Here is a 72,089-nt window from a genome sequence, read left to right as displayed (position 1 = left end):
TGCTGTGTGATCTCTGATTTCCCCGGGGGCAGCTCGAAATCGAGTGACCTGAAGCGGCCACGGGAAGCCGCCGAACAGAGCAGGGTGAGGCACGCTGCTGGAGCGGCGGGGGGCGGACCCTGGAGTGTAATTGAGTCCCCAGCTTTGCTGCTTCCGCTAGGCCTCTGGGCCCTTATCCCGGAGAGGAGCAGTGTGGAGTGCGAGGCGGGGGGGAAAGCTGCTGCATCGTTCCCCTCCCCTCCACTGGGAAAGAACTGTACTCCTCCCGGGTGCTAGCAGGCAGGAGTGGGAGTGCGGTAGAAGCCACGTCGGGGAGAGCCTGTGGGAGCGACGGTGCTGGGCTTGATTGCACCACCTTGGAGCTACAGGCGGCGGACCACATGTAAATTGGACTGGCCTGCAGGTACTCGGTGGCACATAGGGTTTGACAACAATATCAACCTCGGAGCCCTCTTTTGATCCGGAGCGCGGATTACATTTTATAACCTCAATGTGATTGTGTGAGGAATCCCCCTGGCGAAGTTAGGCCTGCTACAAAGAGGGTAGACCACCACAACTGAGGGAGAACACATAATAAGCGGTGCGCTGATGGGGCAAGCATCTCGGCCTAGGAGTTACCACTGAGGGATCGGCACAGTGTACTTTCCCGGTCCCCCCCCACATTGCGGAGTCCCTGGTAAATATAACGACGCAATTGGTAACTGGTGCGGGGACTGGACTCTGATTCAGCACTGAACGTTGGTTCTCTTGTTGGCTGTACTGACGCAGTCACTCATTCACTGCGCAGTTGTTTGGCGGATGCGTATTCAACGACGCTATTCACGAGCAGTGTGGTGCAGGAGTCTTGGTGCCGTTTACTTCCCCAGGTAGGATCTGACCCCGTTGGGACTGAGGCAGTGGAGCTAGATGCGGACTCGGGCCGCTGCCCCGTACTCTCTCTGACTTGGACATTGAAGTCACCTCACTAGGCTGAGTAAGCCCGCTTAAACAGGAGAAAACTGCAGGTATAACGGGACATTCTCGGGGGCATTCCCAAGCGCAGAGGGATGCAGATTGACGCAGCCAGGGGGAGCGGAGTGACCAGCGCAGAATCCCTATAGAGAATAATCAAAATAAGCTGACTAGTACCAACATGGGACGCCCGGATCGTACTCAACCCAAACTTACCTTTGAGAACGCCAAGAAAACCAAAGCCATTGAACCTCCACCTGATGAGACGTCTGATGACCAGGGCCAATCCGGAGTAGGGGAGTCAACGGAGCCAGACATCAAAGGCCTATTACTAGCTATGGAAAAGAACTTGCAGAGCGGCATCGCTTCCCTAGGTACTAAGATGGACGCACTTACATACCGTATGGACAGGATGGCGGAGAGGTTGGACAGGCATGCCGAACGTATAGACATGTCGGAACACAGAATTGGGGAGGTGGAGGGAGCGCAAACGACATTAGACACTGAGAATAAACAACTGGGCAAAGTGATTCAAGTTTTGCAAGACAAGGCGGAAGGTTTGGGGGCGCGCTCCCGGAGATGCAATATACGCATTACGGGACTTCCCGAAAATACACAAACAGGCAATATGGAATTATTCGTGGAGTCCCTCCTGAAGAAGCTGCTCGGTGATAATGTCTTTTCAAACATGTTCGTTATTGAGAGAGCTCACCGCACCCTTGGCCCCAGGCCTGAAGTACTGGGTTTTTAAGAACCCAGCGGTGCCAGGGAACACACCCTAAGACTTCGAATTCTTCCTGTCCCAGACTACAGAAACACAGAGTCTTCTTGGTGAAGTCAAAGATCGAATTTATTGGCTGCAGCCAGTAACAGGTATCCTAGAAGTACAACACGGTGTATATTCTCAGGAGACTGCTCAACTTACAAAGCCAGCCATCCCTTTTTATACAAAATATTATGCTTTAGGCAAACATTCCTTGTTTTACAGTTGACCATTCACATATTTTCACAACAAAGAAAAAGGGGAATCATGGTGACAAGCCCATTTTTCAGTTCGCCCAGCCCACAATCAATTTCCCGGCAAGGCCCAATACTTTCATTAGATATCGAACGGACCCCTAATAAAATCGGGCACCTCCTCATCGTAAAGCAGGCCATAAAGCAAGAAGCAGAGACAGGTGTGTGTAAGATTAGGCATAGTTGTGTGTGATGAAAGGTTTATGGCATGCGGCACCTTGATCCTAATCTCGGTCGGCCACTGGGAAAGGAACCGGCCGAACAGGTTTGGTTTCAGGCAGTGGAGTCAGCTTGCCCAGGTCACACAAAAGTCAGCAAAGGTGTACGTGTCCTTAAGACTCGTCTTTGCCTTAGTCATCGGCCTATGTGAGGGCAACCACTAAAATGGCTGCCATGCACAAAATGGAACCCGAGGGTTCAGGACGGGATCCCTGATTTCAGGGTGATCTCGCCACTCGAATACAGCGAAAATGCTTGTATATAGTATACTCGTCATTCTCGGTCTGCTGATACCAAAATCGTCATGATACGACGAGATTTATGACACGATTCCAGAATTTTCAGTACTAAAGACCCTCATTTTGCCCTTACATAGGCAATCAACCTACACTCACGCTAATCTGAGTCCAGGTCTATAATCCTAAAATCATTGAGATGTTGCTGTAGCATCATCCTATTACTTAGCTCGTCCCTCGATACAGGTTTCCTTACACATAATGCAGCACAGAGGCCACATAAAGCAGGAGCACACTGTACGCACAGACAGAACAGGAAAAGAAAGGCTAAGATCATTCCAATGACCATCAGAATCTTCCATCCCCAGGCCGATAACAGTTCCCAGAACCACCCCATCACCGACCAATCTCCGTTATCCACATGAATTGATTCAGAGATTTTATGTAGGTTGGAAATGGCCTGGTATACTGTTGGAGCGCTATCTGGAATGAAAACACAGCAACTTGATTGGATCACTTTACATACCCCACCTCGGTCTGCAAGTATGAGATCTAGCGCAACTCTGTTCTGAAGAGTCATAAGACGATCCGACTGTAGCTCAGCAGTCAAGTTACTAAGGGCACCGGCAGTTTCGACTACGGTTGATTCAACCACCCTCGTTAATTGCCTTATGTTCCTGCTGTTAACCATTGGTCCCCAAAACGGCAGAAAACCCTTCAAGAAGTCTCCCAATTCTTGTCCTGTAGTGTCTTCTTTACTGACGACACCTCTAACTATCCTTGTCTTGTGGTAATCTGCCGCAGCGGTGTAGGTGGGTGGCAACAGGAACGAAACAAAACATGTGCCCGAGAAGTCAGGGGGCAACCATGTGTAGGCTCTATCATGACAGATGAAATAGGTACCCTTAGCTGCTAGGAACGAAGGGGAAGTCTGAGACGCAAAGACATATGTCTCTGTGCAGATACTCTTTCCTAACTGAGCTCTGGGATTCTTGCCATTACCTTGCAGACATAGGTGACCCTGATGGGGTACAATCCAAATCGGGGAGGATCTCTTTGCTCGCTGGTTCTCACTTAGAGTAACTCCATATCCGGTCATGTTCCATCCAATATATGCTAGTGTCTCATCTCTCGGGATAGTCTCATAGGAAGTAGCTTCTCTAATCATATCTACAATACCCTTAACTAGAGCACTATTCTTCGGATTATCTTTTACAGAACGTAGGGGGTGGACTTCATGAGCATAGATGAACATTGTTCTGTATGCCCACACAGAACCATTATAACTGAATGGCAGGACCAGATAAGGGATACCTTTATCAGTAGTATGAGGCATAAGACCACACACCCAACAGTTAGTCGTGTTCACTACTAATTGGTGTTGGTGCAAAAGCTGAACAAAGGAGTTATTGATAAACTCTAATCTCCTAACGGACTCATGTTCAGGTAAAGGGTGAAAAGAATGTGAGGAAACAGTAGAAGGAAACATGGGCTGTGCAGTGGGCGCAAATGTTACTCGAAAAGAGAATAAAACATATCCTATTAAAAACATCATTACACTAAACAACATAAAAATGCATATTATCAAAAAACGTTTCTTGGTCATCATTATACACATTTTGGCTTTAAAGTTCATCTCTTTGGCAGGTCTCTCCATCTCGAAAAACTCCATCCTCTAACTTTGCTGCTCGCGGAGGTAGGGTGTTCCGTGCTAAGGAATGCGCCTGTCAGTCCAAGGGAAACGCCCAAGAACCAACCAGGACCGTCGACCTTGTGTCTTCGGCTTGCACTCCAAAGACTTGTCGCCCGTGACCCTACAGCTGAACCCGGATGGTGGTTCAAAAAACAAAAATAAAAAAGTTTCTCAGATGAGAGAGCTGCACTTTCGAAAATAGCAAAGAAAAGGTTTTTATTTGTCCATAGTTCTCGGTCTCAGATTATAACGGCTTTTTCCAGGTAATGTCTGGTCTCGGAACAAGAGTTCAGGTTCGGTAGTGTCCAATCGATTTGACGGTGGCACAGCTTCTTGCAGCAGATTGTCACTTTCACGTTCAGATTTTGTTCCTTTTACACGTGCATCGCTGAAAGGCAGAAAACGATGCACAGTCTCAGTCTCTGAGTCAGCAATACCCTCCTGGACCCACCGGTCGTATGGCAGAGGCAAAGGGACCCTCTTGCAGTGTACGCCGTTGATCCAGTTTTTCTTTCCTTCCACTCGAACGGCTGATCTCGTTGACAAGAGGACTAGGTGTGGGCCGGTCCAACGGGGCTGATCATTCTTTGTCCGCTGGAAGTTTTTAACCAAGACCCACGAACCAGGATTGATAGTGTGTCCTGGATCTTCAGACACCTGAGGCAGAGTATCGTGAACCTGTTGGTGTAAAATACGCAATTTAGCCGTCAAATCATACAAATAATCAAGCAATACAGGGTGTTCAATCTCACTGAATTTTGTCGGCCTAGGCACTCCCCATATGTTGGCCGGGCGGCTGAACACGATTTCGTAAGGACTAAGTCCCACTCGTGAATGCACAGTCATTCTTGTCGATAGAAGTGCTAATGGGAAGGTATCGGGCCATTTCAGGCCAGAGCTTGCTTGTATCTTGGCCAGTTTAAGTTTTAGAGTGCCATTGTAGCACTCTACTAGTCCAGCTGATTGGGGGTGATTTGCAGCGTGAAATTTTTGCTGGATTCCTAGCCCTTCACATACTTTCTTCATCACTCGACCCACAAATTCACTCCCATTATCACTCCAGACCATTCTCGGCAAGCCGAATCTAGGGAAAAACTCTTTGACAAGGGCTTTAGCTGTGGATAAGGCAGTGTTGTCTTTCAGGGGATATGCTTCTACCCATCTCGAAAAGGCACAAACAACAACGAGTACTTATTTCAGATTGTTGCACCTTTCCATGTGGATGAAATCTAGCTGCAAAGCCTCAAACGGGTACGTTGGAGGTGCACAATGACCAGCTGGAGTTGGGGTTCCCCTACCAGGATTGTATTTCAGACACACCATGCAATTCTTGACCACATTCTCTGCACACTTAGGGATTCCAGCATTTTGCCATACTAGAGCCAGCAACTTACAAATCCCTTTCACACTGATGTGAGCCATTCCATAGGCCATTGTAACTACTGCAAGCACATACGCATCGGGTAACAACCATCGCTGATGTTCTGACAATTCAACCCAACAACCATTTGCATCCAATTTACCCGTATTCTCTCGCCACACACTCAACTCTTTCTCTGTAGCTTCAGCTTGAATAGACTTCACACTCTCTATCGTATCTTCACACATTCCAATGTCACCAACCCATCTCGCAGGGCCTGCAACATACATTCGACTCATCACATCCCTCGCTGTTTCTTTGGCGATTTCATCAGCAAATGCATTACCACGACCAACATCATCAGTAACCTTCTTATGTGCACTGCATTTCACAATCGCGACTTGCAACGGCAAGGTAAGTGACTCAAGAAGCTCATTCACCAACTGACCATGCTGTATCTTGGCTCCATGCGAAGTCAGAAACCCACGCTCTTTCCACAATCGTCCAAAACTATGGGCCACACCAAATGCATACTGGCTGTCAGTATATATGGTCACTTTCATTCCTTTCGATAACACACACACTCTTGTAAGTGCAATCAACTCTGCTGCTTGAGCTGAATTATGTGGGATACGTGCAGCTTCAACAATCGTGTGCAAAGTCGTAACAGCATATGCCGCAGTCGTATCACCATTCGGAAGCTTGAAGCATGAACCATCCACCCATAAGGTACCATCACACTCCACAAGAGGAGTGTCTTTGAGATCTACTCTCCCTTTCGTTTCTTCCTCTGTCTTAAGAAAACAATCATGCTGTTCAGAAACATCTGTTTCTGCTGCAATCGGCAACAACGTAGCTGGATTCAACGTGTTGCATCTTTTTATGTGTACATGACTCGCTAAAAGTGTCAACTCGTAACCTGACAATCGAGCACTAGTTAAGTGCTGTGTCTTGGTCCTGTTTAACATAATGTCCACTGCATGTGGAACCACTACAATCAACATATTATTCATCACTAGACCAGCAGACTGCCGAATAGAAACTGCTGCTGCCGCTGTGGCTCTCAAGCAACTCGGCAACGCTCTAGCTACCGGATCCAAAGTCGACGAAAAATACGCGCATGGACGTTGCTTGTCCCCAAAAGAGTGTGTCAACACTGACAATGCACAACCTTCTTTCTCATGGACATACAGTGTAAAAGGCTTACTGTAGTCGGGGGTACCCAACACATGAGCCGAACATAATGCATCACGCAATTCAGAAAAACTTTTCTGACAATCTTCAGACCATTGGAAGGGGATTCGGTGTATCTTTACAAGTCAATGCTACCAAAGGTTTGGCCAGCAGAGAAAAATTCGGTATCCATTGTCTGCAATATGACGTGATACCCTAAGAAAGCACGCACTTCTCTCTGTGTCATTGGCACACTCAATTTTGCAATTGCCTGAATTCTTTCTGGGGTCAGTTTCCTTCCCTCCTTCGATAAGAGATGACCTAAGTAGGTCACTTCTTGTCGACAATATTGTAGTTTCGAAAGGGACACTTTGTGATGTAAATCGGACAAATGACGCAACAATGACAATGTTGCTTCTTTACAAATCTCCTCAGTATCTGCAGCAACTAGCAAATCGTCAACGTACTGAATAAGGATAGCGCCATCAGGTAAACAATCGTATCAAGCTGTGTTTTTAAAGCCTGACTATATATTGATGGACTTTCACAGTAGCCTTGGGGAGCGCGTTTGAACCGGAAGCTTCGGCCTCCTAAACTGAAGCCGAAAATATCCCTACTCTCCTCGGCAATCGGGAAGCTGAAGAAAGCATTCTTCAAGTCAATCACCGAGAACCAAGTCGCGGAAGCTGAAATCATAGTCAATAGGGCAGTGATATCAGGAACGACTGGAAATTGCGGCACAACGATTTTGTACACCTCTCTAAGATCAATCACAAACCTGTAAACAGGGGGCTGAGAAGGGTCAGTACGCTTCAAAACAGGCAAAACAGGACTATTGCAAACGTTGCCTCTTGTCTCCTCAATTACATCTTTTTCAATCAAATCATAAATGATCGCTAGTAACGCTTTCTCACCTTCACTAGAGATCTTATATTGGGGAATGCGTGGCATTTTAACATTGGCTTTCAATGTCACAACATATGGCGGTATTTCCAAAAGACCCACATCATTAGGACCAGTAGCCCAAAGAATATCAGGAAGAGACGACAATTCTGTCGGAAGTTTACCCTTCGACAAATACATTGGGGAAACCACTTTCTTGCCCAGTGTAAGTTGTACTCCCGAAGGAGAACAATACAATGTTGCATACAATCTTTTCAACAGATCTAATCCTAACAGGTTCTCACCACAACCTGTTGTCAGAATAAGGGGTGCTTCAAATTCACAAGGTCCAACAGAAAGGGACATAGGACTAGAAATCGGGTTCCTAACCGGGGCGCCAGAAAAACCTACTGAAACATTCATTTCGCCAGACAAAGGTGCGCCAGGGAGTTTAGAGTGCATAATAGAACTCTTTGTAGCACCAGTATCCAACAGAAAAGGTTCTGACACACCTGATGTAATCACCTCAACATATGGTCCACTCTGATCTACTGGAACTGAAACAACTACCTCTCTTTGTCTAAGGCTGTCCTAGCAATCATTACCTCCCATATTCTCATCTTCGGCATAGTAGTCATCAGCATAGTACTGAGGCGTCCTGCCGGACGCGTTATTCTGCTGATCAAAACTATTAATTGAATTCGGTGGCGGAAAAGAACGCGCGTTCTGGGGGAAATTTCCACGTCCTCTACCTCTAGGCGTTGTGGAGTACCTCGACCTCGTGCGCTAGAAACACCATTCATACGCTGTAACAAAGAGGGGCAACTACTTTTAAAATGACCCTCTTCTTTGCAATATGCACACTGATTAGGGCCTACAGGAAAACGTGGTTGAGAAAACTCAACCCTTTGCGGGTTTCTCTGAAACTGCTGGGGTTGCTGATAATCACGCTGGTTACTACGAGGCGGATACGCCTGTTGTAAAAGAACCTTCGTCTTCAATTCTTTAGTTTTCTTGTCTGCTCTATCCTTCTCATCCTTGTCTCTGTTTTCATAATACTGTGCCGTAGCTAATATTTGTGCTGAAGAGGAAACGGCCCAAGAACCCTCTGAATCTTTCAGTTTCTTACACAACTCAGGAAGCAGGTTGTGCACAAACTTGTCAACGAACAACCGTTGACCACCTTCTGTACTCATGTCTTGACCACTGTGGTCGATAAATGTCTCGTCACACCTGGTGAAGAAATCAGACACGGTTTCCTCCTTCTTTTGCTTACATGCAGACAATTTATCCCAATTTACACGCATCGCAGGCATTAAAGTCTTCATGTAAGTAACGATCTTGCCAGGAAGTTCTGCTACTAGAGGTTCAGGTTTAGCACCACCAACTTGTCGGCCATCTGCAGCAGCAATATTAACCCAGGTATCACCTAACTCTTGCGCATGATCAGTATGACGAATCAATCCCCACAAAGGCTGTGGAACCACATTTCCAAATAACATGTCTATGTCAGCTAGATTCATAACACATGAGTCTGCAGTCTGAGATAGTTCCTTATAATACCCTGCAGGATTTTTACGGGGGTCAGGTAAAGTCTGCTTAAGAGCCAAAACTTCAGCTTGCTTCCAATGAACATGTACAAAAACACGCTGAAAATGTGCTGGTATAGCATCGACGTTATTAGTGACATCAGCTGCAACGGCATCCTTCCATATCGGAGGAACCTCTCTCATTGGATATTGTCGCGCTTTCCTCCTAACAGAGGAATCATGCTCAAACAATGACCGAGAAACACCCTCACTCCTAAACGACAACAATGTCGCAACTGCTTTTTCAACATCGGAACCCACAATTGTGCCTTTTGCAAACTCGTACCGTACACGACACAGCTCAGGTGGATTGCATTCTAAATCATTTTCCTCCAATTCCTCACAAAGAAAAACACACATTTTCTCGAAAACGTATCTCTGCTTCGGTGCATCCCACTGATGGAAGACATCCATAACAGAATCTAGCTCATATCTTGTGGGGTCTGTAACCCATTTGTGTGCCCAAAAAATCAATGTTTCCCGCTCTCTAGAATCGGGCATTTGACTACGCAGCTGTTTGTGTGTTGAAACAGGGGTCATACTTGTTGCCCCAAAAAGAGAATACAGAAGACTAGCAACAGTGTCAGTCATTATCTGCCGAACAGAAGGAGAAGTCGACGAAAGAACAGGAGGAAAAGCAGAGTGAGGCAAGGCAGATGCAGATGCAGACGCAGAGGCAGTAGCAGTAGGAACATCAGAAGAGGTAGTCGATGCAGTAGGCAAAGTCGTAGGAAGTACAGGGGGAGCAGGTAGCAAAGTCGGCGGCCCTTGAGGAGGCTGCGCCGTAGCAGTAGGAGCCAACTGAAGAGGAGCTGGCGGTTGTGGAAGAACCTGAGGCAAAACAACCGGAGGTTGCACAACTAAAGGTTGCGGAGGTGCAGTAGCACTCTGCGCATAGGGGGGTGGTGAACTCAATAGGTGAGACATTAAAGGGTCTTTCTCAAGTTCTTTTGCTGCATCTTGCTGAAGAAGCGGCAAAACTGGGTAACATTTATCGATCGCCATTTTACGTTGCCTGTGCAACTGCTCACTTGCTTGCTCTTCTTCGTTATCTTTATACTGCATAGCAGCTTGCATTATCGAGATACCCTTTTCTCTTTTATTTTTCTTTGCTAATTTAATTTCTTTCTGTTTGGCTTCCTTTCGCCATAGGCGGAAAGAGTCAAACATCGCCGGCCGGGCTTTCTTCTTAAAGAGTCTAACCTCTAGATTATCTAATATCTTTGTGTCAAAACTACCATATTGGGGCCATTTTAAAGCACCATCCTTCCAGGTGTATCGGATCCATACTTCATTATATGTGATGGGGCCCACGCCATGCTTCACATAGAGCTCATAGGTTGGAGTTCCAATCGGAGGAACCGGACACGAGTCCTCCAATCGGGAATCCCTATTACAACCAAGACAAAACAAATTTCCAAGTCTGCTAAGACCAGGCATCTTCGCTCTCTAGTCTAGCTTCAAACTTCAAAGGATTATCGAAATACGATAGTCTCGTGAATACACGAGTCCCTCGGCTTTGGTACTTGCAAGTTCCAAATCAAAGATCCCAAGGGGATACCCAAAAACTAAGAACCAAACTAAGGACTGGGAGACGCTCCACTTATACTTAACTGAGGTATCGATGACGTCACCAGAAGACTCGGCTATCGTTTCGCTCTACAAATCATCAAAAGGGTCCAAGACAGGGCGATAGTCAGGGCAGCAGTCCTTCGTAGCCGCCGGGAAGCGGGGAACCTCGCAGCAAAGACTTTCGGACCACGACAACATACAGGGGTCGATGAAGTGGTTGTCCTTCCTCCAGAATTTCACACGAAGCTCCTCACGAACCTCTGGCTTGGACCGGTACCGCTGAAATCTCCCCACTTGGGCGCCAACTGAAGTACTGGGTTTTTAAGAACCCCGCGGTGCCAGGGAACACACCCTAAGACTTCGAATCCTTCCTGTCCCAGACTACAGAAACACAGAGTCTTCTTGGTGAAGTCAAAGATCGAATTTATTGGCTGCAGCCAGTAACAGGTATCCTAGAAGTACAACACGGTGTATATTCTCAGGAGACTACTCAACTTACAAAGCAAGCCATCCCTTTTTATACAAAATATTATGCTTTAGGCAAACATTCCTTGTTTTACAGTTGACCATTCACATATTTTCACAACAAAGAAAAAGCAGAATCATGGTGACAAGCCCATGTTTCAGTTCGCCCAGCCCACAATCTATTTCCCGGCAAGGCCCAATACTTTCATCAGATATCGAACGGACCCCTAATAAAATCGGGCACCTCCTCATCGTAAAGCAGGCCATAAAGCAAGAAGCAGAGACGGGTGTGTGTAAGATTAGGCCTAGTTGTGTGTGATGAAAGGTTTATGGCATGCGGCACCTTGATCCTAATCTCGGTCGGCCACTGGGAAAGGAACCGGCCGAACAGGTTTGGTTTCAGGCAGTGGAGTCAGCTTGCCCAGGTCACACAAAAGTCAGCAAAGGTGTACGTGTCCTTAAGACTCGTCTTGGCCTTAGTCATCGGCCTATGTGAGGGCAACCACTAAAATGGCTGCCATGCACAAAATGGAACCCGAGGATTCAGGACGGAATCCCTGATTTCAGGGTGATCTCGCCACTCGAATACAGCAAAAATGCTTGTATATAGTATACTCGTCATTCTCGGTCTGCTGATACCAAAATCGTCATGATACGACGAGGTTTATGACACGGGTCCAGAATTTTCAGTACTACAGGCCGAAGCCGGGGGCCCCACCACGTCCCATAGTGGCTAAGCTCCTCAACTACAGGGACAGAGACACTGCTCGGCGGCTGGCCCGGGAGAAACAACCGCTCAACTATGAAGGTTCTACATTATCCGTGTTTCCAGATTTTACTGCCCGGGTACAGGAGGCGAGGAGGCAATTTGTACCCGTGAAGAGACAATTGCGAGATCTTGGAATAGATTACCCGTTGCTGTACCCTGCTAAGCTAAGAGTCAACAGGCAGGGACGATCCACTATATTCACAGATCCGAGAGCACTGCAGAAAGCAATGAAAGACTGGTGTAAGAATGCGAGAGCGGCGCGCAGAGAAGGGGAAGCAGAGGAGGAGATTGGTGATCCCGTGGACGAGCACGATTGAGGACACACACAGCGGTAAAGGGAGGTATTGGTAACAACAGGCACTGCGGTTTGGGAGTTTTAGTGTCATCAGTGGTTTGGGAGGGGCTGACTCCTCAAGGGGTGCTAATCACAGTGGGACTATACATGACTGTTATGATGTGCAGAGATGCAGCCAGACTGGGAGCCAGGAACTTGTTGATTTGAGAGACATTTGCCGGCGCAGTTGCACCTGCTGGGTCCCATGGTTGACTACTGATGCGGTTAAGAGATGTGCGAGTGTGGTTGGCTGATCAGGAATTGCTTTGAGGCTCTGTAGTCAAGACTTGAGTGGTATAGACACTGCTGGACAATAAAGTAGTTGTACACCAAAGACGGCGGCTGCCAGGGCACATGGTGCACATGACGGGGTGACTGGGATGTGTAGATGTGCTCGCTAGTTAATAACACTGCTTATTGATAATGTGTTTGGGGGGCACTGCTTACCTTCTTAAATTTTTTTTTACTCTTCATATGCCTTACTTGAGACGGAGGGGCGGGACACTGTGCGGATACACTGTATTGTTTTTGAGATATCCTCATAATGTGTATGTTACCTACGCCCCCGCGTGTGTACCACACTCTCTTACAAAGATTTACGTTAGGAATGTTTTGTTTTCATTTCGCGTTATTTTCCTCGTTGTACTTAAACTTAGATGTAGAGGGGAGGTGGAGTTGGGGGGGCATTCTTCAGGTACTGTTAGGAAGAAGGGGGGGAGGTAGAACAGGGAAGCGTGGCCATATTGGGGTTGGGCAAGTGTGGGTGGGTGGGGGGATTTATGCTGTATTTTGTTCATTGTTGTTATTGTTGATGGCAAATTGTGCGTGTGTTGAAAGTGTGACAGAGACCACTGAGGGCATGAAAAAACAATATAGTACACATTGCTCCCTTACAAATAGAGGACACGCCGGAGGACAGATACGGACAATTCTATTAAGATGGCAGGAAACCTGACGGTTACAGATACTGATCGGGTGCTCTTCTCATCCACTCACCAGACACAACCTGAGCACGACACGGACAGCCTAACCCTTCTAACGTGGAATGTAAGGGGACTGAATGATCACAGGAAGGTCAGGAAGGTACTTCAGTATCTCGCACGACATGGCATAGATATTGCGTTATTACAGGAGACACACCTCAGGCAAGATAGTAGCGCGCTACAATATAGGGACCTTAATGGCCGAGTACATGCGGCCGGTTTCACCACCAGCTCCAGAGGAGTGCTTACTTGGGTGAATCCGAGATCGCGCTTGACATTTACACCAGTCGAGAATGATACTGAGGGCAGATATGTTATCACTAAATGTTCTGGGAAAGGTACGTCTTTCACTGTGATTAACGCATATGGCCCTAATTTTGACTGCCCTACATTTTATGTAACTCTTGCTAACAAGATCAGAGAACGAGGTGAAGAACATGTTCGGTGGGGGGGAGACTTTAACCTTACATTGCAGCCAGATATAGATAGGTCGGACGAACCTAATAGACGACCATCAGCTTCTGCCCGTGCCCTTACTGCGGAAATGGTTGGACTGAGCTTACTGGATGTATGGAGGACCAAAAACCCGACAAGGGGGGGATATACACATTATTCATCACAGCATGATATTCACACTAGAATTGGTTATTGGCTCCTCTCATCAGGCAATGATGGGTTTCCAGCATCATTTTATAAAGCGTTTCCAGATTTATTGATCCCTAAGTTACTACGACTAGTGGAACAAGTCGCTGAGTGTGGAGAGATGCCCCCCACTATGCGTGAAGCGACTATCATAACTCTATTGAAGCCAGGTAAACCTCCGGGAGACTGTGCGTCCTATCGTCCGTTGTCCCTTCTCAACGTCGACGCAAAGATCTTTGCGAAAATTATCGCTAATTGCCTCAGCCCCATGATTCCCACTCTTATGGCACCCGAACAGGCGGGATTTGTACCTTGACGCACCTTGACTTATAACTTACGCACCGTCTTTGCAGCATTCCTACACACGCGTCAGGAAATACCAGCGGTAGCGGTCTTCCTCGACATGGAAAAGGCGTTCGATTCCGTCGAGTGGCCCTTCCTGAGGATGGTTCTGCAGTGTATGGGAGTGGGCGATCTCTTTATTCAGCTACTGAACACATTATATTCCAAACCCACAGCAAGAGTTAGAATAGGTTCAGTTACGATTGAACCATTCCCTATAAGCAGAGGCACCAGGCAGGGTTGCCCGCTGCCCCCTCTCCTATATGCCCTTGTCGCGGAACCACTCGCTTGTGCACTGAGAGAGTACCATGGACATCGCTGCATTTGTTTCCCCGGGTATAATTTAATTGTGTCAACGTACGCAGACGACACCCTGCTTTACGTGAGAAAGCCGGAAGACAATCTCCTAGAGTGCTGAGAGAGGTGGTCTTGTAAAGCTCACTCTCTGGTATTAAAGTAAATTGGAGCAAAATGGTAATGTTCCCGTGACCACCTGGACTTGCTTCAGAACGGTCGCTCCACCACGCTCCTCCTCATTAGCAGCTAAAACGCTCCCTGGTATCGTTTCTTGTGTGTTTTCTACAGCACTGTTGTTACCATTGCATTGTAGCGCTTTTCACGCATAGCGCCGCTGTTACTATTTGGCATAATTAGCGCGACCTCGCTCAGGCTGTTGGGATCATTTTTCTTGTGTCTGTGCATTTGTTTGATTCTACTGCTCACTCGACGCATTTGTGTTTTTGCTGACCCTGTCTGCCTTTCCCTTTGACCCTCCATTTTGTTGTTAGTATCCCCTGGCCCGCCCCTCATCCACACTACCGCCTCCCTGCAGCCCCTCCCACCCACGTTCACCGAGCCTTCCTCTCCCCCGGCCAAACTGTGACCACCTGGACTTGCTTCAGAACGGTCGCTCCACCACGCTCCTCCTCATTAGCAGCTGAAACGCTCCCTGGTATCGTTTCTTGTGTGTTTTCTACAGCACTGTTGTTACCATTGCATTGTAGCGCTTTTCACGCATAGCGCCGCTGTTACTATTTGGCATAATTAGCGCGACCTCGCTCAGGCTGTTGGGATCATTTTTCTTGTGTCTGTGCATTTGTTTGATTCTACTGCTCACTCAACGCATTTGTGTTTTTGCTGACCCTGTCTGCCTTTCCCTTTGACCCTCCATTTTGTTGTTGGTATCCCCTGGCCCGCCCCTCATCCACACTACCGCCTCCCTGCTGCCCCTCCCACGCTCCGCCCCCTCCACTGTCCATTTATGTCAGATGTCCACACGCGCAGCGTCCACGCGCTACGGCCGCGCCGAAGGTGCGCCAAAGGTAAGCCCGTCTACGCCCGTCCGCGCCTGGCCCGCGCCCAGCGCTAGACCCCCTGGCCCCCGTCCCTACCACCCCTCCCGCATTACCTACGATGCCACCTCCCTCCTAGCCCTTAACCCCGGCCGACTCCCCAACTGCGCCCAAGTCGCTCCTGGACACACCCATGGACCCTTCTCCTGCAACTCCTGCAAGTTCGACGGCACCAAGTACAACTCCTCATCCACGAACACACAACAGATATCTGACGCCAACCACCTAAAATGCATCCTGCTCAACACCCGCTCAGTCCACAGACACGCCATCGACCTCTGGAATCTTCTCGACACCATCTCTCCCGACGTCGCCTTCCTTACAGAAACATGGATGAACGCCTCATCAGCCCCAGACATCACCATTGCCATCCCGGAAGGATACAAGATCATCCGTAAGGACCGCACCGACCAAACAGGAGGAGGCATCGCTATCGTCCATAAGAACTCCATCCGCATCTCAACCAGCTCAGATGTCAACCTTGCTAGCGCCGAACACCTTCACTTCCAGATCCACACCGACCCCAAGACCACAATCAGAGGCACACTCCTCTACCGACCTCCAGGACCCCGTGCACAATTCAGCGACGTTATCACTGACTTTATCACCCCACACGCCCTCCCCTCCGAGGAATACATTCTACTGGGAGACCTCAACTTTCACCTGGAAAAGAGCAATGACAGCAACGCCACCTCCCTTCTGGACAATCTCGCCAACCTCGGACTCAAACAACTTGTCACTACGCCCACCCACATCGCAGGTCACACACTCGACCCCATCTTCACCTCCAGCAAACATGTCTCCTTCAGTCACACCACTACTCTCCATTGGACGGACCACAGCTGCGTACACTTTATCTACAATAAAACCACAACTCACAACCATTCTCAACCCACTCTGCGAAGAAACTGGAACAAAATCACCATCGACCAGATCTCCTCATCGCTTCTTCGAAAACCCCCTGCCCACTCCTCAAACCCCAACCAAGCAGCCATTAACCTCACCCAATGGCTATCCAACAGCGCCGACATCCTAGCACCGCTGAAAAAACGTCAAATCAAACTAGGCAGCAAAAACGCCTCCTGGTTCAACGATGATCTTAAGAAATCGAAGAAACTCTGTCGCTCCCTCAAGAAGGCCTGGAAAAAAGACCCAAACACCTGCACCAGGGACGCCTTCAAAAACGCCACCCGCATACACCACCAACTAATCCGATCTGCCAAGAAAGCCGCATTCAAAGACCGACTAGACAACAACGCCCACAACAGCAAGGAATTATTCAACATCGTCAAAGAATTTACCAACCCCTCAGCCAACTCCAATGATATCACCCCCTCTCAAGCCCTCTGCGACTCCCTAGCTTCATTCTTCCACAACAAAATCGCAGACATCCACAACAGCTTCGACAACCGACCCGGAGACCAACCCACCCAACCTTCTGCAGGACCTTCACCCCCCTTGAACATCCTTAATGACTGGAACCCAATCTCCACTGAGGACACCATCCACCTGATGAACTCCATCCACTCAGGATCCCCCACAGACCCCTGCCCTCACCACATCTTCAACAAAGCAGACTCCATCATTGCACCACACCTCCGTGACGTCATCAACTGCTCACTCAGCTCCGCCACCTTCCCGGAAAGCTGGAAACACGCAGAACTTAGCGCCCTTCTGAAAAAACCCACAGCGGACCCCACCGAACTCAAAAACTACCACCCCATCTCGCTCCTTCCATTCCCGGCCAAAGTCATCGAGAAAGCCGTCAACAACCAGCTTGCCGCCTTCCTCGAAAGCAACAAATCCCTCGACTCCTCACAGTCCGGCTTCCGAGCCAAACACAGCACAGAGACCGCCCTCATCGCAGCAACAGACGACATTCGAACTCTACTGGACAATGGAGACACAGTCGCCCTCATCCTCCTCGACCTCTCCGCAGCCTTCGACACAGTCTGCCATAGCACCCTTCTACAGCGCCTCAGAAACATCGGAATCCAAGGAAAAGCACTGAAATGGATCACCTCGTTCCTCACCGGAAGAACCCAGAGAGTCCGCCTCCCACCATTCAACTCAGAGGCCACTGAAGTCATCTGCGGCGTACCCCAAGGGTCCTCACTCAGTCCCACCCTCTTCAACGTATACATGAGCCCCCTCGCGACCATCGCACACCAGCACAACCTCAACATCATCTCCTACGCGGATGACACTCAACTGATCCTATCACTCACCAAAGACCCTAACACCGCCAAAACCAACCTACATGAAGGAATGAAAGAAGTAGCCGAGTGGATGAAGCACAGCCGTCTGAAATTGAACTCAGACAAAACAGAAGCCCTTATCTTAGGTACCTCCCCCTCCACTTGGGATGACTCTTGGTGGCCAGAGGCCCTTGGAAAAGCACCCATCCCAACGGACCACGCACGGAACCTAGGCGTCATCCTGGACTCCTCACTCTCTATGAACAGACAAGTCAACGCCGTTTCATCATCATGCTTCAACATCCTTCGCATGCTCAAAAAAACATTTCGCTGGATTCCCACCGAAACCAGAAAAACAGTCACCCATGCACTGGTTACAAGCCGCCTGGACTACGGAAACACCCTATACGCCGGTTTCACCGCAAAACTCCAGAAAAAACTCCAACGCATCCAGAACGCATCAGCCAGACTCATACTAGACATCCCGCGTAAAGACCACATCTCTAGTCACCTGAAAAACCTCCACTGGCTCCCCGTCAATAAGAGGATTACTTTCCGCCTCCTAACCCACGCACACAAAGCACTTTACGAACTTGGACCTGAATGCCTCAACACACGACTTTCCTTCTACACCCCCTCTCGCCAGCTACGATCTTCCAACCAAGCCCTTGCCACCGTACCTCACATCAATAAAACCACCATGGGAGGTAGATCCTTCTCCTACCTCGCAGCTAAAACCTGGAACTCACTCCCCACTCACCTTCATCTCACTCAGAACCACCTAGCATTCAGAAAGCAACTTAAAACTTGGATATTTGACATGTAATTCCCCACCCTTCTTCAAGCGCCCTGAGACCCTCCGGGTATGTAGCGCGCTATACAAATCTCTTGACTTGACTTGACTTGACTCTTACCCCGGCCATAAAAAGAGTAGATTCGGAGTACCCTATACAGTGGACCACTGAATCTGCCAGATACCTAGGGATACAGCTGCACACCGACTCCGAAGTGGTCCTTAGAGAAAATTATGGAGTAGCGATCTTCAAGTTAGAGAACGACTTGGAAAAATGTATGAACCTCCCTCTCTCTCATGGGTCGCATCTCGATATTAAAAATGACGGTACTTCCTCGTTTCCTGTTCCTATTTAGCAACATACCGATGGTATTGTCCAGCGTATTTTTCAAACAGCTATATGCTCTGGTATTGCGTCTGGTATGGGCTGGTAAGCAGCCTAGGGTTGCATGGGACATTCTGATACGGCAGTATGAGGACGGAGAACTGCGAGCTCCCGATCTCAAACTATATTACCGAGCTGCCCAGGGTGCTCACGCATATGGGTGGGTACACGAACCGGACAGTGCTTCGCATATCCGTATTGAAAAAATAGTGGCAGACCCGACACCGTTACCAGCTCTACTTGCCCATCCCCGTGATAGACGTACGGGTCTATTAGACTCGCTTAATGTAGTCACACATGCCTGGCACCATCTCATGGATGCACAAGCCTGTTCGCTATTGTATGCTCCAGAAGCCAGAATTGACTGGTGTTCATGGCTCGGGCCATGTAAGGACCGCGGAGTGCTGTCGGCGCTTGCAAAGTTAGATATCCATAAGATGGGTGATTTATTCCAAAATGGAGTGCTCAGGCGATGGGAAGGCGTGGATAGTGGTGACGGACAAGGCAATACCATGCTCAATAGGTTCCAATTCCATAGAGTGAGACAGGCGCTCAGAGACCTGCTGGGGGAGGACATGGCGGAACCCCCGACTGTGACAGTATACGACTATGTAGTACAGGCTAAATCACCTGCGGGGCTCATCTCACGGCTCTACCATGATACTCTAGCTGAAAAGATGACGCACTACGCCAAGCCCAGGTTGGCTTGGCAGACTGATATAGAACAAGAGATTACGGAGGAAATATGGAAGTACTGCTGTGCAAATACCAGGAAGGTATCACTGAATGGCCGGCACCGTTTATTACATTTTAAATATTTAAATCGTGTGTATTATTCCCCTGAACGGCTATGCCGATATGGTTTGCGTGAATCGGCCAATTACGAACGCTGCTCGGCCCAGTCAGCGGATTTTTTGCACCTTGCCTGGCTCTGCCCTAGGGTCGCTGGCTTTTGGCAAGCAGTATTCGACAAAGTGAATGAGATTTGTGGCTTGTCGCTATCCCCCACCCCGTTACTAGCACTGCTAGGCTACTCTAAAGACATAACTCCTGAGCATCGCAGATTGGTCGATCTGGCTATGTTGGTGGCTAAGCGCTGCCCTTGCTTGGATGAGAGGACCGACGCCTACACTCTTCAGGTGGCCCCGAGATATGCTGTATTGCTGCACGCAGTCAGGACTATATAGCGAGCTTTTACCTCCTCTAAATCACCCTAAGAATTATTGGTCCCTATATATGGAGAGGAGATCGGTGGAGGGGATGTAGACTCTGGGAGCACTGGGTCTGACTTAGAGACGATACGAGGACCAGAGAGGTCGGACCTTGAAACGTGAAGTGCATATCCTGATGCTGCTCCATTGTTTATGCTTTACCTTTGTTACTGTGTGATGAGATGAGTCGGAACCCGATGCAACTGCTCGTATAACAATGTGAAAGTTTTGAGGAGCAGTGTGCACTCTTTGGAAGTCCTATGCAAAATGGGACGATATTGCTGTCTTTCGGTCTCTTGCTGTTTAATTGTGATTATTGTGATTTTAAATATGCCAATAAATACAATAATAAAAAATAAAAATAAAAAGTATGGATGGACCACGAGCTGCACGTGACGGCGCGCGTGACATTGCCGCAGTGTAAGGTTGTGTAGGTGCACTTGCAGCAGCACAGAGATCACGGTGACAACCTAGCGTCGTAGTATGTGTGTGGGCCAATGTGGGGTCCCTCAGGAGCCGTCAATCTTGTGGCGCGCAGAAGCGCAGCCAATGAGGGCCCTGAGCCCGCCCCCGCGGTGCCATATAACGCTGGGGGTCACGTCACGCGCTCTTTCGGCACGCTCGCGAGGTTTGGAGGGTCTTGGTCAGTGTTTGGTCATCGACTCCTCTCTGCCCTCGACGGCCGCGGGCACCTGGACTGGAGCCCCGAGGGAGGCCGCGGGGTCACTGCCGCCCCACTGGGGCCACCACAGCCAGCCGGGGCCCCTGAGGCCGCGCAGGCTCCTCTCCTCGGCACCTCGGGTGAGTGACCCTGGCCCCCTCCGCGGCCTCAGACCCCCGGCTCCTTCTATGAGGCCTCCATAGGCCGAGGCAGCGGCGAGAAAGGCGATAATTGTTCTCTCTCGCTCTCTTTCTCGTGTGTTTTCAAAGAATGATGGCGCCTTCTTGAAATGATTTGTGAAACTGTAAATGCCCATTCCTCACAGATATGATAGTTGTTTTCAGTATTTCCAGGATGCGTTTTTACCGTTTTGTTCAGCCAGATTATAATTAATTTGAGATGCATTAATCATCCTGCTTTAGTTTTGTCGCTTACCCTCGTGGGCGCCCGGACGCTGATGCTTTGTTTTCTTTCTCTTCTAGGCCGCTCCAGTACCCGGCTCCAGTCTGTTCATTCTTGATGCTGTCAGCCCACTGCAGGTAAGAGAAGCCCCCCTCCCTCTAGCGCTCCCTTCAAAGTGTCCTGGTTTCAACCCGCTGCCCTCTGCAGCCTTGGACCCTGGGGCGGGGCTGCCTGATGGGGTCTGTGTTTGATCTGAAGTCGGGCTTGAAGGGGCAGCTTCTTTTAAATTCAAGCAGAAATTCACAACTCTGACCACTCAATTAAGTCACAGCGCCGCTGGCAACAGCACCAGAATATGAGATAATGACAGCGGGTTTCATTTATTAATGTCAGAGATATAAAAGAGCAAGTTGTGATGCACACCACTTTCGCTCATGCTGCCAGCTCCACAAGTCTATTCTTTGCTGCCAGACAGTGACTCTGAAAGTCAAACATCCCTCACATCGGACCCTGAGTCACCTATTCCTCCAACTGGCTCCCCTACTTATCCCACTACCTACCCCATATACTTGCTCACTCCCCTAAAACTCACTCATCCCACTCACACACCTAGCTATCACTCATCTATCCAGCCCACTCAGTAAGTCACTCACATTCTTCATTTTCCCACTCACACAGAACACTTTGCAGCTCACTCCACATGCCTAGACTCTAGCACGCTCCTTCTCATCTGTGATCAAAGTAAGTTCATGCCCGTTCCGCCTCTGTGCAGCATTTCAAAGTCAGATCTGACTTTGAGTAAGGGAAGCGTTTGTCATCTTGAATAAATCCACGGGCCGGGCTGGGGCCTAACCAAGCTTTAATTGCTTTTAATTCTGGCCCGGTCGTGAAGCCCCCAGAGACAGTGCCAGGCCAGTTAATTAATTGATCCTCACCACTCACCTGTGGGCGCCAGGTGGCAGCCAGCATACATGGCCCGGGGCAGGCTACAAATAGTTTAATAAATGACGGGGTCCGGGCCTCTCTCCAGGCTCAGCTCCAGCCTCTCGTCGTCTCACTCTCTGGCCTCCTCTGCCTCGCAATCAAGCGCCCTTTTTTTGCGGGACCCCAATGCGATTGCGCATGAGCACCCCTAACCAGGCCCACTGACTTCAGACGCCCACCCTAAGGGTCAATGACGTGCCGCGCAGACGTAAGGCGGAGACTGAAGACTCCGTGCATGGTGCTGTGCAGTCAGTGTCACCACCCAGTGGATTTTTTAATAAATATACATTTTAGTGCTAGCAGTGCTGGACACGGACGGACGGTGCGTGCAGCACCACCAGGTAGAAGCTGCATTTTATGCAGAGAGGTGTGTGCGTGTTTTCTGCTCGGTGACGCCAGGGTCCAAATCGGCCCCCAGGAACAAAACCGGCCCCCTGCCACAAAAACCGGCCCCCACCCCATCCAGCCGACCGGGGGATTGCCCGGTGCCCGTAATTGCCAGTCCGGGCCTGGTCGTATTAGGGGATAAAACTACTGGGGGAAAAAACTGCATATTTAATGTCATTGTAAAAAAAAAAAAAATTCTCCCAAAAACTGTTTTAACTTGACCAAGAATTTGATACTTTTATTTAGTTTAACTCTTAACCCTTAAAGAATAATTGTCTTTACTTTAGTGACGGCTCCATATTTCAGCACAGTAATGGGGTGTTAGCCTGCAGTGCTGGTGCATGTTACACAACATGGATGTCTCTTTCCAGCTTCCCACAGATCATGTATGACCTCCTTTGGGCCTCCTTTCAAGAGTGATCTGCTCCTGGGACAGTGAGGCGCCCGAACTTTGTGCCGGATTCTCATTAGCACACGTGGTGTCATTTCTCGTGTTTTTATTCTTGACTGATTTGTGTAACATTCTTTTGTACGTGTTTGATCCATGAACCCTCTGTTTCTCCCCATTTCACTGCATGTGTCGGTGTCTGTCACATGTGAACTGCATGTATGGTATTGTTTATAGACACAAGTTCCTGCTGTCTCACCTGGACGCCTTTGCAGGCTTGCTGCAGTCCCATGTTTGTTCTGCAGAGGTTGAATGTGAAGGCGATACTGTATATAAGTGACTTCCATCCATGTTAGGAATGAAGACGACAGCTTTATTTGTGTCCTGTTTACGAAGCATCAGTCGTGCTGAGGCTGTAAAGTGTGAGCGGTTGTGTGATTCCCACGCCCATGACCACATCCTTGAGTCTCTCACTACCACCAGGCAGAAGTGCCCCTCATCTCTCCAATCATAAGTTATTGCTAAACAAGTGCCCCCTCCCATGAGTTCGGTGCCCCCTCCACAGGTCCGCGCCCAGTGCGGCTGCACCTGTCGCACAGCCCTAAAGCTTGCTTTTTTTCACTCCAGATGTGGGTACACAAACGCCCACCTACATTTATTCTGTCCTCCAAAAAGACCTCCATGATCCTGTAGGCAGAACCGGGCAGGGGCAGGTTGTTTTACTCCTTATTTCCCCCGGTGCCGGGTACAGCTTGAGAAGGTATGGAAAGAAGGCAAGTTACTGTAGATTTAGCACAGGGGCCTACGAAGCGCGGGCCACGAATATGAGCGGTTCAGTCAGGGAGTAACTGCAGCACAGCACTACAGGCTCTGTGGGCAAACTGGTAGCTGCTGCAGGCTCTGTGGGCAGGCTGGTAGGTGGTGCAGGCTCTGTGGGCAGGCTGGTACGGTGGGGCAGGCTCTGTGGGCAGGCTGGTAGCTGCTGCTGGCTCTGTGGGCAGGCTGGTAGCTGCTGCTGGCTCTGTGGGCGGGCTGGTAGCTGCTGGAGGCTCTGTGGGCAGGCTGGTAGCTGCTGCTGGCTCTGTGGGCAGGCTGGTAGCTGCTGCTGGCTCTGTGGGCAGGCTGGTAGGTGGTGCAGGCTCTGTGGGCAGGCTGGTACGGTGGGGCAGGCTCTGTGGGCAGGCTGGTACGGTGGGGCAGGCTCTGTGGGCAGGCTGGTAGCTGCTGCGGGCTCTTTTGGCAGGCTGGTAGCTGCTGCGGGCTCTGTGGGCTGGCTGGTAGGTGGTGCAGGCTCTGTGGGCAGGCTGGTAGGTGGTGCAGGCTCTGTGGGCAGGCTGGTACGGTGGGGCAGGCTCTGTGGGCAGGCTGGTAGCTGCTGCTGGCTCTGTGGGCAGGCTGGTAGCTGCTGCTGGCTCTGTGGGCGGGCTGGTAGCTGCTGGAGGCTCTGTGGGCAGGCTGGTAGTTGCTGCAGGCTCTGTGGGCAGGCTGGTAGGTGCTGCAGGCTCTGTGGGCAGGCTGGTAGCTGCTGCAGGCTCTGTGGGCAGGCTGGTAGCTGCTGGAGGCTCTGTGGGCAGGCTGGTAGTTGCTGCAGGCTCTGTGGGCAGGCTGGTAGGTGCTGCAGGCTCTGTGGGCAGGCTGGTAGCTGCTGCTGGCTCTGTGGGCAGGCTGGTAGCTGCTGGAGGCTCTGTGGGCAGGCTGGTAGTTGCTGCAGGCTCTGTGGGCAGGCTGGTAGTTGCTGCAGGCTCTGTGGGCAGGCTGGTAGGTGCTGCAGGCTCTGTGGGCAGGCTGGTAGCTGCTGCGGGCTCGTTTGGCAGGCTGGTAGGTGCTGCAGGCTCTGTGGGCAGGCTGGTAGCTGCTGGAGGCTCTGTGGGCAGGCTGGTAGCTGCTGCTGGCTCTGTGGGCAGGCTGGTAGCTGCTGGAGGCAGGCTGGTAGTTGCTGCAGGCTCTGTGGGCAGGCTGGTAGTTGCTGCAGGCTCTGTGGGCAGGCTGGTAGTTGCTGCAGGCTCTGTGGGCAGGCTGGTAGCTGCTGCGGGCTCGTTTGGCAGGCTGGTAGGTGCTGCAGGCTCTGGGCAGGCTGGTAGCTGCTGGAGGCTCTGTGGGCAGGCTGGTAGCTGCTGCTGGCTCTGTGGGCAGGCTGGTAGCTGCTGCTGGCTCTGTGGGCAGGCTGGTAGCTGCTGGAGGCTCTGTGGGCAGGCTGGTAGCTGCTGGAGGCTCTGTGGGCAGGCTGGTAGCTGCTGCTGGCTCTGTGGGCAGGCTGGTAGCTGCTGGAGGCAGGCTGGTAGTTGCTGCAGGCTCTGTGGGCAGGCTGGTAGTTGCTGCAGGCTCTGTGGGCAGGCTGGTAGGTGCTGCAGGCTCTGTGGGCAGGCTGGTAGCTGCTGCGGGCTCGTTTGGCAGGCTGGTAGGTGCTGCAGGCTCTGTGGGCAGGCTGGTAGCTGCTGGAGGCTCTGTGGGCAGGCTGGTAGCTGCTGCTGGCTCTGTGGGCAGGCTGGTAGCTGCTGCTGGCTCTGTCAGGCTGGTAGCTGCTGCTGGCTCTGTGGGCAGGCTGGTAGCTGCTGCAGGCTCTGTGGGCAGGCTGGTAGCTGCTGCTGGCTCTGTGGGCGGGCTGGTAGCTGCTGCTGGCTCTGTGGGCAGGCTGGTAGCTGCTGCTGGCTCTGTGGGCGGGCTGTTAGCTGCTGCGGGCTCTGTGGGCGGGCTGGTAGCTGCTGCGGGCTCTGTGGGTAGGCTGTTAGCTGCTGCAGGCTCTGTGGGCAGGCTGGTAGCTGCTGCTGGCTCTGTGGGCAGGCTGGTAGCTGCTGCTGGCTCTGTGGGCAGGCTGGTAGCTGCTACAGGCTTAACAAAAGATCGCGCTCCATGTTCCTGGAAAGATTTGGAGCCGATGTCTTGGCGCATCTTCACGGTTCCCCCTTGGGTGCCCGGTGCAGGGATCTGTTGTAGATGGAGTGGACTGCAGTTCAAGGGGCCGATGGATGACTTTGCTTTTAGTGAATCATTTTTGTCTGTTTATCAGACCTCAAAGTCTCAGACATCCACGTGAAGGTAAGAAGTGCTCTGGTGTCCTATAGATACAGTTTGCACTTGGAAGCATCTCTCACGGCCTTGAGATTGAGGTCTCAGCGTTTCAGATGGAAGATTAAGTGTTCAACCTCTTTAGGGACCATGGCCCTATACCTTCTTAAACAAAAGTGATTCTTCTAAGAAAACTGTACATTGTTAAGACTCTATTTGAAAAAAGAGAGAAACAAAGTTATTAACCGGTGTGTTGTGTTTTAAATTTGCTCCCTTATTGGCTGTTTCGATGCTAGACACCAGCCAATCAGGACATGTTATTTGAAGCTCATCATTAGTTAAGTTTTGCTTTAAAAGGTGTTTCCTGTTCATTCCCTGGTGATTTTGTTGGTGTTGAGCATGGAGGGACAACGGACTTCAAAGTGTAGGCATTCGGAGGCTGGTTCTTCAGGAGAGAACGGAAGGTGCTGGAGCAGCCGCAGACACTTGGCCTTTTTTGCAGGTCCGGGATCTGAGCATCCCAGGTCATTGCACAGCTCAGAAATTCATCGCGCCCTGAATAATGCTGCGGCCAAGTATTTATATATATATCATATAATGACTGTCGGAAATGTTTGTGCAACAAGGTATTGCTCATTAAGCGGCAAGAAATAGGCCTCTTCATGCTCAGTCAATGAGAAAATAAATACACACTAGGGGGCCGATTAGGATGTCAGTCCGACTGCTGCATTATGATGCCGGGGTCGGAGGCAGGGGGCGGAGGGACATATCGCTGCCTATCCGACGGGCTGAAAGAGCCCATTGGGGCAGCGGTCCGAAAGTAATCCTCTACAAAACCACAATGGAGAAATGGATGTTGACGATCGCCTCATGGGTGGCCGCATCCAAATTCGTCAGATGGATCCGCCAACTACTAGTCGGTCGGTTTTCATTCTGACACGATGCCGGTCTGACACTCGTCCGACCGGCATCGTAATTAGGGCCTAGCCTTTTACTCCTTTTAGAAGGGTCTGTTTCCTTAAAAACAGCTAAACATAACATAATGCAAAAAATAATGGTGTCCTGCACGTGATTAGTAACGATGCAGTGATCATGGAGGTGATGGGATATAATAGAAAAACATGTGACAAACAAAAAAGAGCTTCTTATTAACTGATACGGAGTAAGGGCCTGATTATGAGTTTGGCGGATGGGATACGCTTTACAAACGTGACGATATCCCGTCCGCTGTGTTACAAGTTTATGGGATTTGATGGAATTGTAATTTTGCGTCTATTTGTGACGGAGTAAACCTGTCCGACAAACTCGTAATCAGGCTCTAGATGTACAGTCAGTCAACGCAGTTCTATAATATGTCGGTGTAGGAAAGTGCCCCTTTTTGCCTGATTACCCCCCCACCTTTTGCCTGACCTCTTATGCAACCTGTCTTGATGTGCCCTGAGTTCCTGCCAATCAGGTTCCCAGTGCTTGTGTTTTTTTCCCCAAGAATGTCCTTTAATACCCACAATTGGCACATCCCTGGCCACAGGTAAGCCCTTGTAAAAGGTACCATGGGTACCAAGGGGCACTGTGACTATGTGTAGGAAGCTGTACAAAAGGGGGTGGTGATGGACGGAGCATCTGAACTAATCAAACACTCACACCCAGTCAAAAGATCTGGGTTTGATCCATCACCGTTCTTTAGCCCACTTTGCCACCCCAGTTCAGACATGGCCATATGCAAATCAGTCTGACCCTGTGCCTCATGGGAACAGTCCAGCCCGAACTACCAAGCCATGCCTTCCCTGGACCGAAAACCAGCTTCCTAGGACCGGTTTCTGGCATTGCAGCCGTCTTCAGCCAGGCTTGCTTGAATCCAGTGGCAAAGTGAGCAAGGGACACACGTCTGAGCATACCCTGCCACACTTATGGCGGCCAAAGCGGTACAAAAGGGGGTGGTGATGGACGGAGCATCTGAACCAATCAAACACTCACACCCAGTCAAAAGATCTGGGTTTGATCCATCACCGTTCTTTAGCCCTACTCTGCCACCCCAGTTCAGACATGGCCATATGCAAATCTGTCTGACCCTGTGCCTCATGGGAACAGTCCAGCCTGAGCTGCCAAGCCATGCCTTCCCTGGACCGGAAACAAGCTTCCGAGGACGGCTTGCTTGAATCCAGTGGCAAAGTGAGCAAGGGACTCACGTCTGAGCATACCCTGCCACACTTATGGCAGCCAAAGCGGTAGAAAAGGAGGTGGTGATGGACGGAGCATCTGAACCAATCAAACACTCACACCCAGTCAAAAGATCTGGGTTTGATCCATCACCGTTCTTTAGCCCACTCTGCCACCCCAGTTCAGACATGGCTATATGCAAATCAGTCTGACCCTGTGCCTCATAGGAACAGTCCAGTAGGAAGCTGGCACTGTATATACTATACCAAAATGAGGTATAACGTGCACAGAATCCAGTGGAACTCTCTGTAAAAAGTAAGACTCTGGTGGGTCAGATCTCAGGTTCCTAGCTCCTACAATGTTTGCTGGATGTTGGTGGGGCTTAAAGGACAATTTTAATTAACTGAATACAATGAGCACAACTTCCAACTTTTAATATATCAAAGCTTTTTAGTACCTGACCTGGGCCTGAATTAAAGTTTGCCAAATGACACTCCACCTCCTCCAGGTCACGCCTCCATCTCCCCTGCACCCCTGGCTCCAATAGTAGAAACCTTAGATCGAGGTCTCGAAGGTGTAGGGGCCATCGGTCTATGTGCCTCCGACTGACTGCCCTATGGTCCAACGTACTTTCCTTTCTGTCTTTTACCATCAGTGAAAACCTAGCGGTACTAAACAGGAAAAAAGAAAAATGATTCCACAACTCTCAGGGGTGGGGGCCATTAGTCTATTTTTCAGTAACAAACTCCCAGTTTGGAAGCACAGATGTTTGGCACATGATGTCTAAACGACGGTGCACGAAATGCAGTGTCTTCAGAGAAACAGCAGTGACCATGGCTCCTCTGACGGTACAGAGATCACCACTGCGCTGGCAGTGATGTCTAAATGTAGCCGGTGGTGGATGTAATATCCTCCCTGACACTAATGGACGGTGAGACGTCCGCCATACTTTAGATCAGGCAGTTATTGTAGTAATGTGAATGCAGACGAAGGCAGTGGAATACAGGGCCAGAGGCTAGAGATACAGTCTGCAAGGGACTGGAGGGGAAGCTCTATTTTGGGGGGTTTAAGTTGACAGTTACTGCGTTGTCATGTAATGTTCTGTGAAGCGGTGCATCTTCAGTTTTTCCAAAATTGGTTTAGGGATGGGCAGTCCTAGTGGAGACAAGGATGTTGTTCTAGGGTGTATAAATAGAAGAGGACAGTTGCTTTAGCTGTGCAGTCTTTTGCATACAGTCTGATGGTTTCTTGGCTGAGAATGTCCTGAGTTCCACTGGAGGTGGTGAACCTTTCAGCCCCATACCCAGGTGTGCTGTAGTGATGACCCTAAACGATGCAACTGGATGTTTATGGGGACCCCATTGATTTCGATCAAGTTGAGGGTGATGGGTAATATTTCTTTTGACCCTTGGTAGGTCCTGCCGATATGTGTAGGATACCCTCATGCGGCACTAGCATGAAGTATGGGAGGCCATCAAGGAGAGCACTGCAGCGTGCACAACCACCACCCAGATGAACTTGGACAACGGCTTGAACAACTGTTTTGAAATAGCTCAGGGAGAGTGGTTTATCTTTCTTCAGTAGAGGGCGATGGTACCAGGCTTTCCTTGCTTTCTTAGCAGTGTGTTCCTTGAGGGTGAGGTTGGTTTTCAGGGAGAGTGGTTTATCTTTCTTTAGTAGAGGGCGATGGTACCAGGGTTTCCTTGCTTTCTTAGCAGTGTGTTCCTTGAGGGTGAGGTTGGTTTTCAGGAGGAGTGGTTTATCTTTCTTCAGTAGAGGGCGATGGTACCAGGCTTTCCTTGCTTTCTTAGCAGTGTGTTCCTTGAGGGTGAGGTTGGTTTTCAGGGAGAGTGGTTTATCTTTCTTCAGTAGAGGGAGATGGTACCAGGCTTTCCTTGCTTTCTTAGCAGTGTGTTCCTTGAGGGTGAGGTTGGTTTTCAGGGAGAGCGGTTTATCTTTCTTTAGTAGAGGGCGATGGAACCAGGCTTTCCTTGCTTTCTTAGCAGTGTGTTTCTTGAGGGTGAGGTTGGTTTTCAGGGGGAGTGGTTTATCTTTCTTCAGTAGAGGGCGATGTTCCCAGGCTTTCTTTGCTTTCTTAGCAGTGTGTTCTTTGAGGGTGAGGTTGGTTTTCAGGGGGAGTGGTTTATCTTTCTTCAGTAGAGGGCGATGTTCCCAGGCTTTCTTTGCTTTGTTAGCAGTGTGTTTCTTGAGGATGAGGTTGGTTTTCAGGGGGAGTGGTTTATCTTTCTTTAGTAGGGGCGATGGTACCAGGCTTTCTTTGCTTTCTTAGCAGTGTGTTCCTTGAGGGTGAGGTTGGTTTTCAGGGGGAGTGGTTTATCTTTCTTCAGTAGAGGGCGATGGTTGGTACCAGGCTTTCCTTGCTTTCTTAGCAGTGTGTTCCTTGAGGGTGAGGTTGGTTTTCAGGGAGAGTGGTTTCTTTCTTCAGTAGAGGCCGATGGTACCAGGCTTTCTTTGCTTTCTTAGCAGTGTGTTCCTTGAGGGTGAGGTTGGTTTTCAGGGGGAGTGGTTTATCTTTCTTTAGTAGAGGGCGATGGTACCAGGGTTTCCTTGCTTTCTTAGCAGTGTGTTCCTTGAGGGTGAGGTTGGTTTTCAGGGGGAGTGGTTTATCTTTCTTTAGTAGAGGGCGATGGTACCAGGGTTTCCTTGCTTTCTTAGCAGTGTGTTCCTTGAGGGTGAGGTTGGTTTTCAGGGTGCATCTATGTGACCTGGCATTCTGTGAAAGTTGGGTTTACATCAGTTCATATCTCCTGATACAATGGCTTTGTCATGTTCCTGCCCTCCCTCTGGAGTCTCAAGACCCTCCTCTGCCTGACTGGATACGTTGCAGACAGTGTTTGAGGTGTGGGATGGCTGGAGCAGCGGAGCCTTTCAAGTAGAGTTGAGTATCATTGACCTATTGGTGAATCTTGATGCTGTTATAACTAATTAGAGCCCTAAGAAGCTCCATGTCGAGGTTGACGATCACAGGAGGCAAGTGGGGTTCAGCTTCAGGTAAGAACTGGACAAGATCTACATCCAGATTAAACCCCATATTATAACGTACTAGAAAGCCGTATTTAAGTTAAAAGAATACTTTATTAACAATAACAACGACAGCCTTTGTGCCACATCAGCTGTTCAGTCAGAGTCTTTCACATCCAATCTCAACTGACATTCCAACTGTCAATGGAATGTTGGTAAGTACCAAGACATAGCAAGAGCGGGGAAGCAGAGTGAAGTGGAAAGGAATAGGAAGAGGTGGAAAGTTAAAAACATATAATGATTGCTAAACTATACATTACAACACCCCACATAACCTCACTCCTGTTTCTTAGTCTCCCTCTTGTGCCTTGCCTTTCTTCCTGCCTGTGGTTCTATTCTCCCGTCAACATTTTGTTCTTTCTCTCCTTCTTTCATTCCACCCTTCTGCTCAATGTTAACCTTTAGCAGCTCTTTCCTCCTGCCATGTCATCAACGTCTCCTTTTCCTTCATTCTACACCATCCTCCATCATCGCTCCTCTGATAACCCTACCTCACTCTAGCCCTCCCCTCTACTCCATCCTCCATCGCTCCTCTGAAAATCCTACCTCGCTCTACCCCTCCCCTCTACTCTGTCCTCCATCATGGCTCCTCTGATAACCCTACCTCGCTCTAGCCCTCCCCTCTACTCCATCCTCCCATCATCGCTCCTCTGACAACCCTACCTCACTCTAGCCCTCCCCTCTACTCCATCCTCCATCATAGCTCCTCCGATAATCCTTCCTCGCTCTAGCCCTCCCCTCTACTTCATCCTCCATCGCACCTCTGATAACCCTACCTCACTCTAGCCCTCCCCTCTACTCCATCCTCCATCATAGCTCCTCCGATAACCCTACCTCGCTCTAGCCCTCCCCTCTAGTCCATCCTCCTTCGCTCCTCTGATAACCCTACCTCACTCTAGCCCTCCCCTCTACTCCATCTTCGCTCCTCTGATAACCCTACCTCGCTCTAGCCCTCCCCTCTACTCCATCCTCGCTCCTCTGATAACCCTACCTCGCTCTAGCCCTCCCCTCTACTCCATCCTCCATCATCGCTCCTCTGATAACCCTACCTCACTCTAGCCCTCCCCATTACTCCACCTCCATCATCGCTCCTCTGATAACCCTACCCCACTCTAGACCTCCTCTCTACTCCATCCTCCATCATCGCTCCTCTGATAAACCTACCTCGCTCTCGCTCTACTCCATCCTCCATCATCGCTCCTCTGATAACCCTACCTCACTCTAGCCCTCCCCTCTGCTCCATCCTCCATCGCTCCTCTGATACCCCTACCTCGCTCTAGCCCTCCCCTCTACTCCATCCTCCATCATCGCTCCTCTGATAACCCTACCTCACTCTAGCCCTCCCCTCTACTCCATCCTCCATCATCGCTCCTCTGATAACCCTACCTCGCTCTAGCCCTCCCCTCTACTCCCTCCTCCATCATCGTTCCTCTGATAACCCTACCTCGCTCTAGCCCTCCCCTCTACTCCATCCTCCATCATCGCTCCTCTGATAACCCTACCTCGCTCTAGCCCTCCCCTCCCCTCTACTCCATCCTCCATCATCGCTCCTCTGATAACCCTACCTCGCTCTAACCCTCCCCTCTACTCCGTCCTCCATCATCGCTCCTCTGATAACCCTACCTCACTCTAGCCCTCCCCTCTACTCCATCCTCCATCATCGCTCCTCTGATAACCCTACCTCACTCTAGCCGTCCCCTCTGCTCCATCCTCCATCGCTCCTCTGATAACCCTACCTCGCTCTAGCCCTCCCCTCTACTCCATCCTCCATCATCGCTCCTCTGATAACCCTACCTCACTCTAGCCCTCCACTCTACTCCATCCTCCATCATCGCTCCTCTGATAACGCTACCTCGCTCTAGCCCTCCCCTCTACTCCATCTTCCATCATCGCTCCTCTGATAACCCTACCTCGCTCTAGCCCTCCCCTCTACTCCATCCTCCATCATCGCTCCTCTGATAACCCTACCTCGCTCTAGCCCTCCCCTCTACTCCATCCTCGCTCCTCTGATAACCCTACCTCACTCTAGCCCTCCTCTCTACTCCATCCTCCATCGCTCCTCTGATAACCCTACCTCGCTCTAGCCCTCCCCTCTACTCCATCCTCCATCATCGCTCCTCTGATAACCCTACCTCGCTCTAATCCTCCCCTCTACTCCATCCTCCATCATCGCTCCTCTGATAAACCTACCTCGCTCTCGCCCTCCCCTCTACTCCATCCTCCATCATCGCTCCTCTGATAACCCTACCTCACTCTAGCCCTCCCCATTACTCCACCTCCATCATCGCTCCTCTGATAACCCTACCCCACTCTAGACCTCCTCTCTACTCCATCCTCCATCATCGCTCCTCTGATAAACCTACCTCGCTCTCGCTCTACTCCATCCTCCATCATCGCTCCTCTGATAACCCTACCTCACTCTAGCCCTCCCCTCTGCTCCATCCTCCATCGCTCCTCTGATACCCCTACCTCGCTCTAGCCCTCCCCTCTACTCCATCCTCCATCATCGCTCCTCTGATAACCCTACCTCACTCTAGCCCTCCCCTCTACTCCATCCTCCATCATCGCTCCTCTGATAACCCTACCTCGCTCTAGCCCTCCCCTCTACTCCCTCCTCCATCATCGTTCCTCTGATAACCCTACCTCGCTCTAGCCCTCCCCTCTACTCCATCCTCCATCATCGCTCCTCTGATAACCCTACCTCGCTCTAGCCCTCCCCTCCCCTCTACTCCATCCTCCATCATCGCTCCTCTGATAACCCTACCTCGCTCTAACCCTCCCCTCTACTCCGTCCTCCATCATCGCTCCTCTGATAACCCTACCTCACTCTAGCCCTCCCCTCTACTCCATCCTCCATCATCGCTCCTCTGATAACCCTACCTCACTCTAGCCGTCCCCTCTGCTCCATCCTCCATCGCTCCTCTGATAACCCTACCTCGCTCTAGCCCTCCCCTCTACTCCATCCTCCATCATGGCTCCTCTGATAACCCTACCTCGCTCTAGCCCTCCCCTCTACTCCATCCTCCATCATCGCTCCTCTGATAACCCTACCTCACTCTAGCCCTCCACTCTACTCCATCCTCCATCATCGCTCCTCTGATAACGCTACCTCGCTCTAGCCCTCCCCTCTACTCCATCTTCCATCATCGCTCCTCTGATAACCCTACCTCGCTCTAGCCCTCCCCTCTACTCCATCCTCCATCATCGCTCCTCTGATAACCCTACCTCGCTCTAGCCCTCCCCTCTACTCCATCCTCGCTCCTCTGATAACCCTACCTCGCTCTAGCCCTCCTCTCTACTCCATCCTCCATCGCTCCTCTGATAACCCTACCTCGCTCTAGCCCTCCCCTCTACTCCATCCTCCATCATCGCTCCTCTGATAACCCTACCTCGCTCTAACCCTCCCCTCTACTCCATCCTCCATCATCGCTCCTCTGATAACCCTACCTCGCTCTAGCCCTCCCCTCTACTCCATCTTCCATCATCGCTCCTCTGATAACCCTACCTCGCTCTAGCCCTCCCCTCCATCCTCCATCATCGCTCCTCTGATAACCCTACCTCGCTCTAGCCCTCCCCTCTACTCCATCCTCGCTCCTCTGATAACCCTACCTCGCTCTAGCCCTCCTCTCTACTCCATCCTCCATCATCGCTCCTCTGATAACCCTACCTCGCTCTAGCCCTCCCCTCTACTCCATCCTCCATCATCGCTCCTCTGATAACCCTACCTCGCTCTAACCCTCCCCTCTACTCCATCCTCGCTCCTCTGATAACCCTACCTCGCTCTAGCCCTCCTCTCTACTCCATCCTCCATCGCTCCTCTGATAACCCTACCTCGCTCTAGCCCTCCCCTCTACTCCATCCTCCATCATCGCTCCTCTGATAACCCTACCTCGCTCTAACCCTCCCCTCTACTCCATCCTCCATCATCGCTCCTCTGATAACCCTACCTCGCTCTAGCCCTCCCCTCTACTCCATCTTCCATCATCGCTCCTCTGATAACCCTACCTCGCTCTAGCCCTCCCCTCCATCCTCCATCATCGCTCCTCTGATAACCCTACCTCGCTCTAGCCCTCCCCTCTACTCCATCCTCGCTCCTCTGATAACCCTACCTCGCTCTAGCCCTCCTCTCTACTCCATCCTCCATCATCGCTCCTCTGATAACCCTACCTCGCTCTAGCCCTCCCCTCTACTCCATCCTCCATCATCGCTCCTCTGATAACCCTACCTCGCTCTAGCCCTCCCCTCTACTCCATCCTCGCTCCTCTGATAACCCTACCTCGCTCTAGCCCTCCTCTCTACTCCATCCTCCATCATCGCTCCTCTGATAACCCTACCTCGCTCTAGCCCTCCCCTCTACTCCATCCTCCATCATCGCTCCTCTGATAACCCTACCTCGCTCTAGCCCTCCCCTCTACTCCATCCTCGCTCCTCTGATAACCCTACCTCGCTCTAGCCCTCCTCTCTACTCCATCCTCCATCGCTCCTCTGATAACCCTACCTCGCTCTAGCCCTCCCCTCTACTCCATCCTCCATCATCGCTCCTCTGATAACCCTACCTCGCTCTAACCCTCCCCTCTACTCCATCCTCCATCATCGCTCCTCTGATAACCCTACCTCGCTCTAGCCCTCCCCTCTACTCCATCTTCCATCATCGCTCCTCTGATAACCCTACCTCGCTCTAGCCCTCCCCTCCATCCTCCATCATCGCTCCTCTGATAACCCTACCTCGCTCTAGCCCTCCCCTCCATCCTCCATCATCGCTCCTCTGATAACCCTACCTCGCTCTAGCCCTCCCCTCTACTCCATCCTCGCTCCTCTGATAACCCTACCTCGCTCTAGCCCTCCTCTCTACTCCATCCTCCATCATCGCTCCTCTGATAACCCTACCTCGCTCTAGCCCTCCCCTCTACTCCATCCTCCATCATCGCTCCTCTGATAACCCTACCTCGCTCTAACCCTCCCCTCTACTCCATCCTCCATCACTCCTCTGATAACCCTACCTCGCTCTAACCCTCCCCTCTACTCCATCCTCCATCATCGCTCCTCTGATAACCCTACCTCGCTCTAGCCCTCCCCTCTACTCCATCCTCCATCATCGCTCCTCTGATAACCCTACCTCGCTCTAACCCTCCCCTCTACTCCGTCCTCCATCATCGCTCCTCTGATAACCCTACCTCACTCTAGCCCTCCCCTCTACTCCATCCTCCATCATCGCTCCTCTGATAACCCTACCTCACTCTAGCCGTCCCCTCTGCTCCATCCTCCATCGCTCCTCTGATAACCCTACCTCGCTCTAGCCCTCCCCTCTACTCCATCCTCCATCATCGCTCCTCTGATAACCCTACCTCACTCTAGCCCTCCACTCTACTCCATCCTCCATCATCGCTCCTCTGATAACCCTACCTCGCTCTAGCCCTCCCCTCTACTCCATCTTCCATCATCGCTCCTCTGATAACCCTACCTCGCTCTAGCCCTCCCCTCTACTCCATCCTCCATCATCGCTCCTCTGATAACCCTACCTCGCTCTAGCCCTCCCCTCTACTCCATCCTCGCTCCTCTGATAACCCTACCTCGCTCTAGCCCTCCTCTCTACTCCATCCTCCATCGCTCCTCTGATAACCCTACCTCGCTCTAGCCCTCCCCTCTACTCCATCCTCCATCATCGCTCCTCTGATAACCCTACCTCGCTCTAACCCTCCCCTCTACTCCATCCTCCATCATCGCTCCTCTGATAACCCTACCTCGCTCTAGCCCTCCCCTCTACTCCATCTTCCATCATCGCTCCTCTGATAACCCTACCTCGCTCTAGCCCTCCCCTCTACTCCATCCTCCATCATCGCTCCTCTGATAACCCTACCTCACTCTAGCCCTCCCCTCCATCCTCCATCATCGCTCCTCTGATAACCCTACCTCGCTCTAGCCCTCCCCTCTACTCCATCCTCGCTCCTCTGATAACCCTACCTCGCTCTAGCCCTCCTCTCTACTCCATCCTCCATCATCGCTCCTCTGATAACCCTACCTCGCTCTAGCCCTCCCCTCTACTCCATCCTCCATCATCGCTCCTCTGATAACCCTACCTCGCTCTAACCCTCCCCTCTACTCCATCACTCCTCTGATAACCCTACCTCGCTCTAACCCTCCCCTCTACTCCATCCTCCATCATCGCTTCTCTGATAACCCTACCTCACTCTAGCCCTCCCCTCTACTCCTTCTGGCCCTTTTGAGTCCAAAGCACCCCTACAACCTCTTTACTTTCCTTCTTTGCTTTCTTCAACATCTCTCAAACCCCTCTGCCTTCTTCTTTCTCTACCACTTTTCTACTTTTTTTTACTGCTCCAAAAGTCCAACTCCATTTTCACTCCTGCGTTTCTCTTCACCCTCCTCCCACCTCCTCCTTTACCATCTCCTCATCCCAACGGTCTCCGCCAACTGCTACCACCACTCTTTTCTTCCTCTTGACACAGTTCCCCTTCCTTCTTTCGTTTCTGCCTCTTCCCCTGCCCTACCTTAGTCACTTTGCCCATTGCCTCAACTGCTCCCATTCCTTTCTTCACCCTTAACTCTTCCAAATGCCTGCTCTGGTTTCTACCCCTTCACTTGTGATCCTGAACACCAGTCTCCTCTTCTGTTTGCATTCCTCACCTCATTCCTCTGCTCTCCCCTACTCACTTTGCCTCTGTTCTTCCCCCAACTACCTACAATCACCTTACCTTTGTAGCCACCTGCCCCTTTTACTCCCTCCCCCACTTTCATTGCTTGCTGTGCCTCTGCCACTTTCAGTTCCTGTTCCTTCCTGCACACAACTTAGCTCTCTCATCATCTGCTTTCTTCACCACATCTCTCCTCGCTTAACCCCTTCTCTCTCTCCTTTCCCTGAACTCCCTGCGTTTCTAATCAGAACTTAGCTTTCTATGCACATTGCTAATCAGTGGCATCTGAAAGAAATACGTAGTGATAGATTCCTTACCTTAGAATTACCCCCAGGCGTCAGACTGGACCCGCAAAGTTTTTCGTCAGCAGTACCGCTGCGCATCAGTAGGTGTCGTTGTGCGGCTGCTCGTGGGCCGTTGGCGACGGCGCCAGGATGACTTTGCTGGAGCTACTTAGACGCGTCCCCGTCCCCCCCCCCCCCCCCGAATGTGTCTCTACTACCTGGGGCCCGAACACGACCCCAATCTTGCCCCGACTGCCGGGCCATGGCGCCGAAGATTTGAGGGAGCGGTCCCGAAAGTTGCTTGAAGTCTGGCAGCTGATCCCGTGGGAGGTGAGGGATGGGTCACGGAGCCGTCATCACCATTCTTCCGGATCTAAGTCTCTGCACTCGGGGTCAGGTAAGTCGAAGCATTCCAAAAAGAAGTCGAAGAAGCATTGCCGCTCTTCGACTTCCCCTCGCCCGACGCGGCTGAGGGTGCGGGTGGTGCCTCTACCGCGGCTTCGGCGCAGCCTGCGATGTCGCTGCCAGCCTACCCCACCCCCTTCCGGTGCGACGCCTGCTCAGGTGCAAGACTTTTTTTTTTTTTTAAACATTTTTATTGCAGACGCTCAGATGGAAATAGATCCACACTGACATACATGTTTCAAAGGACGCATAAGTACACTTCAAAGTAAAACCCAAGGAGTCCTCCGCTCTGTCCCAGGACGGGCAACAAAAACAATCTGGCAATATTAATGTCGTTCTCTCCACTTACCAACAGCTTAATTGAGGAGGCCCTCATGTAATCCATTCAAGCGACTGCTTTTTTGTTAACTCCCCCCCCCCCTTCCCCTGGAACAACCATCATTACTTAACTGCGCAGTCATAACAGTGGCACTATACAGTTCCTTCAGTTCCCAACCCCCATCCTGCCCGGTAGACATGTGTATAAGAATGCCAAGCTCTCAGTGCGGTACTGTTGCATCAGATTCAATTCAAGACAATTACCCCGGCCCCCTCGCACCCCCTCCCCACCTCATCAGTCACGAATCATGTGCCCCCCACTCCCAACCCCCCATCCAACCCGTGATAGTGCCTCCATTTCGACCAGACCCTTAAACTTATTCGGGCAGCCCCTCGCTTTGTATGTCACTCGCTCCGCTGCCATGTAAAGATCCAGCCCTCTCCTCCACTCTTCCACAGTAGGGACTGTCCCCGCCCCCCAGTATTTTGCAATATCCCATTTTGCCACTACCAGCGCCAAGGTCAAGAACACCAGCAAAGGACGTGGGAGATCAACATCGTTTATCATTCCCAGGATGGCTAGCTTGGGCTCTTGTTCAAGCGGTACTGACAAGACATCTTTAAGTTCAGCAAAGATGAGGGTCCAGTAGGACTGTATTCTATCACACGTCCACAGTGTATGAAAAGTCCCCTCCCTCACACTGACATCGTAGGCATTTGGCATCCAGGGTTCTCCCCATTTTAAACAGTCTCACCCTATCGTAGTACGTTCTATGTAGCACATTATACTGAATTAGACGAAGCCGGGATTTAATGGCCACCTCCCTGGGGTGCATTAAAACTGTGTCCCAATCTATGTCCTTAAATGTGCCCACATCATTCTCCCATGTTGTTCTAAGGTTCGCCAGGTCCCCCAGCATATTATTGGTAAGTGTTTTGTACGTGAGCGATACAGCCTTGTTTGGTAGCCGTTCTTGTAGTAGTCTACCTTCCAGCGGGGCATACTCGGGAAGGCCTTCTAAAGGCAGGGACTGTGCTCTCCACGCATGACGCAATTGGGTGTATTTATAAAACTGTGTTCGGTGTAGACCATATCCTGCCTGTAAGGTCACGAAGGGTTTCAATTCACCTCTAGCGATTACGTCGCCAGGTGCAAGACTTTCTTGCTGCCATGGCCCTACTCTGTGGGCCATCTGGATCATCTTTGGTGGCTCCAGCCCCTGTGTCGCCAGCGGCTCCGGCCCTGACGCCGCAAGCCCCCCCCCAAGGATCTGGGATCGGACCCCGATCGACGCCGGTTGACCTGGTGACACCTCCACCGGCGCTGATCTCCCCAGCACCGCTTCTGATGTGGCCTACTTGGGATGACGTCGTCCCCAGGTTTGACCTGGACCCGGTGCCCTATTGGCATATACCGACGCCGATGGACCCTTTTGTGCCCTATGTCCGTCCTCCTTATTTTGAGCCTGTTCCACTTCAGAGGAAGGGGAGAACTGGGAGGGAACTTCAATTGAGAACTAAGCGATGTGGGGTACAAATAGGTCACTCTACAGGGCAATCTTGCAATTTTACTGTCACTAGGGCACGCTCAACCCCCTCTGAAGGTATCGCTAACCTCCCTGCTACCTGAACAATTTGAAACAATAAGGAAGGAGCGTGCAGAGTTATAGATATGTACACCCCAACATTTACACAAATCAATCACAATTCAATGTATTCATTAGAGACGTCTTCTCAGCATTTTCAATATTTTCTTTAATTCTTTTTCAGCAATGTTTCATAAGTGATAAAGTATATTCAACAGCCTTTCTACAGCCGACGCGTTTCGTCCCCACATGAGATGTCCTCAGGGCTGTGAAAAAATATACATACAAAAATATAATCAAAACAAAGAAATCAATATCAATAAATCAGTACTATACTTTGTATCACTCTTCTAATAATAGAGCAAAAAAATTCACATTAATCCTATCTTGCGAGCAACGTGATATCACAGTTTATAAATCTCTATTCCATCCCTAGTGTACTTATAGCACAATCCCGTGGAAACATAAAACCATAACCCATCCATTCTAAGCGACAGCAGACTTATATACCGTTAAACAAATTTCCAATGTTATCCTGCTCACCTTTACAAATTTAGCTGTGTAGGAGTATATTATACAATTGTTCGATAGACAATCCTTAGGTATGTTCAATCTAACTTTGTTCTGTTTGGTGTTTCCGGAAGGCGGCCCAAAATCTGGAATATGTACAATCTGTGGGGATGTCCAAAGGTAAAAACAAGGACATCTCCATTATTCCGACCCAATGTGCGAAACATTAAACAGTATGAATACACTGTAAATGTCTATTGACCATGGAAAAGTGTATTTTAGGGGTGAGAAAAGAGTTTGAGGGATTTAGTTATATTTCCCTTAGAACTGATAACCTGTCTATATTAGTGCCATATTTTATCAGTATATCAAATTTTGTGCAGTTGGTACTAAGTATACAAAATATCTTATAGTCCCCCACTTTTGTCCTAAATATATAGGTGACAAAGTAGAACACGTGGAATATCAAAATGTTGTTATTTGTTATACCTGGATATAAGTATCCTTGGTAATATTAGTAACCTTTCTCAAATATTCAACGTCTGAATTGGTTAGAGTCTTGGAAATTGGGATTCTAAAAGATCCAAAAAAAAGTCAAAATTAGAAAAGGACCATCCTTACTGTTCTAATCATAAATATATAGCAATAATTCTCACACTCCTGATTTCACCTCTATTCACTGTCCCAAAAAAATCTTCATCTGTGTATGACTAACTTTCATCTATATCCTGGATTCTCAAACTTATTGGTTATTGTCAGGATTATCTAAATAAACATAAATCAAAAATTATATAAGTTCAATGTGGGGACGAAACGCGTCGGCTGTAGAAAGGCTGTTGAATATACTTTATCACTTATGAAACATTGCTGAAAAAGAATTAAAGAAAATATTGAAAATGCTGAGAAGACGTCTCTAATGAATACATTGAATTGTGATTGATTTGTGTAAATGTTGGGGTGTACATATCTATAACTCTGCACGCTCCTTCCTTATTGTTTCAAATTGTTCAGGTAGCAGGGAGGTTAGCGATACCTTCAGAGGGGGTTGAGCATGCCCTAGTGACAGTAAAATTGCAAGATTGCCCTGTAGAGTGACCTATTTGTACCCCACATCGCTTAGTTCTCAATTGAAGTTCATTTTTACAGGGGTTAGGACACACCAGGGTGCATAATAATGGATGACGACCGAGATAAAATAGCAGCTGAGCTTTTTCAAATGACTAAAGCTAGTGGCAACGTGAAAAGCAGTCTAAACAAAAAAATTATTCTACGGGACAAGTTTTTGAAATTAGAAAGGCTACGCAAGTTGGAACTTTCAAAATGGTGGGATGGGGTGACGCTGAAAAATTATCTTGATCAAAAGAGAATTCCCAGAGGCTTACGCATATTAATTTTTCCCACCTTTGATGATCTGGAGGACGATCATCTCAAAGAATGGGAAGACAACTTGTACGTGTCATCATTTAACATGATGAACATACTGATCAAAAATGCTGACAGGAAGGTAGAAAAACTAAGACAGCAGATATCGGATCTAGAAAAGGAAATTAGAGATATGCAATTGCCGGACTTAACTGAGAAAAATAACTTAATTCTCAAAGAAGTAATTGCTAAATATCAGACTCAGATTAGAGAGAAGTAATTAAGTAAGTTAAAATGAGATGAGCGCGATTATGCCCAGGGCAGAATTTTTACGTTTGCCCGTGGATATGACGATTTGTCCAAAACCAAGACTCCTCAGTCAAGTGGAACTGAAAACAGGGGAAACTTGAGCAGCACCACTAATTATAGTAGCTCAAGTATATCATCAGTGGATGAAAGTACTAGTGGAGCAACAGGGGGTGTACCTGTCTCTAGTTCTTCTTTTTGCGAAGAGCTCAAAAGGATAAGAAAAGGGCGGACAAAAATGGTAGTAAACCCAGAAGGAGGAAACGCCGCAAATACAAGAATGGGAACAAGAAGTCAGGACAAGAACAGGAAATAGTGCAGGGTGGGATCACCCAAGGAGAATTGGAAGTAATTAATTTGTCTGATAAAGAACTATCTGTACACGAGTTATCTGTGTTAAAGAAAGGCTTGTCGTATTGCCCCACTAATGATTGTAATTTTGTGGATTTGGAAATAGATTTGTTTAAATTTATTCGAACTTTGAAGTTAAAAAGTTTTTTCTCCATGCTTGATGTGAATGTTCAAAAGAAATTATGCAATAAAGAAAATTCAGAGTTAACCACTACTGACTTGAGAAATATTCACTTACTAATGTCTCTATCAGGTGATATGGACTTAGAAATAGATGATGTTGCTAGTTTATGTAATATTGAGACAGACTTCACCTGTACTAGTGGCTTAAAATCCAAGTCCAAATTTATTCCACATGGTAATCAATTCGCTGCCATCGAGGTATATGCACAAAGGACTCTTGCAGAATTCGACAAGTTAAATGACAAAAAGACCAATAATCTCAAGTGTAAAAATAAAAATCTAAGTTATGCAGAAAGACAAGAATTACAGACCCTTAGAAGGGACTCATCCATTGTTATTCGAGAAGTCGATTAAGGGGGAAATATAGTGGTTTTAAACAAAATTGACTATATTAAAGAGATTGAAGGTCAATTGAATGATCATGAATGCTACAGTAAGGTAAACTCCAATCCGATGAGAGGTCTCAAGTTTTATCTCAGGGAGGTTATTTGCATGGAAAGAAGAGGGACTACTGGACAATAGAGAATATGAATATTTGAAAGTGACTCATCCAACCGCACCGTTTCTCTATACTCTCCCTAAAATACATAAGAGCAAAACCAATCCTCCGGGGAGACCTATAGTCTCCAGTATAGGGAGTATAACGGAACACATATCGGAGTTTGTGGATGGTTTCTTAAAAGCCTTTGGTAACTAATTTACCTTCTTACACCCGTGACACGACGGATGTCCTGAACAAATTACAGGATTTCAAATGGGAGAAGGGAATGATTTTAGTAACGATGGATGTAGTAGGAATGTACACTTGTATAGAGAATAATAAAGGCCATGAAGCCTTATCTCACTTTTTGGACAGTAGAAGTGCTAGTCTAAGACATCACTCACAGATGTTACTTGACTTGAGTGATTTGATTTTGAACAATAATTACTTCCTATTTCAAGACACTTGGTATCGCCAGATAAGAGGGACAGCGATGGGATCCAGGTTTGCTCCCTCTTATGCCAACCTATTCATGGGTTGGTATGAGAGGGAGCATGCCTGGGGTCGACATTCGATGGAGTGGACTGACCTGATCCTTTTTTGGACCAGGTTCATAGACGATATTCTTATAATATGGAGAGGTACACCAATAGAACTGGAAAATTATCTCCATTACTTAAACAACAATGACTTTAACATTAAATTAACCATGAACTACAGCATTTCTCAGATTGAGTTTCTAGACGTCACACTCGAGGTTGAGGGCGACAAAATTGTAAGTAAGTTATTCAGAAAAATGACAGCAACAAATTCAATACTACGGGCAGACAGTTCTCATCCAACATCTGTAATTTCAGCAATACCATTTGGCGAAATGGTTCGGGTGAGGAGAAATTGTAGTCGAGAAGAGGATTACAAAACCGAACTAGACAACTTACATGAGAGGTTAATACAGAGGGGGTACAGTAAAAAACTGCTCTCCAAAGCAAGAAAAAGAATAGCTGGGATCAACAGAGACTCCACACTGATTAAGAAAAATAAGTTTAATGAACATGACAGAAAAATATCGTTCATAACGACTTATAGCACTGAAGCAGATGATATCAGAAAAGCTCTTGGAAAAAATTGGAGCTTGTTGACAGGAGTCCCTGGACTGATAGGCACAATAGGTGACGGACCCAGAGTTACATTTAGGAGAAGTCAGACGATCAGAGACCAGATATCTAGGAATTATATTCCAGCAGAAGTACCGAAGACTAGAAGTTGGTTCCCTCCACCGCCGAAAGGTTTTTTTGTTTGTGGATCCTGTAATGTTTGGGATGAACAAAACCAAAACTTTTGTATATAGGAACAACAAACAATTTTTAATCAATGACTTCATTAACTGCAATAGTACTGGTGTTGTATACGCTATAATCTGTGAATGTTCCAAATTATATATTGGTAGTACAAAAAGACAATTGAAAATTAGAATACAGGAACACAGGCGATCTATATTGAATAAAGATGTTAAATCTCCCATTTTTGTACATATGGAAACTGAACATAGACAACACAAGAATTTTAAATTTCTCGGTATCCAGAAGGTGTCCCAAAACATAAGGGGGGGGATTGGGAACAAAGAATCAGACAGACTGAAGCTAGATGGATCAGTAAATGTAGAGCGGTGAGGGAGGGACTCAACAGTGATTCAGAATTACATCATTTCTTATAAATACCCCTACTGCATCCTCTTATTTTTAGTCAATTATAGCACGTTTTCAGGTTATTTTCACCGTGACATTACGCTCATCGTGAGACATGGATCTTGAGGGCAGTGCAAAATGCTTGTTTTCAGTAAAATACGTAGCTTATGTGATTAGCAGTATACGAACAGTTCCCATTTAAATATACACATTTTTTTTAGGCATGTGACCCGTAGGAATTGTTATAGATCTTAACATAGATCGAATTTAGTGGCTAAGTAATACTTATACGTAATAGGTATTTTCTCGTTATTATTTACTCAATGTGCAAACAGAATATCTTGGTTCTCTCTCCGGAGATACAAGTGTGCGTAATACGAAATAGGACGAGAATAAGTAATAACGAAAAAGCAGCTAGCGGATAGGGAGTTTTTTCAACCAATAGGAAGGCTCGATACCGTTGATACTCCTATCAGAAAACGGGTCACGGAGAGAGAATTTCTACGTTAACTGTATATTCTTACTTCTCTTATGGAGATGTGGCAATACTGAACTAGGCCGTATGCAACTTGAATTTTACAAATGGTTGGATTATTTGAATATAACTCTTATTTAGAATCGGTATGATCTATACGGCTAGATAAACACTCGACAGGGATTCTGGTTGGGTCAGCACCTAACCACGTCATGAAGTTAGAGCCAGATGATAGGGGGTTGCATGAGCCAATAAGACGGCTGGATGCTAGTTATCCTCCAATAAGGAAGCAGATAACATTGAGAACACATCACACGCCGCTGAAAGATTTCTCACTTTTACAATAGTTAATGAAGAAACAATTGCAAATATAAACATACACGTCGTGCTTTTAATTTTCTCGATCTTGTAAAAGAAACAGATAGAAGACGTAGAGGACATTACACGGTTATATGGATACCTAACACGGATGTAGGTTATCTAGGATTGCGTCATCACGCAAGTATGGACTCCACAAACCTTGGAACCGCTGCAATAGCGGACCAAGGAGGGAGCTTAGTTTATAGCAGGTGTTCAGTATTGCCACTAATAAAGTTGCCTAACAAGCGGAATTAGCAAATTTCCGCCGCTATTTAAGCACTAGATCTGTGCCCTTGCATTGTCTACAGATCCGGGCAGACGAGAGGAAGTTTGGAAAGGCGTTCCCAGGAACAATATAAAGGTGAGGTTTTATGCCATATGGGCTAAGGAGTAGGGCAGGATAGAATGCAGTATATCAGGAATAATTGGATATAAATTGAACTTATATAATTTTTGATTTATGTTTATTTAGATAATCCTGACAATAACCAATAAGTTTGAGATTCCAGGATATAGATGAAAGTTAGTCATACACAGATGAAGATTTCTTTGGGACAGTGAATAGAGGTGAGATCAGGAGTGTGAGAATTATTGCTATATATTTATATATATATATATATATATATATATATATATATATATATATATATATATATAATAATTCTTTATTCGGTTAATCACGAAGAAAACCATAAAAGAAACAGTCAGCAGAAAAAATCCATACAAATACAGATGATAAGAAAAAACATTTCATAAGAACGTTTACACAATGAGAAAAAACAGAGATACGGTTAAAAAAGAGGGTATTTGCTTTTAAAAGTCATTGTTTTTTCTTGTGCATGTTGCTTAAGGTTTTTTCTATGGTTCATGATACATTTTAAAAAGTTTAGGACTAGGTAACAGACTTCTTCAGACTCTAAAGTTTGCAGTCGATAAAAGGCCGGTCGACACTGTCTAAGGCCCCACCGCCTACATAACTGGAGGATCCAACGTTTTCTGTGAGGATGGTAAAATTTGCAAAACATAATAACGTGGATATTAGATTGAATTGATTTCCCGTCGCAGGGACACGGGGGCATGCTTGATTCCCAGGCCTTATTTAAGGGAAAAGCAACCAGTCTGAAAAAAAGGTTCAGTCTGAGCCTGGCCAGCAGCATCCTCTCGTATGTTTTAGTCTGCAGGGTAAGATACGGTTGAATACCAAAGGTTAGCTGAACTATATTCGCATGAATCACTGAGGGTTTTGCAGCATCGGTTGACAATCTTAGTGTTTCCAGATGTCGTAGGGCAAGTTCCTTGAGCTCCTTTTTTGGGAGAACGACAATCGACTCTGGTTAAAGATAGTATTTTTCAAGCCCAAGGTCGGTAAAAAAGTTTCTATTATAACGGAGCCACTTCAGTCTAAAGGAGTGGTCGAGTGACATTGTGTCGGCCACTATCGACTGAGTTAATGTATTTGTGTCCGATATCCAGATACGCCTCCACAAGAGCAATGGCTGGATTTTGAGAAGATCCTGGAGATAAGGAATTCCCAGTTCCATGTGGGAGGCGTAGGTTGATGAACCTTTCGGGGTGGCAAGAAGAAATCTTATAAATACATTTTCAGTTTTCTGTAGGGCTCCAACGTCTGTGTGACCCCAGACCCCTGCTCCGTAAAGAGCAATCGCCTGGCACTTGGCGTTGTAGATTCTCAACAATTCTACTGAGCGCCTCCTTCCCAGTTTCCGTGAGAAGGTCTGCAAGGCCGCTATCGAACGCTTAAAAAGATGGCATCTCGTGTCCACTGCTGGTTTCCATGTTAGCTTGTCGTCTATCATGATCCTGAGGTAATGATATTGTGTGGTGATCTCAAGTGGTTGGCTATCAAGGAAGATGTTTTTTGTACCTTTCTTCGCCCCCCCCCCCGTGATCATAACAAACGTTTTTTTTACGTTGACCTTGAAGTCCAATGCGTTCATGAAGGTGGTATATCTATTAAGTGAGTGCTGAAGTTCACGCGGCGTTCGGGCCAGGATGACAGCGTCATCCGCGTAAAGGAGTGCTGGGATCGGTCTCTGTTTCATTTTTGGGAGGTCCTGGGCCCCCCTCAGCATCTCCTCCTCCAGGCCGTTGGTGTAGAGTGAGAAGAGAAAGGGGGCCAAAACACAGCCCTGCCTGACTCCTCGCTCCACCCCGAATGACGCTGTCAGCTCACCGTTTTTTCCAAAGCGGACTCTCGCTGAGGCCCCAGAATACAACTCTCTCAGGAAATCCAACAAGGAGGGGTCCACGTCCATTTCTCTTAGGACTGTCCATAGTTTGGAGTGTGAGACAGTTAAAAGCGGCGGACAGGTCCACATAGACCATGTATACCGTGGTTTTCTTTGCGTGCATATATTTGGCCATTATAAGACTAAGGTTGAGTGCCTGCTCTACTGTCCCAAGGCCTTCTCTAAAACCGAATTGTAGATCCGAGATAATGGCTTTTTCCTCGCTCCACTGTTGGAGTCTCTCCAAAATGACCCTCCCCACCACTTTGCCAAGGGAGTCCAAGAGAGAAATAGGACGGTAGCATTTCGCATCCTGGCGATCCCCTTTCTTGAAAATGGGGACCATGATTGATCTGGTCCAGGAGTCTAGAATGCCCTCGCTGGCTGCAGCTGCACATACTCTTGTCAGGATAGGTGCCCAGAGATCCTGGTTAAATTTGAAAAGGTCAACAGGGACACCATCAGGGCCCGGGGCTTTTCCTGTCTTGCTTCTTTCCAAAGCCACCAAGATTTCGGAGATGTCGAAGGATATTGGGATTGGGTATTGTACCTCGTTATAAAAGTTGAAAGGGTGGTCTGCGGTTCCTTGATCTTTGAATATGTTTTCAAAGTGGGCTATCCAAGTTCCCTCATCTATGGCCACCTCTATCTTGGGAGAGTTGTTATCTGAGAGGTATGGGGATCTGACCGTTCTCCAGAAATCCTTGCTGTTTTTCGATAGGGAGCTCTTGTCTAGATCTTTCCAGAGTTTCTCTTTCATTTGTTGTACTCTTAACTTGCGTTCCGTTTTGTATTTTCTTCTCAGGAGTTGAATAAGGCCCACATCTCTTGGTTTTTTATGAAGGGCAGATTTTAGGTCGGTTAGGGCTCTCGTGCAATTGTGGTCAAACCAACCTTTTCTTTCTAGATGTTTGTTTGTTGTTTTCCCCGTGAGTAGTCCCTTGGCTACTAGCAAAATTTCTGTAAAATTCAACAGGACCTCTGCATGATTTAACGCTGGGTCCAGGCAGTTAATAATATTTGGATACGCCTGGTTCACTAATTTTTTTGTGAGGTTTTGCGGGTCGATCTTTTCCCATTTTATGGAGTAACTATTGTGTTTTCCTAGTTGCAATCTATCTTGGGTAAGAGCTTTTGCTATATCAGTGACCTTAGATTTGTATTCTGATGGAAGAAATTCTATCTTTAGTGCATAGTGATCGCTTAGTGTATTAGCCATTACTTGGTGATCTGTGACCATTGTAGAGAGACCTTGGGACAGCAGGATGTAATCCACTGTTGTTTGATGGCCTCTACCCACATAGGTTGGGTTAAACTGATTTTTCTCCTCCTTTGGAGAGTTAGCGATCACTAAGTCAAACTCTGACAGTATGTTATTCATAGCATTGCCCGATTTGTTGTGGACGAAGTGGGCTAGTGAGACCTCGTGTTCGTCCACAAACCCACAACATTGGGAGTCTGCCATTGGGCATGGGTGAAGGTTGTAATCGCCTCCCCAAATGAGATGACTCATTTTGGAGTTGTCCTCCCGGTGTAGTAGGCATCTTAGTCTCTCCTGCATATTTTCAACGAAAATCAGGAAGTCGTTTTCCGTTAGATTGTTATATAAGTTAACAAGAGTAATAATGTCTTCGTTTGCAAAGGAGAGGGAAAATATCTGGCAGTTAGGGTCAGTGAAAAGATTGGTCACTTTTAGGCGGGATAGGGTGTTAGCAATATAGGTTATTAGTCCTCCTTTGGGTCTACCTATTGCACTACGGATAGCTGGGGAAGAGTAGGTTTTATACCCCAGTAGATGAAGCTCTGAAGTTGTCCAGGTCTCTTGAAGACAAATTATTTTGCCTTGTTCTAGGAAGTTCACGGCCACGGGGTCTTCGATCTTTGTTCGTAGGCCCGCCACATTCCAGAATAGGAAAGGTATTGTGTGGGAATTAGCTTTTGGGGCTAAGGTTGGTGAGATCTTCACGATATTGTTGCTTAGGGGAGGGGAATGTATCAGGTTAGAGCTAGTATGTTCTGTATCTCTTGATGGCCAATCCACCATTTCTAAGGGACTATATCTATTTGCTAGTGGAATGTTATACCAAGGGTCCCATCTGGGCGGTTCTCTGCGGATCATCCTCTGCTGTTGATGTCCCCATTCTCCCCAGTTTGCTCCCTGATGACGTGGATTTACTATATGCCAAGGGTTTTCCTGCTCTCGAAAGCGAGGGGCGCCATATTGTCTATTCTCGTAAAATGTAGGTTGGCTCTGGGGTGGATCGACCCAAGGGAAAACAGGGTCCTCAAAAAAGTTATTTGTAGTTTGGATAATGGGATATAAGAAGGAAAGTGGTTTGATTCTAATTCCTCCATTTACATTGGATTGATCCCAGGAGCTAATGTAGTCTGCCGCCCAGGGGTCCTCAAAGGTAATGATGATACAGTCCCCTGAAAATTGTTTACTGCCTTTCCCCACCCATGGGGTCCTACGTAGTGAGGAAATCCTTCCGTGGCAGTTTGGTGGCATAGGACGATTTGTCTGTAGCCAGTGGTGTACTTTATTTTTTAAGGACCATGGAGGTTCCACCGTATTGGGAGCTAGTTCAGGTACTCCAATCATAACCGCTACGTAAGGGGCAGCCTCAGGGGGAAGCTCAGAATGAGCTCTAGCTTCTCCAGTCCCTCTTAGGGTGTTTCTTTGGGTTGGTTGGGAAAAGAAGTTGTGTGCCGGGGTTTTGGGAGGTGCGGTTTTTCTTGGTGCTGGTTGTGACGAGGTAGTTGTGGATGCCACATTGTTACCTTGTTTTGATGTGGTTGGCGCTGTGGTAGTAGTGTTTAGTGTACTTGAGATCGACGTGACTGGGGGTATTGGGGCAGGGGACAATACTATCGATGTTACTGTCTGGTGTAATTGTTTGGGGAATGGGAGATTTTGCGATGACGCCCAAAGGATTTGGGAGGGCGTTATGAAAAGGATTTGTGCCCCTTTTCTTCTTTGGGAGAAGCCCCTGATTGTGTTGTGGCATGGAAATGAGCTTCGAGATCTGAGCCTCTATCTTTGCTAGTTTTTGTTCTACAGGTTGTAGAAGTTGTTTAAAAAGTTCGGCTAGCTTGTTTATAAAGATAGGATTGTCATGGTCTTCCGGGCCCTTTTCCGCGGACGGTTGGGTTGGTGAGTCCAGTAAAATGGGAGTAGCGCCTTCCTGCTGGTCATGATGTACAGTTACAGTGGCAAATTGTTGCTGTAGTGGTGGTAGTGAGATGTGTGGGATGTATGGAGTATTGGGAGGGGGAGCAGTTTTAGATGTGATGGAAATTGTTTGGGTAGGTTTGTTTTTACGAATTGCTCCTTCCCTCCTTCCTCTAGCTTGAATATCCTCCATGGGTAATATTTGGGTGGGGGATTGAGGGGGTAGCTCAGGAGTTTTTTTCTAGTTCTGAGCCTAAAGGAGAATCTGCAAGCTCAGATACGGATAAGTCTACATTATTTGGGAGGCTGCGTCTACCCTCGCTCACAGTTCCTGGTACTTTTTTGTTGGTATTCGAGACGGGAGTTCTGGCTTCGGCGAGATTTCCCAGGGAGGATCGTTTACCGAAGTCTAGATCCAATGAGACTCTGTTTTCCATAAGGGAGATACTTTGGTCGATGAACGAGTTTGCTTTTGTAATAAAGTCGTCCATAGGGCCCAATAGTTTTCCGACGCTCCCTGGAGCTAGTGTCTTTTTTCCTCTTGTGACTACCATCGTGTAAGGTTGGAAATCGATGTAGTGATTAATGTTCCTGTGGCTACAATAAATATTACTAGGATGGTGGGTATATGAGGGGTATAAATAATTACTTACAAAGGGAGTGGCCCAGTCCAGTCTCTCAGGTCCTCAAACGGCCCGCTCTTTGCCCGGTCTTCGCCCCGGGCTCCGACCCGCGCACGTCCCGCGATGCGCGTACCAGGGATCGATTTTAGGATGTGACCGGTTGAGGGGGCGTGGCACTGGGAGGGGGCGCGGCTCACGCGGGAAGAGGACCAGCTGGAGCTGTTGATTGCTGGTCCTCGCAGTCCCGGGGCCGGCGCCTCACCCTCCTCTGCGGCCACGAGGTGTTCTCAGGCTTCCTAGCCGGTCCAGCAGCGCAAGGAAGGGGTGTTGGGCTACTCCTGTAGCGCAGACGATGCAGGCAGGGCAAAAACCACAGAGTCAATTCACGAGTGGCACCTGCGAAGCGGGTGCCGCGAGAAGTTATTGGGCTCGGCTGGGGGCGTGGCACTGGGAGGGGGCGCGGCTCACGCGGGAAGAGGACCAGCTGGAGCTGTTGATTGCTGGTCCTCGCAGTCCCGGGGCCTCACCTCCTCTGCGGCCACGAGGTGTTCTCAGGCTTCCTAGCCGGTCCAGCAGCGCAAGGAAGGGGTGTTGGGCTACTCCTGTAGCGCAGACGATGCAGGCAGGGCAAAAACCACAGTCAATTCACGAGTGGCACCTGCGAAGCGGGTGCCGCGAGAAGTTATTGGGCTCGGCTGGGGGCGTGGCACTGGGAGGGGGGGCGGCTCACGCGGGAAGAGGACCAGCTGGAGCTGTTGATTGCTGGTCCTCGCAGTCCCGGGGCCGGCGCCTCACCCTCCTCTGCGGCCAGGAGGTGTTCTCAGGCTTCCTAGCCGGTCCAGCAGCGCAAGGAAGGGGTGTTGGGCTACTCCTGTAGCGCAGACGATGCAGGCAGGGCAAAAACCACAGAGTCAATTCACGAGTGGCACCCGCGAAGCGGGTGCCGCGAGATGTTATTGGGCTCGGCTGGGGGCGTGGCACTAGGAGGGGGCGCGGCTCACGCGGGAAGAGGACCAGCTGGAGCTGTTGATTGCTGGTCCTCGCAGTCCCGGGGCCGGCGCCTCACCCTCCTCTGCGGCCACGAGGTGTTCTCAGGCTTCCTAGCCGGTCCAGCAGCGCAAGGAAGGGGTGTTGGGCTACTCCTGTAGCGCAGACGATGCAGGCAGGGCAAAAACCACAGTCAATTCACGAGTTATTCACTATATATTTATGATTAGAACAGTAAGGATGGTCCTTTTCTAATTTTGACTTTTTTTTGGATCTTTTAGAATCCCAATTTCCAAGACTCTAACCAATTCAGACGTTGAATATTTGAGAAAGGTTACTAATATTACCAAGGATACTTATATCCAGGTATAACAAATAACAACATTTTGATATTCCACGTGTTCTACTTTGTCACCTATATATTTAGGACAAAAGTGGGGGACTATAAGATATTTTGTATACTTAGTACCAACTGCACAAAATTTGATATACTGATAAAATATGGCACTAATATAGACAGGTTATCAGTTCTAAGGGAAATATAACTAAATCCCTCAAACTCTTTTCTCACCCCTAAAATACACTTTTCCATGGTCAATAGACATTTACAGTGTATTCATACCGTTTAATGTTTCGCACATTGGGTCGGAATAATGGAGATGTCCTTGTTTTTACCTTTGGACATCCCCACAGATTGTACATATTCCAGATTTTGGGCCGCCTTCCGGAAACACCAAACAGAACAAAGTTAGATTGAACATACCTAAGGATTGTCTATCGAACAATTGTATAATATACTCCTACACAGCTAAATTTGTAAAGGTGAGCAGGATAACATTGGAAATTTGTTTAACGGTATATATGTCTGCTGTCGCTTAGAATGGATGGGTTATGGTTTTATGTTTCCACGTGATTGTGCTATAAGTACACTAGGGATGGAATAGAGATTTATAAACTGTGATATCACGTTGCTTGCAAGATAGGATTAATGTGAATTTTTTTGCTCTATTATTAGAAGAGTGATACGAAGTATAGTACTGATTTATTGATATTGATTTCTTTGTTTTGATTATATTTTTGTATGTATATTTTTTCACAGCCCTGAGGACGTCCCATGTGGGGACGAAACGCGTCGGCTGTAGAAAGGCTGTTGAATATACTTTATCACTTATGAAACATTGCTGAAAAAGAATTAAAGAAAATATTGAAAATACTGAGAAGACGTCTCTAATGAATACATTGAATTGTGATTGATTTGTGTAAATGTTGGGGTGTACATATCTATAACTCTGCACGCTCCTTCCTTATTGTTTCAAAGAGAACTGGGAGGGGTCTGAGGACCCTCTAGCACAAGACTGTGCTTATGATGCGGCCTCCCGCCAGTGGTGGGTTACTTCAAGTTCGTCCGGGCCTTTAACGCCTTTTAAGATGCCCTCTGTCTGGTTGTGTTATTGTAACAGGCTTGGATAGCAGGGGTACTCAGCCTATTTTAGCTCTGCCCCATTTGAAGAATGACTTCTGCCGCCAGATCTGCTTGACTAAAGAGTTATCGGACCATGTTGCTGGGTTCATTTCTTGACCGATAAAGTTGGGATTGAACTCTATGCTTTCCAGATCACTGGTTTTTATGTGGCTCAGAGTAGGAAGAGCTTTAAATATTTTAATAATGCACTTCTGTTTGAAATTTGTGTTCCCCTCGAGACGTAGTGTGGGATCAGGTCTATCTCGTGACATCTACGCAAAGAATTGAGTTGTAGTTCCTTGACTGAGCCCCTGTCGGTCTCTGTTATGACCTCAAACTCCAGACAGCCTGAAAGTGAGTTTGAGTAATCTTGTGTACTATTTTGTTGAGTACTTTGGAGATTCATTGCAAGGTTGGCCTCCTCGCCTCCTGAGCAGTGTGTGTTTATCCTGATTGCTTAATTGTTGCGCCTATCGTCTCAGGCGGCTGGGTTGGTGACAATCGCCTCCTGTGGGCAATATGTGCTGACTTTGGTCGTTTTGCCCCATACTGTTGGTATAGTATTCGTTGTTTGAGTGGCCTGAGTTTTGGATTGTTTTTCCCTTGCCCATCCGAGGGCTTAAATATGCTATATATTTTTGTTAATAGAAATATTTCCCTTTCTTGTTGATATTGGCTGCTTGAGCCAGCGGTCGATTTTGTGGGTGGAATAGCGTTCTCCTCGGTGCATGCTGCATAAAGTCCACAATCACCCGTAAGGGTCTCTAGGCGCTGGGGGGCCGTCGGGAAGATTAAGCGAGCTATTGCCCAGAGTCACATGGTGCTGGGCTAACCTGCCGCCGGAGCCGGGGATCGAACCGTGGTCCCCAGATTCCAGCGTCAGTCGCCCTGGCCGCGGCGCCACACCTCTCCCACAGCTGCTGCATCCATGATAGTTTGTTTAGTGTTGTCTTTACCTTTATTCCTATCTTACTCAATTGGTGCAATGGTTGTGTTTGGCCCCTGTCCAATTGATTTGCTTTTCCTTGCTTTCCTCAAGCGTTTTATTTCCTTATTTGTTAGCGAGGTTGTCATTTGTTTTTGTTTATGGCTTGCTTCTGCTGCCGATTGCAAACAGTGGTCAATGGGCGATGTGTCTAATGCGCCAGTTTTGCCGGGGTTGTTCGGTGCTTTAAGTGTGGATGAACTTGCCTGTGTTGGGGCGGAATGGATCTCTTTCTCTTAGGCTTTGCCCATGTGGGTCCGGGGGCACGCCTAAACTTCTCTCCTTAATGCATCATGTTCTCGGCCGATTGTCATTTCGGTCTTTGGTGGGGGGGTCCATGACTGCCTCCAGTAGTTTTGACATTAAGATTGGAACCGCTGCTAGTTTGTCAATAATTTGGGTGCTGTGGCACATTTGGTATTTTGTTTCCGGGTCTCGCTGGACCTTTGCGATCATCGCATTAAAACTGTGCAGCTTTTGTTCTAGCAAGATTAGCAAGTGGAGCCATACGGAAGATGTTCGTGAGCTAATTGGTACTTCTTACTGGGGGATGGCTGGTTGTTCCACATTTGTGGTGTGAAACATGGTTCAGTGACACTTCCGGGGGCATCCATGGCTACTGTACAAGGGACATTGCTATTTACAACGCCAATAGCGCTAACCTTCACCAATGTGAGACCTATTGCATTGCAAATGCTTGTTTCGCTTAGTATTTGCTGTTGCTGTGTATCTGAAGGAGACGTTTGAAATTTCCCAGCCTAGGGCGGGCTTGGTGTGAACTAATGCCTCAATGATTTGGTGATTATGCCTTTGGCAGACATCCGGTGGGTCAGGGACTTTGAATGTTAATGGTTCCTGAGTTGTTATTTGCTGGCCCAGAGCTTCTCTCTTTGTGGCATGAAGAGCGTCTGATCCCATGCCCTGAGTCATTTACTTTTGTAGTTGCTCCTGTCGTGGCGGATGTCCTTGTTGTGTTTGCTTTGAAAGTTTGTGGTATTGTTGCTTGGTATGTCTTTCTGATCCATGGGTCCATGCAATCCTGGTTGTTGTCGGTGGAGATTTTGCAGCATACTTTTAAGAAGTCTGTGATCAGTGCCCGATTGCTGCTCTTAAGGCCTGAATTGTGTGTAGTCTATACTGACGGCATGCCTTTCTGGTTCCTTCGTGGTCTGCATATAGGGTGATCTCTGAGACATTTTTTGAGGCAATTGTAGTGACCGTTGCAGTTATTTTGGTGAAAGGGTACTGCCGAGCAGCTCTTCTTTTTTAATATTTCAGACTCTAAGTGGTTCAATGCCTCTGGCTTTGCTCCAGGTGATGTGATTGGCTGATCCATGCCCAATGGGCTGTCCTTTTCCTTTTTGGACTTGGCTTGATTTTTTTTCCTCCACCTCTCGTTCTACCTGACCTCATGCCAGACTAGATTTTGCCAACTCTGGTGGGTTATGAGCACTAGCCGGTACCCTGCTGGTACCCTGATGGAATTAAAGCCCTGGCGTGTTCTGCTAGGCTCTTATATAAGGGCCGGTCTGAGCTGGTTTAGGTTGAACTGGACTGGCTGGGGCTGGAGTTTGGGCTGATTTGATTTTTATTTCCTAGATTTTTTTGTTGTCCTTTTTTGTCCTTACTTTGTTCTTGCCTTTTGTACTTTTGCTTACTTTCAAGCACGCTTAATGGATGCTAAATTACTTGGTTAGTGCTATCATACATGTGTAGCACTTGTGGTACTGATGTTGCTGGCTACTGAATGGTTGAGGTCACTCTTGCCAATGGCTATTTTAATCTCCCCTTTTTTTATTAACGCATTTTTTTATTTTGCCAGAAAACGGGCTCAGAAGTTGGTGCAGGAGCGTGCAGGAGTGTTTAGCCATAGAACAGTTGTTGTTGCACCAAGGATATTGTGCTGGATATCCAAACACTTATAAGGTCCCAAAGGCGAAACCAATTTTTTTGTAATTTGGTAGTGTTTGGGGTTAGCTGCTAGCTGAAGCCATCTTGTTTTTGGCAGCCATCTTGTCTGCCATGTGCTCACCATGTGCTCTGTCCTTTCTTACTGTTTGCTCTTGTATTCTGCCTGTGAACAAGCTATATTTAGCTTCTTCTGCTCTGCACATGCTCAGTTTAGCTTGCTGCTGCCCATGCAGCTGTTCTTAGTCTGTAACTGTCGGGTTGTGTTTACTTGTTTGAATAGCTTTATTTCGATATATTTATCATATCATAAAAGCATTGCAATACAAAAACAGTTAAAAATATAATACAATTTAACAATTCATCCCTCTATTCAATTTATGCCATTTATCAATTCTGCAGTTTTTAGAACCATCAATAAAATAACATAGGGAGGAATTCATTTACCATAAAATTATTAAAACAATGCAGATCTTGTTTCTGGAGAAACAATTTCCTCACGGATCTTATCCGCCATACCCAACCCAGAAATTTTGCCAGGCAACAGGCGAACAAAGGGCGAGCATCAGATCTTAAGATGCGTAGAGCCTCCAAGTGCGATCGAGTGCCAAGGCTCATGCAAAGTGGTTTCAGCCATCTGCACCGAGGTGCTACATAGGCTGGGCACTCAAACATTAGATGGGCAATGGACTCATCCCTTTTTTCGCAAAAAGGGCAATACGGTGTGGTTTGCAGCGGTGGCTTCCAGCTTGCTGTCCACTGTCCTAAAGGTAGAACTCCCACCCTAAATTTGAAATACAATGACCTATCCATCGGGTTGGGGATCAAATCCAGATAAGGTTCTCCAAGGGGGAGGTCCTTGATTAACAGGAACTCAACAGCAGATCTGCATAATTTAGAATTACTCATTCTCTCATGTGCCACCCATAACCAATATAATTTCTTCAACATCTGTTTGGGTGGAGCTGTTCTGTTAGCCCAAGCGTCTCCAAGGCCCAGTTCACAGAGAAGCCGCTTTACTTCCATGAGCCAGCCAACCTTGTGCCAGCCAGGGGATGAAAGAAGTTCACTCAGGGCTTCTGCGTAACTCGACAGTTCTGGTACGTTCCATATTCGAGCCCAAAATAAGAGGGGACGTAACCTTGCTTGCTCGCATATTGGGCGTGTACCTGCATCTAGTAAAAGGGGGAGTGTGGGAGTGCTGTGTGGTAGCCTCATGAGATCTTTGTGGAATTTGTTTTTAAGATGAGTCAAGGTATCAACTCTCTGAGTGCCCCACAATTCCGACCCATACAGCGTCGCACTCACCACCCTTGCCCTATAGATGTCTAATATCACCCCAATGGGTTTAAGAGACGAGGCACGATGTTCTTTTAGCAGGGCCCCTGTAACCCTGTTATGGGTCAGAAAGACTTTTTGGTGGTGAGCCTTCCAACTCATGGAGTCAGAGTCTGATGCCTAAATAATCAAATTCCCTTACCCTTTCAAGAGGGACTGAGTCTAGGGTTGGGGGAATGACTGTCTTCCTAGGGGGTTTAGGACCAGGAATTTGGTTTTGCTTATATTGATGACTAGGCCCCTAGAGTCACAAAAGTCCTTGAACCTAGAAAGCAACGTTTGAAGGCCTATCGGGGTTTTTGAAATCAGGAGGGTGTCATCTGCAAATAGGAGGGTAGGTATTTTCCTGCCCGCCAGGGAGGGTGCATCTGCTGGATGTTTAAGAAGGTGCTCCACCACTCCGTTAACAGAGTGGGGGCTAGCACACAACCCTGGCGGACACCCCTATCTACAGGAATGCGAGATGTTTTTTGGCCCTGTTCACCCCACCTGATTTGAGCAAAATTGCTTTCATGAAACTTAATAAGCAAACCCAACAAATACGGAGGGATACCCAAACCCTCTAGGACATTCCACAATTGGTCACGTGGGACCAGGTCAAAGGCAGTCCGTAAGTCTATGAATGCGAGATACAGACTGCCTTTGCCCAATACGACCACTTTCCAATAGAGCATTAACAAGCGAAATGTCTGTTCAATGGTACCAGTTCCTGATCTAAAGCTGGCCTGGAAGTCAGACAGAACCTGATTTTCTTCAGCCCAGTGCAAAATCCTACCTAGGACTACTTTGCCTGCTACCTTCTGGGTGGAATCGAGCAAACTAATTGGACGGTAATTAGCAGGGTCGTCCCGACAGCCTTTCTTAAAAATCGGGACGACCTCCGCACCCCTCCAAGAGTCCGGAAGGTGACCTCCCATCACGGCCTCGTTCAGAAGTAAAGCAATAAGTCCGCTCCAGACCTCTATATTGACCCGCAACAAATCACCTGGGAGGCCATCTGGGCCTGCAGCCTTGTTAGCAACAAGGCACCTAATTGCCCCTTCAACTTCCTTAGCAGCAAAGGGGTAGTCATTGCTTGTATTGGCAACCAGCGCTCTATGCAAGGAACCCCTGTTTGTTTCTAGTGCGCCTGATGGCATGGAGTAGAGCTTAGAGAAATGGGCAAACCAAGCCTCCCCTGTAATGTTGCAAGTCAATTGTGAATCGACGGGCCTATCCCTACCTCTGAGCAAATCCCAGAAACCCTTCGTGCCCTTTTTGGAGCTCGCATCCATTAGGTCTCTCCAGAAGTTGGTTTCATGCGCTTCCCTTGCCACGGATAGAACTTTTTTATAACTTTTCCTAGCGAGTCTAATTCGAGCTGGATCTTTTACTTTCACAGCTAGCATGAGTTCACCTTTGGCAGCACGACATACAGAGGAGTACCATTTATCTCAACCCTTGGTTGCGGTTCTCCTTGCGGCCCTTGCCCTACTCTGTGGGACTATGAACAATTCACTTAGAGCTGAGACAGTTTCTGTGAGGGCCGTAAGGACATCATGATTGATGGATTCCGATGTGTCTAGACGGAGCTTCGCAGCTTTCATTATGGTCTTAGCTTGAGCCATCCTTTAGCCCATTTTAATCGCCTGCCGCAGTTCGAAGGAACAAATTTGTGGGATGATTTCCATATAGGTGGAGACTTAGTTGGATTCCTGTCTTGCCACAGGGGGGTAAGGGTTAGGGCCAAAGGGTTATGGTCATTGTCAGATCTCAATAAGACTTCCATATCATGGAAATACGACCATAGATTATGGTTCAGCAGTATATAATCAATTCTAGAAGTATGTCCCACCCTGTTGTAGGTGTGCGCTCCCCTAGAATCTGACTTAGATCGACCATTGGTAGCTCTAAGGTCGTGTTCCAAACAAAGTGAGTTGATATCTATGGCACTCTGGGTCCATTTTTTAATCGGATCTAGAGAGAGCAGAGGAATGCCTCTCCTAGCATCGTCTACCCAGGTGTCCAAGATGTCCTCACTGGCTAGAGGTTCGAAACAGCAGTTGAAGTCTCCTGCTAGGACAACAAGGGAATCGATATTGCAGGCTCTAAGCTCCTCTTCTACTCCGGATGAGGATAACATTGAATTCCCCCCCCTAGCCCCCCTTAAGTAGAGGTTAAGCACTTCTAGCTTCCTACCCCCATGGCACTATATTGTGAGTCTCAGAAGGTCAGGAGATTGTGTGTTTATGTGCCTTATGGTTAATCCCAATGCAATACTGACCCAAATAAGGCCACCCGACGGGCGGCCTTTACTGCCCTGTGGTTGGGATGCTGGCACAGAGTAGGTTGTATACCCTACCCTGTGGCGGGGTTCCAAGCACCATGTTTCTTGCAGGAGACAAATCCCGAAAGGATCGACAAAGGAATTCCAATCTGGGTTGTCAACATTACATGCAAGCCTTGCCACATTGGTTCTCTGTCTGGTCAAAGGGGCAGAAGCAGGGGGATCAATGTTAAAGCCAAGGCCTACCCTTGAGCCATGATCAGACACTGCCGCCACTACAACGGCGCTAGTTGATGTTTCAGAGGCCTCTTTCTGGATTCGGTTCTTTGCCCTGGGGACACTAATTCGTTTGCCAGCAGGCAAGGACAGCTGGTGGGATATCATAGAAGTCGTTGGTGGTGCAACTATCTCATGCACAATTGCATGAGTTCTATGGGTATTAGAGGTGTACAGCGCTCCCTGCACTAGCAAGGCATGTGCCATTGGTTGGACAAGTGGGGCGGAGCTAGTCCCGTCAGGATTAGTTAACAAGGAAAAGGAGTCAGGTTCCCCATGAGGTAAGGAAATCTTTGAAGGCAGTGGAGGATCAAGGGGCTTGAGCAGTCAATCTACTTCTTCGAGACAGCTGTACCTGTTCGAGGTTGATACCCCGAACCAGCGTCTAGTTGGAATTTGCTCTTTAGTAGAATACCCCCTCCCGGACTGATGTACCATGGACCAGTTGCCCCCATAAGTGTGTGCATTACGTGGTGGATAAAAGAAAGTTAGTGGCCTAGGTTCAATGGATGGGTCCTCACCATCAGTAGACCATGAGCAGATATGGTGGGCCGTGTATGGATCCTCAAACGTCACGACTATGCAATCGCCAGGTCTAGATTTCCGTGAGGGACCCACCCAGGGAACTCTTCGCACCATTTTAACTCCACTTGTCCGACCATTTGGAATCGGTCTATGCACGTTAAGCCAGTGCATGACCTTGTTCTTTAGAGACCAATGATTTTCGTAATGGCCGTTCACGACCTCCGGCACACCCGTCAGCACCACCACGTAGTCATTGGCCTCTGGGGGGAGATCAATAAACCCCCCTTGAAAGTTGCTCTTGTTATGTGAGCCCTGAGTGGGTCGGTGGGTAGTGTTGCTAGCATTCTGCCTCGGAGGAGCACCCACATTAGTATGTATGTGGGCTTGGGGAATGGGGTCCTTTGACTTTGGCGCCCTAGGCAGCGGATCAGGGATTTTATGATCGACTCCCTTAGTACGAGGTTTGGGGATTGGCTGTGTTGTAACTGGTGCTGGAGGGGGAAGGATTGGAGTCTGTGGGGCTATATTCTCTAGGAGACCTTGGTTTTCTAGACCTCGCAAGCAAAGAGTGGCCAAGGCTATTATGCTCTTTTCCATCTCTAATAGATGGTTCTCAATGCGAGAAAGTGTTAGGTCCAGGGGAGATAGGAGCTTTTTTAGGGTTTCCCAAACTATTCCTATAAACTCCCCATCCCTCCCTTCCTGATCCTTTGAGTGGAGGCCGACTTCCTCTGCAATTATGTTATCTTTAGTGGTTGCAGGGGCTGTACCATCACTATCTTTACCCCGGGGGACCTGTGACGGGGTAGCATACCCTCCTATTACGCTGGTCACGGGGATGTTACCAACGTTGAATAGGTGTGCCCCAGCAATTTTAGCCTTCTTACGTGAGTATGCAGACCTTGAGGTACGTTTCCTTTTGTGTAGATTACCCTTGCTACTATTACATGTGGATACATCGGAAATATCTGGGGAATGGGGAATGGTGGTGAATTGTTGGTCAAGGATAACCACGGGTGGGGGCTGGCTTACAAACGGAGGTATGGGGCACAGGGGTAAGGGTGATGTGGAAAAGTAAATTTTGCCATGTTCTGTGTCCCTACGCGTCCTCCATCATATGTTATGTGTGCATGATTAAATATGCATATGCATTCCCTATGTTCGATTAATGACGCAATTACAGTTGTGTCCACCTCTAGTATGCCAGTTTCCAGTTCTCGTGAATACTACGAATATCAGGCCTATGTAAAGTTACGTTGCCACGTTTCTCAGTGTGCACGTTATTCCATTGTAAAGTCCCCGTTTCTAAGCCTCAGAAGGGCCTGGACACCAGATTCAGCTCCTGTCTCCTGTCTCCTGAAGCCTCGCTGAGGAGCGATACAGCCCCCACCTGTATCCTCGACCCTTCACTTACTTCCTGCCTCGCAGCGCCCGGTTCAGCCTGGCTCTGCCTCTGAGTCTGCCAAGAATATGTTATGATTCCAGTTATCAGTTCAGTCCTCCTTCTCTGCATTCCTAAAGCTACTGAATCGCATCAATAGTTTCCGTCATTGTCTAGCCTTTACGTCTCCATGTAAGAGAAATACTGCATTTAAATGGTCATTTAATATTCTTCATCACGCACTACATATAGAATAATGCATGCTCCAGTCTTAGAGTCCGTTAGCCTCTCCCCTCCTGACTCTTAGTTCATATCAACATGTTCCCTAAACATCAGATACTAGATACTGCTTAGGTACATGTCGCCCTGACTCTCCAGACTTCAGTCTCTGCTCCTAGCACAGAGTTCATAGCCCCCAGCTTCTCCTAGTGATACGTCATTGCCAGTTTGCGCGCACCATCAGGTTAGAGGTCCCGGCTCCTCAGGTAGCCCCCTCCATGGTTTCCACCCCATTCATGACATATTCTGTTACGTTTGCATCACATGTCTATGTATACGCCCTGTTACACCTCTTTTCACCCTTATCTTTCGCGACTGCTACTGACCACACCCACTGCTCCGCCTATCGTATGTATTGTAATGCAACTGTTTTAGTATATATGATCGTGTATTGTTATTAAATGTTAGCGCGCTCATCCCAGATCCAGCCCCAGCAGCTGCTGGGCCCTGCCATCCTATTCCTATGTAGGTTGTCCTGTTCCTGTCCTTATGCTGTATTAAACCTACAAAACTCCTACTACCTCGAATCTTGACTCTTATTTATTGAGCTATCTGTTATTCATTTATTCATCCAAAAATAGAGGTATTATTTATTTATTTACCACATAATGGCGCCCGAATAGGGACTTGCCCTTTCCCCACGCGCCGGTGAAGCCACGCCGGCCCCCTGACCCTCTGCAGCCGTGACGGAACCATACCGTGCACGTGCAGATATTTCTGCTCCAAGTATCCCTCAGGCCCACGGAGGAGACGGAGGAGGCGGTCCAGCATCCAGACGAGGCGGTGGAGGAACGCGGCGAGTCCCGACCAGAGCCCAAGCTGAGAGTCCAAGGTCCGAGGTATCCGGAGGCCCACCCGTAACAGAAGTCCGAAGTTCGTCCGTCCGACGTCGAAGCAGTCCAGTCCAGTCCGAGGCCTTCCGTTCTTACTGCCCGGTGAGTACCATTACTGGGGTAGTATCTAGACAGGGTCAATTTAATTGACTCTGGTCCGTGGGTTGGTGGTACACAAGCCCACAAACGAAGTGTCCACTTCGGTGGATACGGGTCCTGACGTGTCTCTGTATGAGACCGGTAAGTTTCGTACTGTTTCAGCAGTGCATCTAGTTTCTGTTCCAGTCAGTTCTGTTCTCGAGAAAATTCATGTATTCTGTGTTCCGTATTCCAGGTAGTATTCTGTTCGAACTGTTATTTTAAATGTTCTTCATGTATTTTAATGTCGTGGTATGAATGGGGAATAAGTATCGTGTTTATTGTGTATTGTATTGTGTCTAGATTACAGTCCAGTCATGCCCTTGTTTTCTAAGTTACGTCAGTTAAAAACTAGAAAGGGTCTGCTGGAAGCAGCAGTTCCAGTTCCGCCTAGGGACAGTCCAGGTCATTTTATGTATCAGAAGCATGGCATAAGTGCCATATTATATCTAGATTTATGGGTAGAGTATACCAAACAGTTAGAAGAAAAGTATAGATGGCCCGTATCGGGTACATGGGATGCCGAGTGCATCATGCGAGTAGAAGAAGCATTATGGAAAAAGAAAGCCAGACAGTCACAGAAAGATGCCATCGAGTTATGGCGCAAAGAAGCTCATAAAAGAACCGAAAAAGAAATCAGAAAGTCAGAATTAAGTAGAGAATCCTTGGAACGAGCCCAAGAAAGGGAATTAATCGAGATTGGTGAACGAGTTAAAACCGAACAGTCAGACAGACAGAGGCATGCTCTTATTAAGGGTATGTATCCTCTTCTTGCCGAGGGCCTGCCAAAAGCGACCCCGGAGGCATCCAGTAATTTCCCGCCACCATTAGTTCCGACCAAGCTACGTCACAAACCGACCGCAGCTGATATTTTTATTTCGTCCTATTTGGACGACACAGTCCCAGAATATGCAAATCCTGTTCGCGCTCCGCCAGTCCCTGTAAATCAGGCACTTCCTGTTCCTCCAGACACCGGGGTACCCCTTGCAGTACCTGTTACGGTCCCCCGGTCCAGCCCGCCACACCAGTCCAGCCCGCATTTCAATTTCCTGCCACACTAGTACGAAGAGGATCAGTCGACGATTCTAGTTTAGGGGCCGCAGGGGGAGGTACTCCTCAAACCCCGCCGCCACATAAGCGTTTAACGTCAGCCGAATTACATGCACAAGCGTCACAGCGTACGCCCAGGTATCAGTCTGTAGCAGAAATAAGAAAAGCCCTTAACGAATGTGGCTATGATCCAGTCCCAGGCGAGGATAGTATGGTTTTGTATTCATTACGCGTAAGAAAGGTGACCGAGTATCTAGTCACCCTACCAGATATGAAAGAAGATCTAGACAGAATATATCGTTTCATCCGTACCGGGAATGATCCAGAAAGCATTAGTGATGTCATGTGCCAAAGAAAAGCTGAAGTCCAGCTCATGCTATTAAAGTTTTTGATTAATTGTCTAATACGAGAACAAGATTATCCGACCAAAGATCAAGCCGAAATGAGAACCCTGACAAAGTGGAGTGATAATATAGCCGAGGGTAAGCACAAGACCATCGGTGCTATAGAGAGTATGTATAAGAAGATTCGTAAAGAAATAATAAGGATACACGAACAACGTAAAGCAGCACAAGTAAGCGAGAAAGAAAGTAACTCTGATACTGAAGAGGTAGAGGACGAGAATCCCGACAGAATAGCGTATGTAGGAAAATCTAGATTTCCAGATCGCCATTTACGCCTAGAACACAAGTCTATTTTTCATCATCCAGCACCAGAACAAGGTTCTCTAGAACAAGTATTCCAAGCTACCGATCACATTCTGAAATCACGAATCGGTTATAGCGAGTTAAGTACCATGCATGAACAAGAACTAGTCCGATCAGCAGTCAGATGGATTACTGATTCTACCACTTTTCCAGATGAAATAGTGTCACAAATGTTTCTGAAAATGCCCCCAGCCGAGCAACGACTGGCGGGTATGTATATGATCCAGCACCTCATTACATTGTATGAGGGTCAACATTCTGATCCAGGTCCGTTACACGATGTCCTGAATGAGTTACTCCAGTATAGATGGAAAGGTTTAGGTACCGATTTAATTAGTGTCATTCTAGAACAGCGTCACAAATATAGAACGTTTTTGAACCCGCATTTTGTTCATGTCTCACCCCCAGAAAGTAAACCATTTTACATGGAGAGACAGAATCCGTTACGAGAAGTCCACCCAGTTAGAGGAACGGGTGGCGAGCTAGAACGAGTGTTTGTTTACACTCCGATTACAAAGATGGAACTCTTAGAGATGAAAAAATTAATCCCCTGTCATGATAAAGATCCAGCAGGGTTCCATCGAGAATTAAAAGACATGCTCCGTATGGGAGAATACACGTATCCAGATATCATTAAAATGTTAAAGGTTCTGTTGCCCGCAGGGGTGTATGAAAAGCTCAAGGAAAAAGAATGGGAGGTGGGAGAGAAAAAGATCGATTGGGCAGTTCTAGAAGCTGAAGATAAGGCACGAGTACCAGGTACCGGTCTTGGAGCGAAATGTAAAGAATTACCAGAATTATTAATACAAGTTTTACCCAGATTATTGACAACTAGAAAGGAAGACTGGGATGCAATCTCAGCCTGTAAACAGAAACAAGACGAAGATATTAGTGATTATTATTCCAGATTTGAGAAATGTTTTAGCATCAACAGTGGCCTCAAGACAAGTAGTGAGTCATACCCTCATCTTTTTGTTACTAAATTAGTCGAGAATTCAAGCCCACAAATTAAAAATCGAGTTTTGAAAGTCGAAAGTACCTGGCAAGCTAATACCCCGTCCCAGATGTTACAGATGCTCCAATACCACCAGAATAGAATCAGGGAAGAGCAAGAACACGAGAGAAAGCGTATGAAAGACACGAAAATGAAAGTACTAGTTGCACAATCTATTCCACAAGACAGTCAGAAGAGGGGTCCGAATCAAGCCAGTCATCCTGCAGCTCCCGTTAAAGGAAACTGCAATTATTGTAAACAGCCAGGTCATTTTATAAACGAGTGTGCAGTTCTGAAACACAACATAGCTACCGGTAAGACTAAAGAAAGACCACGTCCGCCTAGACAAGAACAAGTTTCACAGATTCCTCAGTCACAGAATGCACCACAGACAGTTACAGCTCCGCAGCCCATCGCTGCAACACAGCATGTTACACAGCAAATGTATCAGTATGCACAGTCTGAGTATCCAGAGTACCAGCAGTATTCATGAAACAGCCTAGAGAGGGAGGTAGGCTTGCCTCTCATCGAGATACCTGTAGATCAAGAAGGTCCCTATGTTCACAGTCAAGTATTAGGGAAAGACAGAAAGTTTTTGATCGATACAGGGGCAAGTAGGACCACAATTAGTCACGCCGAAGTTCCAGGGGCTCCGCTCTCAGGCTCTAGAAATGTTTCCCTTGGATTTTCAGGAAAACCTATCGTAAATGAGATATCAAAGCCAGTTACTCTAGAAGTAGGTCCATTGTCCCGTACCACTGATCTGTTACTTACTAAGTCATGTCCAGAAAATCTGTTAGGCATTAAAACACTGAAAGAATTAGGTACAGTTATATGCTGTTCCCCAGAGGGAATACGATTGTTCCTACGTGACTTTAAGGGTCACTATGTATTACGAGATTTTGATCCCAGATTGTCCAATGTTCCGCAGCATCTATGGGCGCAAGGTCCAACTGATGTTGGTTATATGCAAATCACACCCCATCGTGTGACTCTCAAGCCAGGTGTAGTGTTACCACGAATCAGACAGTACAGATTGCCACCTGAGGCTGTAGCAGCCTTATCCAAAATTATTGACGAGCTCATCGCTCAAGGAGTGGTTGTAGAAACTGACTCCAATGTATGCAATTCTCCGATCATTCCAGTCATGAAACGTACTGATCCAAATGCACCCCCAGTATATCGATTAGTGATTGACCTACGAGAACTTAATAAATGTATTATTCCTCAGTACCCAGTCGTCCCAGACATCTCTTCCCTGTTGACAGCCATTGATTCCGAAGCTTCATTCTTTACTGTCATAGACCTCAAGAACGCGTTTTTCAGTGTTCCCATTCATCCAGACAGCCAGTTCCTTTTCGGATTTTGTTTAAATGGAAGGAGCTATATGTTCACACGAGCTCCTCAAGGTTTCACAGAAAGTCCTAGTATTTACAGTCAAGCACTCAAGAGACAACTAGACAACATTCACATGCCAACTGACACTGCCCTGCTCCAGTATGTCGATGATCTACTGATCACAGCCCGTTCTGAACGTGCTTGCGAGCGAGCATCCCTTATGGTCTTGTATTTCCTAGCCGAGATGGGACACAAGGTGTCCCCTTCAAAGCTTCAATTCTGTGTCCAGCAAGTGGTCTACTTAGGACACTTGCTGTCCAAGAGGGGTAGGCAGTTGACACCTGACCGTATTCAATTAATAGCGAGTCTTCCTCAGCCCAAGACCCAGAAGGAGGTACGTGCTTTTATCGGCCTTACTTCTTATTGCAGACAATGGATTCCTCAGTATGCATTTCTAGCTAAGCCACTGATACAGTTAACGACACAGGAGGCAGCCGTATCGACTGTCCTCCCTTGGACATCTGAACATACACTTAGTTTCAATGAGTTAAAGAAAGCCCTATGCCAAGCTCCAGTTCTAGCTACACCGAACTACAGTAAGCCTTTTACACTTTTCGTCACTGAACGCGAAGGTACAGCATTATCTGTTCTCACACAAGATCAAGCAGGACAATACAAGCCCTGTGCTTATTTTTCGAGCACATTAGATCCTGTAGCCCAGGCTCTGCCTGCGTGCCTCAAGTCAGTTGCAGCCACAGCACTAGCTATCAGACAAAGTGATTCCATAGTATTAGGACACTCCCTAACAGTACAGGTTCCACACTCCGTGGAAGTTCTTTTAAACCGAACACAAACTCAGCACTTGACAATTGCACGTTTAACAGGTTATGAATTGACACTGTTCCAGCCACACATAGAAATCAGACGCTGCAACATCCTGAACCCTGCTACACTGTTACCATCAGTTACTTCGAATTCTGCCACACACGACTGTGTGGAAGTAGTTAACATCATGACAAAACCAAGACAAGATCTGACAGATATTCCGTTACCAGATCCCGACCTGACACTTTATGTGGATGGTTCATGTATGAGAACAAGTACAGGAGAACTAGTCGCCGCGTATGCAGTGACTACTGACACTGAAGTTATTGAGACACACCGTATTGACACCCTGTCCGCTCAAGCAGCAGAGCTAGTTGCTCTGACACAAGCCTGCATACACGCCAAGAACCGGAAAGTTAATGTTTACACAGATTCACGCTACGCATTTGGAGTCGTACACGACTTCGGAGTGCTCTGGCAAGAGAGAGGTTTCATGACTTCTCATGGAACCAGGATTCAGCATGGTCTCCTTATTCAGGCTCTGTTAGATGCCATACATTTACCGACGTCCATTGCTATCATGAAATGCAAAGCACATACGAAAGTTACTGACACCATTTCCCAAGGTAATGATCTAGCAGATCACACAGCCAAGCTTACAGCTCAGACACCAGACATTCCAGTAAATAAGACACCGACACACACTCCAGATCCGACTACATGTATGACAGTTAAAGACCCTACTCAAGATGTCATAGATATCCAGTTACATGCTACTCCCGATGAAATCAAGAAATGGTCTGAACAAGGAGGGGTACAGACAGATCAGGGATGGGTGACGAAGGGAAAAGCCACATGGTTTCTCCCCGACTCTATGGTTCAAGTCATTATCAATACCGCACATAGTCCAGCACATTTAGGAGAAAAAGCTATGTTAGACAGTATCCAGAACATTTGGTTCAACAAGCATTTACGAGCTGCAGCCAAACAGAAAGTCCGTACCTGTATGATATGTTGTCAGTTCAATCCAGGTAAAAGTGTCCCGGTGGAACAAGGGGGATTCCAACCTCCTGACCACCCTTTTGAAGTCCTCCAGATGGATTATATTCAGATGGAGCGATGTCGAGGTTTCAAGTATGTCCTTGTAGTTGTATGCGCTTTGTCCAGGTGGACAGAAGCATATCCAGTTCCAGATTACACAGCCGCGACCACTGCCAAGCAGTTGGTTCGTGAGTTCTTCCCCCGTTATGGACTCCCTAGGGTCGTATATTCTGATAACGGCCAGCCATTCTCCTCAGAGTTAATGAAGCATGTTTCCCTTTTGTTAGGGTACCAGTGGAAGTTCCATTGTGTACGCCATCCTGAAGCAGCCGGTCTCGTAGAGAGACATAACCAGACTTTGAAAATCCGTATCGCAAAAGTTTGTCAAGAGAAGGGTGTAGACTGGCTAGTAGCTCTGCCAGTTGCTCTGTTCTACATGCGCATGGTCGCACATTCCAGATCAGGTCTGTCCCCGTATGAGGTCGTATTCGGCCGCCCCCCTAACATGTGGGGTACACCCAGACCCCGAAGTATTACCGATGTTTCAAGTAATATGCTGACAGATTACCTAGCTTCCTTGATGTCTGCCCTCAACTCTTGTCGTTCACAGGTTGCCGCCGCATTTCCAGACAATACCGAGGTGGCACCGCATGAAATCGTTCCAGGATCCATGGTTCTTGTCCGGAATTTCGATCGCTCAAGTCCGCTAGAGCCTCGCTGGAAGGAGCCCCGACAGGTCCTCCTCGCCACCCGTACAGCCGTGAAGTTGGAGGGACGCAAAGGCTGGGTGCACCTTTCGCACGTAAAGAAATTGTATGGACTGAAACCCGTCTCAAAGAACATTTCCCAGGATTTGAAGGACTGCCAAAGTTCTATTCTTAAGGACTGTCCCGCAAAGAACAATGATACTGCACCCTCCCCGTTAGAGAAAACTCCGCAGCAGGAGTACAAGTTGAAACTCCGGTCTAGTAAAATAAGTCAGCCAGTTTGATTGTCTAAGTCCTCCCCTAGGTGAAACGGTTAGACTGTTTCTGACATGTATAAAATAGACCCCCATAGTGAGAGAGTTAGTCAAAACTCAATTCGATGTATCGTTTTTCTATGTTTCATATTATTTCTCAGTATTATGATTTCCTGCACCAGTTATGCATTTTACCTGTATTTCCCAGTTTCTCATGTAAATAAGTCTTCCAATGCTACAGTAGAGCACACGTTTAGTGATCTACCTCCTCATGAACTCTCTTACCGCCTCGCTATGCGTAATAACTCTTTCATCCGCATGTTACATTATTCACACCAGACCAGCAATGCCACTAATTGTTGGGTATGTGGTCGACTCCCCCCTTTCCAGACACCGAAGGGAGTTCTGCCACTCTTTCCTTATCCATTTTCACATAATGGTTCGTGTGGAGCATGGTCCACGTTAACGTCATCCTCAACAGATATGTCTTTTCTTAACAGTACATGTTTTCCAGACAAGCAAGGTCTTCCCCACAGAACAGGGTTAGATCTAGAAAATGAAGTGTACAATTTAGGTTATTATTCTTCGAATTTCATGGTCCT

The 72,089-nt window shown here is 48.0% G+C and overlaps 1 long non-coding RNA gene across 1 annotated transcript; it reads left to right on the top strand.

Annotated features, from left to right (window-relative positions):
• The first annotated feature begins 20,800 nt into the window (after positions 1-20,800).
• LOC144767803 (uncharacterized) lies at positions 20,801-53,981 on the top strand. The gene is made up of 3 exons (XR_013598348.1): positions 20,801-20,967; positions 21,310-21,366; positions 53,874-53,981. It is a non-coding gene; the product is annotated as an uncharacterized LOC144767803 (long non-coding RNA).
• Positions 53,982-72,089: the final 18,108 nt, after the last annotated feature.

Source organism: Lissotriton helveticus, chromosome 1_1 (assembly GCF_964261635.1).
Source record: "Lissotriton helveticus chromosome 1_1, aLisHel1.1, whole genome shotgun sequence".
NCBI classification, from domain to species: domain Eukaryota; kingdom Metazoa; phylum Chordata; class Amphibia; order Caudata; family Salamandridae; genus Lissotriton; species Lissotriton helveticus.
The sequence above is the reverse complement of the archived record's forward strand: the minus strand, read 5'-3'. Positions and strand labels throughout refer to the sequence as shown.